Source organism: Rhinoraja longicauda, chromosome 3, assembly GCF_053455715.1.
Source record: "Rhinoraja longicauda isolate Sanriku21f chromosome 3, sRhiLon1.1, whole genome shotgun sequence".
Taxonomy (NCBI): Eukaryota; Metazoa; Chordata; class Chondrichthyes; order Rajiformes; family Arhynchobatidae; genus Rhinoraja; species Rhinoraja longicauda.
Window position 1 is genome coordinate 36,850,924 of NC_135955.1, and position 71,598 is coordinate 36,922,521.

Genomic DNA, 71,598 nt, shown 5'->3' on the forward strand with positions numbered 1-71,598 from the left:
TGATTTTAAACAAGCAGCCTTGTATTTGCACTTCTGACTTCTGCTTTAATTCTCCTTTTCTCACAACCGCTATGAACGATGTCTAATAATAGTTACAGCCAAGATTGTGTACCTCAACACAGACCACAGCTTGAACGTGTGGCTTTGAACCATAACTGGATTGTACAACAGTAGCCATTGAAGAAGTATGTCCAAAAAGTTTTATCCTGCCTCTCATTTCTAGCCCATTTTCCCATTACTTTGCTTTTACTCTCGCCCCTTCATTACAGAGTCTTTCAAACTTATGAATCTTTACTAACTTTACTAACTTCTCCTCTGATTTGTTGGTTTTTGTATTTCTGGCTGTAAGGATGACACTCTCCAATCGTAATCATTCCAGGAATATATTTTCCATTTGCTTTATCGACCCCCAGTCTCTGACGAGGATTGAAATAACTTTTCATGAATTAAGAATTATGAGTCGATGCATTTACCCAGAGTAGGTGAATCAAGAGCCAGAGGACATATTTTTAAGGTGAGAGGGACAAGATTTAATAGGAACCTGAGGAGTAACTTTTTCACACAGTGGAAGGTTAGTATATAGAACACGTTGCCAGAAGCAGTAGTTGAGGCAGGTACTATAACAAAGGTTTAAAGGCATTTAGACTGGTACATGGATCGAAAAGGTTTAGAGGGATATGGGCCTAACACAGGCAGGTGGGAGTCGTGTAGATGGAGCATCTTAGTCGGCATGGGCAAGATGGGCCGAAGGGTCTGGTTCCATGCTGTATGACTCTAAGTGCCCTGCCTATTTATCAACTCCCTATAATTATCATAATTTGATTATTAAAAAATCCTTAATTTGCCCAAGCAGACATTTTACTGTTGTCATACAGTTCTACATGAATTCAAAGCTTGACTAAACATTTGTTTACCATTTGAAGAACATTAAATACAGCAGTGATTGAAAATTATATTACTGAGATAAAAGAGCAACTCAACTCAAATATTGTACCACTTTGAATACTACATACTTCAAGATTTCACAGTTAAAATAATGGCAAATTAATAATGGCAAATCTATCAGCATTTACCATTACAACATTGTGAAACTGGCAGCATCTTCTTGAGTGCAGACTTGGGTTGTTCATCACAACAATCTGGAAATTCAGTGATTGCCTACTCTTCTCAGGTAGTCTGCAGCAATTGGTGATCCAGTGAAAACTCTAGTTATTTATAATTGTTTAAAACGCTGAGAATATTATGCTTCTTGCATAATGTTTAATATGTCATTAGGGGCATACTTAATCCTAATTATACTTTGACTGTCGTATGTTGAAAGGCTGGAGCAATTAGGCTTGTATACACTGGAATTTAGAGGGATGAGGGGGGATCTTATTGAAACATATAAGATAATTAGGGGATTGGACACATTAGAGGCAGGAAACATGTTCCCAATGTTGGGGGAGTCCAGAACAAGGGGCCACAGTTTAAGAATAGGGGGTAGGCCATTTAGAACGGAGATGAGGAAGAACTTTTTCAGTCAGAGAGTGGTGAAGGTGTGGAATTCTCTGCCTCAGAAGGCAGTGGAGGCCAGTTCGTTGGATGCTTTCAAGAGAAAGCTGGATAGAGCTCTTAAGGATAGCGGAGTGAGGGGGTATGGGGAGAAGGCAGGAACGGGGTACTGATTGAGAGTGATCAGCCATGATCGCATTGAATGGCGGTGCTGGCTCGAAGGGCTGAATGGCCTACTCCTGCACCTATTGTCTATTGTCTAAATATTTATCCAATCAATTCCATGCATAAGATTTGATGATTGAGGTTAGAAAGGTTACCAAGTGTAACTACACTTGATAAAGGTTTCAAAATACATTGGATTTGGATTGGATTTTAAAATATATGATATATTTAAGGGTAGTAGCTATCGTTTAAATCCAATCCTAGTTTTAACTTTGGAAATACTCTCTTGTGAGGAATTCTTACAGCTTCCAATTCTCTCTGGCAAAATGTTTTTCTATTTAATTGAGAATCTTCATAGTAGCATTAAATGGTTTTTGCAGAATTGTACTCTTCATTGAAACTTTATGATGGATAAGTCACCCCCCCCCCCAACCCTTCCGAATTTGGCGGAAAGTTTCCACTTTCTTATTTCATTTCCGCAAAAACAATCGGTAATTGCAATTTGTCAATTCGGCCGCTAGAGGTCGCTAGGGGTTCTGCGAGAAATCCCCCCTCCCTGGAAGTTTCCCCGAAAATGTGGCACCCAGGCTGGGCAAGGCAGCCAATCTCGACCTCATCAGGACTTCCATGGCCGATCGGTGGGTTGAATTTGCAACCTGCAGCCAGGGCTCTGGAACACCAGCCCAGCTGGAGCCAGCACATCTATCCCCATAGCCGACATCCGGCTGGATAAACCAGCAAAACTCTGGAACCAAGAGTGCCAGAAAATCAGTGGTGGGACTGTAATGAGTAAATATTAAATTTAAGTGCAAGATTATATAACTCAATTAATTAAGATGGGGTTAAATATAAAACAAAGCAGAAAATCCAATTACCACCTTTTTGGCCTGAATATCAATTAATGTGCGAATTTACTTCAACAAGTACTTCTGTATGCATAGTTGAATCGCATATATCAACTCTTTTTTCATAACTTAGTCATACATTTTATAACCATTGTTCTTTCATTCAATACCAAGAGAATTGGGATGTGTAAGGAAAAAGCAAAATAGAAAAAACAAAACATTTTTTTCTTTGTGTTGCAAAAAGTATCTCTGTTCAATAACCTTTCTATAAATAGCAGAATATACTCATGATAGGCCTGACATTGTACATGTAGTCCAAGAACTAGACTGTTGGAAATAATAGTCGGTTTTCACACATGAATGTAGTAGTATGCGCATTTGGCGTGCAAACTTTTTTTTGCTGAAATGTTGCATTACGCGCCATATTATGAATTTTGATGTAAAATTCTGAATTTTGGACATCGAAATTATGAATTTGTAAAATCAAATGTTGGGAGGTGCATTTGCGAGGTGGGTTGATCAGTTTGCTAGGCTTATGAACAAATGTTCAGCAGATCTTTCACTTTAAGAGATTTCCATCGTGATGAACAAAGCTAAACTTGTCTGGCAGCCTGCACTGATATGCTGTTACTAACAAAGTATTATTCCATAATTATACTTGATTATTAAAATAAGATTTATGTGAATCAAATAATAATCGGTAATTCCAGGTGGTTTTAATTGTTCCATTCCAGAACTTCGAACAAATTGTAGCACTTCGAACAAATTGGCAAAATAAAATATGCCAGACACTTATTGGAACTGCAAATGTTTATTAATATTTTGTCCAAATTTTATTATAGCTCTAAAATAGAAAAACATTGGACATGATTGCACTGTAATTATATTTTGGGAGAAGCAAACAGAGTGAATGAGAATGCTAAGTAATTTTCTTGTTGGTCATGTTGTGCATTTTTAGCCTATTCTGTGATGTGATACTTCCTATAATGAAATGGTAATTATGATTATGGGCAATATTGCCATTAGATCACTCGGTTTAGATATCGTGTAAATGTATTTTTTTAAACCAAAAGTTGAAATATTGCCAGTTGATTCTAAAACTGTACTTCCAAATGCATTATGTAATGATGGTGATAATTTTGCTACTGAGTTGCATCATGCAATGTTGTATTGTAATTTACCCTCTTAAGAACACTGAATTAATCCAAAACAAAGAAAAATCTTTACCCCAATATTAGGTTGTATCTCTTACAATGTGTTCAATAAAATAAGATTGTGTGGGTGATAATCTATATACTAAAACTCTTGTTTGTTTGTTTGTTTGTTCCTGAACTACAGCCAAAACGGTACACGATAGCGCAACAATTATAGGCCCACCTTACTCACCTTCATCCCTTTGGTGCTAATGGAAGAGGTTTCATTAAAATGTGAATGACTTTAAAAATATAATACCAATTTCAAAGTTTAAATCAATCTGGGAGGGAGGGAGGGAGGGAGGGAGGGAGGGAGGGAGGGAGGGAGGGAGGGAGGGAGGGAGGGAGGGAGGGAGGGAGGGAGGGAGGGAGGGAGGGAGGGAGGGAGGGAGGGAGGGAGGGAGGGAGGGAGGGAGGGAGGGAGGGAGGGAGGGAGGGAGGGAGGGAGGGAGGGGGAGGGAGGATAAGGGGGGTTGAGGGGGATGGAGTGGGGGGAGGGAGGGGGAGCAGGGAGGATAAGGGGGGTTGAGGGCGGTGGAGTGGGGGGGGGACGAGAGAGGGAGGAGGGGAGAGGGTGCTGCACCAATGCAGGAGAGGTTTGGGTCCAACGGGTCCACTTGGTCTAATAAAAATATATATTTGTGTTTACTTCAAAAGTCATGAATATATTTCATAGTTAAATTGCAAATGTATTTATTATTAGTAATACATTCTAATCAAACCAATTGAATTGGTGTAAAGTTCATTGTTTCTGGTATTGTCACTCACTAGTACAGAGATAATTTGTGGCTCCATCTAATGTCTTGCTGCTGTGTGACCAACCCACTTCCGTCCAACTCTCCTAACAATTTATTTAGTCATGGAGTCATACAGCATGGAAACAGGTCCTTCGGCCCAACTCCCCATGTGGACCAACATGCCCCATCTACACTAGTCCCACTTGCTGGCTTTTGGCCACTTCCCACTCTTTGTAGAGCGATTGCCCTGTAAAACTTCTACAGCCAACCTCGATGGGCACACACCTTGCCTTCCAGCCCTGCTCACGGCAGTCTATGACCAGCTCTTCGTACTTGGTCTTCTTTCTCTCGTGAGCCTCCTCCAGACGGTCCTCCCACTGCACTGTCAGTTCCAACAAGACGATGCTTTTGGTCGCCTCTGAGACCAGGAGGATACCTGGCCTCAGGGTGGTCATGGCGATGTGCTGTGGGAACTTCAGCTGTTTCACCAGGTCTACAGAAAGCTGCCAGTCCTGCGCAGTCACCAGGATTCCCGACGGACTCTTGGCTGCTGTGGTTCTTGGCAGCTGCACTCCAGCCTTCACAAAGGTGATCATCTGGGTGGTGGGGCGTGCTCGTCTGCAGCTGCTGATTCCCATGATACGTTACCTGATCCGACCGGCACAATCCTAATCCTACCTCAGCAATGGAACACTATGGACCTCTTACACTATCATGGACTTCATTTTCTAATAGTGTCACCAATGGCTTGTTTTTTTGTAATCTTTTTCCTTTTACTATTTGCAAACTTTTATGCGTGATCTATGTATAATTTGATTATATTTGCTTGTCTGAGTCTATGTGCCAATGATGCTGCTGCAAGCAAGATTTTCTTTGTACCTGTGCCTCATTGCACTTGTGCAAATAACAATAAATTGACTTAACTTCACTTCCTAGCTTTCTCCCTAAAATCCTATACAAGTACACTTCCAAATTGATAACACTACAGCATCTTCCCCAGTACTCAATGTGTTGATTCTGCAAAGAGTTCAAATATCAAATACAACTACAGAACAGCAGGAATCTCGTCTTCTACTGTCCTTCACCCTATAAATCTTAATGAGACCATCCCAACCGTGGTAGTCTTGCTGGACACATTTTGTTAGTGTGTGGTTGCTTGTTTGATTAAGTTTCAAAGTATGTCACCATTTCATCTGGACATGGAAGACAATTTCAAGGGAGGTGTGTGTAAAAGGCACCATTTAGATACCTCCTTGGCCAATCTTATCAATGAAAACCCCAACTACCATCTGTATCTAAGATAGACACAAAATGCTGGAATAACTGGTTCAGGCAGCATCTCTGGAGAGAAGGAATGGGTGACGATTCGGGTCGAGACCCTTCTTCAGAATGAGAGTCGGGGAAAAGAAAATGAGAGATGCCCTCTATATCTGTTTAACTGTTTATAAAATAAGATATTCTTTTTATTGAAGCATATGCATTACTTTGCCTTATTGCATATTACAGATTACATTCGTATTGTTTGTAATTAGCACAAGGGCAAGTGTTAATGTTCAATGAATTTTATTTTAAATCATGGTTGTTCTGTTGCTAAGATTGAACATGTCCTTAAAAAGAGCTTGGATTATAAAGCTCACCAAAGTTTTAAGGTATGCACAACCTTAAAATTAGATTATTGATTCAATACACATGCACACAAAATATGTAAGACATCTTTGTTTTGAAAATCTAGATTGTAGGGAGGGAGAACTGTTAAGTTAATGAGAAAGAACAAATCAAACACAAGTAAAAATACAATAAAAGCTTGATACATTCATAACATTTATGAAATATTGCAACAAAGACGTCTTAAGCTCCTGTTTGATGACACAGTTTAATTTGTCCTTTTGTCGATTACTTAATCTACAAATGTGAATTGCAAATAGTAAATAACACCTGGTCCTTTCTAACAGATTATTCCAATCATTTCTTATTGTGTTCTAATTGTCTTCTAGAAAGTGAATACATTGAATTTAGATAACATAGGGAAAAAAATTATATGCACACACACGCAGCATAAAGAAGTCTACATACATGCACAACTTTCAATACTCATCTTCAAATTCTCAATAAAAATATTCCCATTCTCTGTTAAATACATAATTTTGATTGAAGAATATCTGTAGGGAATGCAGTACGATCTAAGGGAAAAGGAATAGAGGAAATTAATATTAAAAACAGTAAATGCTGAAAACACTCAGCAGGTCAGGCAGCATCTGTGGAGAGAAAAGCCGTTAATGTTTTTCTCAGTTAATGTTTTTAAAAGAAGCTGAGATTTCTTAAATCTCTGCGCTCTATCCAGCTTAACAACATCTTTCCGATAGCAGGGTGACCAAAACTGAACACAATGCTCCAAAGGTAGCCTTCAAAGAGGGTGGCAGTGGTCAAGTTGCTGCCTTGCAACGCTGGAGACCCGGGTTCAATCTTGACTATGGGTGCTGTCTGTGCAGAGTTTGCACTTTCTATCTGTGACTGTGTGGGTTTTCCCCGCAGTGCTCCGGTTTCCTCCCACATTCCAAAGACATGCAAGTTTGTTTGTTAATTGGCTACTGTTAATTGCCCTTAGTGTATAGGACATAGGACGTACAACTCACGTACGATTCAGTGGTCGATAGTCGGCATGCACTCGGTGGGCCAAAGAGTCCCCTTTTTCAACGTTGTATCTCTAAACTAAACTAAAAACTAAACCAATATCTTGTACAACTGTAACATAACATTCCAAATTCTATGCTCATTACCTTGACTGATGAAGGCCAACGTGCACAAAGCCTTCTGGAACACCCTATCTACCCGTGACACCACTTTCAAGGAACTATGCACCTGCACTCCTAGATCCCTCTGCTCTACAACACTCCCAGAGCCCTACCATTCACGGTGAAGATCCTGGCCTGGTTTGACTTCCCAAAATGCAACACCTTGCACTTACCTATTTTATAGACAATAGGTGCAGGTGTAGGCCATTCAGCCCTTCAAGCCAGCACCACCATTCAACAGAAGCTTTCTAAACTTCTCAGTGCTCCAAATTTTTGTTCTTTTTACAGGTTTCCAGCATTTGCAGGTTGCTGTTTTTTGAATAGATTAATGGTCATCAATTAGTAACAGAGCAAAAACAAAAGCCATTTGATCTGTGCTTTACCTTTGTGATTTGTTTGTGTTTTGCTCTGCTCTGTCCCATGCAGAGATGGTTGGTATTGTTTTCTCCTGGTCAGAGAGAGCACTGAAGCAATGACCTCTGCGAAATAACAGTATAAATTAAGTTATGAAGTAAATCTTTCTGTTACATATAATTTAAATGATTGAAGATTTTCTTCAAGGATGCAACCATAATGTGCAGATTTTCAGACTTCAGGCTGCATCAAAAGATGAATCTCGATGACCTGAGTAGAGGAAAAGGTACCACATTTTATCCTGGATGGTGCTGAAGTTCTTAAATTTTGTTCAATCTGCATTCACCTAAACATGGGATCAATCACAACTAACTTGACTTTTGAAGTGGTGACCCCCGGATATTAATAGTGGAGAACTCATCAAAGATAATGCTGTTGAATATTAAAGGAAGGTGCTCATATTCCCCATAACTGGAGATGGTTATTTTCCTGGATTGTTAGATTGTTTTCTCTGGAGTGACAGAGTCTGAATGGACCTGACAAAAGTATATAATATTATGAGAGACATGGAAAGGATAGACTGCCAGAACCTTTATCCCAGGGTGGAAATGTCAAGGATAGCTTTCAGGTAAAAGGGGCAAAGTTTAAAGGAGATGTGTGGGGCAATTTATTTTCCAGAGAGTGGTGGGTGTCTGGAATGTGAAGTATTCAAGAGAGAGTTAGATATAGCTCTTAGAGCTAACGGAATCAAGGGATATGGGGAGAAAACAGGAACGGGGTACTGATTTTAGATGATCAGCTCGAAAGGCCGAATGGCCTACTCCTGCACCTATTTTCTATGTTTCTATGTCCATGTGCTGCTAGTGGTGGTGAGGCAGATGAAATAGTAGTATTCAATAGGCTTTTGGATAGGCACATGGATCTGCAAGGAATGGAGTGATATGGATCATGTGTAGACTGAGGCGATTAGTTTAACTTAGGCGTCAAGTTCCGCAGTGACATGTGGGCTGAAAGGCCTGTTCCTGCGTTGTATTCTTCCATGCGTATAGTATTACCAACGGGTTACTTTTGTGCCTCAAGCGTTTCTTGCCATTGATCAACCATTGACTGAATGTTGGCCAAATCCTGGTGCACATAGCCTTAAATTGCTTCACAATCTGAGGAGGTAAAAATGGAATTGAATCCTATGCACTGAAAACTGACACTTTACTTTAGAATGATGACCATCATTGGTGAAGTGGCTGAAAACAGTTGGGACCTGTAGGTTGCCTACATATCAATTCTGGTGGGAGTGGACTCAGGGAAGAGTAGGTGTACCTGGAAAAAGAGATGGTGGAAAAGGATGGTCAATTTGATGGTGCCCAAAACTATAGTGAATGATTGGGATTGCACTATATTTATAGAATATGGTGAGAATGGTATTGAGTAGAACAGAATGCTGCAGAACATAACTGCACGCCAAGGGTCCAGGTCGAGCGAAGGTGGGAAACCGTTTCAAAGGGGAGTAAACATGGACTACAGGAGACCCCGGTGGCTGTGCCTATTGCAAACAGGTACACCCTCTTGGGAGCTGTCGGAGCAGAAGACGCCTCCAGTCCGAGCGGCGGACAGGTCGGTGGCTCTAATCCAGGCAAGGAGACCGGGGGGACCGAAGTTTGGAAGAGCCATAGTAGTGGGTGACTCCATTGTCCGAGGTATGGACAGTAGATTCTGTGGCGGCAGGCGGGACTTGAGGATGGTCTGTTGCCTCCCTGGTGCCAGAAACATAGAAACATAGAAAATAAGTGCAGGAGTAGGCCATTCGGCCCTTCGAGCCTGCACCGCCATTCAATATGATCATGGCTGATCATCCAGATCAGTAGCCTGTACCTGCCTTCTCTCCATACCCCCTGATCCCTTTAGCAAAAAGGGCCACATCTAACTCCCTCTTAAATATAGCCAATGAACTGGCCTCAACTACCTTCTGTGGCAGAGAATTCCACAGACTCACCACTCTCTGTGTGAAGAAATGTTTTCTCATCTCGGTCCTAAAAGACTTCCCCCTTATCCTTAAGCTGTGACCCCTGGTTCTGGACTCCCCCAACATCGGGAACAATCTTCCCGCATCTAGCCTCTCCAACCCCTTAAGAATTTTATATGTTTCTATAAGATCCCCCCTCAGTCTTCGAAATTCCAGCGAGTACAAGCCCAGTCTATCCAGTCTTTCCTCATATGCAAGTCCCGCCATCCCAGGGATTAATCTGGTGAACCTTCTCTGTACTCCCTCTAAGGCAAGAACGTCTTTCCTCAGGTTAGGAGACCAAAACTGCACACAGTACTCCAGGTGCGGTCTCACCAAGGCCCTGTACAACTGCAGCAGAACCTCCCTGCTCCTAAACTCAAATCCTCTTGCTATGAATGCCAACATACCATTCGCTTTCTTCACTGCCTGCTGCACCTGCATGCTTGCTTTCAATGACTGGTGCACCATGACACCCAGGTCACGTTGCATCTCCCCTTCTCCCAATCGGTCACCATTCAGGTAATACTCTGCTTTCCTGTTCTTGCCGCCAAAGTGGATAACCTCACATTTATCCACATTAAATTGCATCTGCCATGCATTTGCCCACTCGCCTAATCTATCCAAGTCACTCTGCAGCCTCCTAGCATCCTCCTCGCAGCTAACACTGCCACCCAGCTTCGTGTCATCCGCAAACTTAGAGATATTGCATTCAATTCCCTCGTTCAAATCATTAATATACACTGTAAATAACTGGGGTCCCAGCACTGAGCCTTGCGGTACCCCACTAGTCACTGCCTGCCATTCCGAAAAGGACCCGTTTATTCCTACTCTTTGCTTCCTGTCCGCCAACCAATTTTCTATTCACCTCAAAACTGAACCCTCAATACCGTGTGCTTTAAGTTTGTACACCAATCTCCTATGTGGGACCTTGTCGAAGGCCTTCTGAAAGTCCAGATATAACATATCGACTGGTTCTCCCTTATCCACTCTACTAGTTACATCCTCGAAAAATTCTATAAGATTCGTCAGACATGATTTGCCTTTGGTAAATCCATGCTGACTTTGTCCGATGATTTCACCACTTTCCAAATGTGATGCTATCACATCTTTAATAACTGACTCTAGCATTTTCCCCACTACCGATGTTAGGCTAACTGGTCTATAATTCCCCGTTTTCTCTCTCCCTCCCTTTTTAAAAAGTGGGGTTACATTAGCTACCCTCCAGTCCTCAGGAACTACTCCAGAATCTAAAGAGTTTTGAAAAATTATCACTAATGCATCCACTATTTCTGAGGCTACTTCCTTAAGCACTCTGGAATGCAGCCTATCTGGCCCTGGGGATTTATCTGCCTTTAATCCATTTAATTTACCGAACACCACTTCCCGACTAACCTGGATTTCCCTCAGTTCCTCCATCTCATTAAACCCCCGGTCCCCCGCTATTTCCGGCAGACGGTTTCTGTCTTCCTTAGTGAAGACAGAACCAAAGTATTTGTTCAATTGGTCTGCCATCTTCTTGTTCCCTATGATCAATTCACCTGTTTCCGACTGCAAGGGACCTACATTTGCCTTAACTAATCTTTTTCTCTCGACATATCTATAAAAGCTTTTGCAGTCTTCAGGGTTTTTGCAGGGTTCAAGACATCACGGACCTGGCTTCAGAACATCCTAGCGAGGGAAGGCGATCAACCGGACGTAGTTGTGCACGTGGGCACGAACGACGTCGGGAGGAAGGAGGTACTGCAACGTGAGTTTAGAGAGTTGGGAAGAAGACTGAGAAGTAGGACGTCGAGGGTGGTTATCTCTGGATTACTTCCTGTACCTCGTGCTAGTGAGGGCAGGAACAGAGAGATCGGGGATATGAATCTATGGCTGTGGGATTGGTGCAGGGAGCAGGGATTTAGATTTCTAGACCACTAGGATCTCTTCTGGGGTAGGGGTGACCTGTACAAAAGGGACAGGTTACACCTTAACAGCAGGGGACCAACATTCTGGCAGGCAGGTTTGCTAGTGCTACACATGTGGGTTTAAACTAAGTAGTAGGGGGGAGGGGTTGACAAACTGGGAATATGAAGATGGAGTTAAAGGGGGAGCGAATACAGGAGAAATTGCAAAGGACTCTAGAATAAATGGGAAGGAAAGTTCTAGATGTGATAAGAGAGTAAGGTCAGGGTCAATGGTGACCGGTGTTGGATGGGAGGTAAATACCGAAGTTAAAGTGTTGTATTTAAATGCGCAAAGTATAAAAAATAAAGTGGATGAGCTTGAGGCTCAGTTAGACATTGGCAAGTATGACGTTGTGGGAATTACAGAAACATGGCAACAAGAGGACCAGGGCTGGGAACTGAATATTCAGGGGTATACGACCTATCGAAAAGACAGACAGATGGGCAGAGGGGTTGAGGTTGCTCTGTTGGTAAGGAATGATATTCACTCCCTTGCAAGGGGTGACATAGAATCAGGAGATGTAGAATCAGTATGGATAGAGATGAGGAATTGTAAAGGTAAAAAGACCCTAATGGGAGTCATCTACAGGCTCCCAAACAGTAGCCTCGACATAGGGTGCAAGTTGAATCAAGAGCTAAAATTGGCATGTCGCAAATGTAATGCTACGGTGGTTATGGGAGATTTCAACATGCAGGTAGACTGGGAAAATCAGGTTGGTAATGGACCCCAGGAAAGGGATTTTGTGGAGTGCCTCCGAGATGGATTCTTAGAACAGCTTGTACTGGAGCCTACCAGGGAGAAGGCAATTCGGGATTTAGTGTTGAGTAATGAACCTGATTTGATAAGGGAACTCAAGGTAAAAGAGCCATTAGGAGGCAGTGATCATAATATGATAAGTTTTAATCTACAAATTGAGAGGGAGAAGGGAAAATCGGAAATGTCAGTATTACAGTATAGCAAAGGGGATTACAGAAGCATGAGGCAGGAGCTGGCCAGATTTGACTGGAAGGAGACCCGAGCAGGGAAGACGGTGGAACAGCAATGGCAGGTATTCCTGGGAATAATGCAGAAGTTGCAGGATCAATTCATCCCAAAGAGGAGTAAAGATTCCAAGGGGAGTAAGAGGCACCCGTGGAAGTCAAGGACAGCATAAAAATAAAAGAGAATAGGTATAACATAGCAAAGAAGAGCGGGAAGCCAGAGGATTGGGACTCTTTTAAAGAGTAACAGAAGATAACTAAAAAGGCAATACGGGGAGAAAAGATGAGGTACGAAGGTAAGCTGGCCAATAATATAAAGGGTAGACTGATGGGACTGAAGGCTGATAAATCCCCAGGGCCTGATGGTCTGCATCCCAGGGTACTTAAGGAGGTGGCTCTAGAAATCATGGACGCATTGGTGATCATTTTCCAATGTTCTATAGATTCAGGATCAGTTCCTGTGGATTGGAGGATAGCTAATGTTATCCCACTTTTTAAGAAAGGAGGGAGAGAGAAAACAGGAAATTATAGACCAGTTAGTCTGACATCAGTGGTAGGGAAGATGCTGGAGTCAATTATAAAAGACGAAATTGCGGAGCATTTGGATAGCAATAACAGGATCGTTCCGAGTCAGCATGGATTTACGAAGGGGAAATCATGCTTGACTAATCTTCTGGAATTTTTTGAGGATGTAACTAGGAAAATGGACAGGGGAGAGCCGGTGGATGTAGTGTACCTTGACTTTCAGAAAGCCTTCGACAAGGTCCCACATAGGACCTTGTGCAAAATTAGAGCACATGGTATTGGGGGTAGGGTACTGACATGGATAGAAAATTGGTTGGCAGACAGAAAGCAAAGAGTGGGGATAAATGGATCCCTTTCAGAATGGCAGGCAGTGACTAGTGGGGTACCACAAGGCTCGGTGCTGGGACCGCAGCGATTTATAATATACATTAATGACTTGGATGAAGGGATTAAAAGTAACATTAGCAAATTTGCAGATGACACAAAACTGTGTGGCAGTGTGAACTGTGAGGAAGATGCTATGAGGTTGCAGGGTGACCTGGACAGGCTGTGGGAGTGGGCGGATGCATGGCAGATGCAGTTTAATGTGGATAAGTGTGAGGTTATCCACTTTGGTGGTATGAATAGGAAGGCAGATTATTATCTGAAAGGTGTCAAGTTAGGAAAAAGGGACGTACAACGAGATCTGGGTGTCCTAGTGCAACAGTCACTGAAAAGAAGCATGCAAGTTCAGCAGGCAATGAAGAAAGCCAATGGAATGTTGGCCTTCATAACAAGAGGAGTTGAGTATAGGAACAAAGAGGTCCTTCTACAGTTGTACAGGGCCCTAGTGAGACCGCACCTGGAGTACTGTGTGCAGTTTAGGTCTCCAAATTTGAGGAAGGATATTCTTGCTATTGAGGGCGTGCAGCGTAGGTTTACTAGTTTAATTCCCGGAATGGCGGGACTGTCGTATGTTGAAAGACTGGAATGACTAGGCTTGTATACACTGGAATTTAGAAGGATGAGAGGGGATCTTATTGAAACATATAAGATTATTAAGGGGTTGGACACGTTAGAGGCAGGAAACATGTTCCCAATGTTGGGGGAGTCCAGAACCAGGGCCCACAGTTTAAGAATAAGGGGTAGGCCATTTAGAACAGAGATGAGGAAAAACTTTTTCAGTCAGAGAGTTGTAAATCTGTGGAATTCTTTGCCTCAGAAGGCAGTGGAGGCCAGTTCTCTGAATGCTTTCAAGAGAGAGCTAGATAGAGCTCTTAAGGATAGCGGAGTCAGGGGGTATGGGGAGAAGGCAGGAATGGGGTACTGATTGAGAATGATCAGCCATGATCACATTGAATGGTGGTGCTGGCTCGAAGGGCCGAATGGCCTACTCTTGCACCTATTGTCTATTGTCTATTAACCCATAGAAACATAGAAAATAAGGGCAGGAGGAGGCCATTTGGCCCTTCGAGCCAGCACCGCCATTCATTGTGATCATGGCTGATCAACTACAATCAGTAACCCGTGCCTGCCTTCTCCCCATATCCCTTGATTCCAATAGCCCCTAGAGCTCTATCTAACTCTTTTTAAAATTCATCCAGTGAATTGGCCTCTACTGTCTTCTGTGGCAGAGAATTCCACACATTCACAACTCTCTGGGTGATTTTTTTTTTCTCATGGCAGTTTTAAATGGCCTACCCCTTATTCTTAAACTGTGGGCCAATGAACATTGGGAACATTTTTCCTGCATTTTGCTTGTTCAGTCCTTTTATAATTTTATATGTTTCTATAAGATCCCCTCTCATCCTTCTAAACTCCAGTGAATACAAGTCCAGTCTTTCCAATCTTTCCTCATATGATAGTCCTGCCATCCCGGGATTAATCTTGTGAACCTACGCTGCACTGCCTCAATATCAAATAGCAATAGCAAGGATGTCCTTCCTCAAGGATGTCCTTCCTCCAATTTTGTTTCATCAGCAAATGTAATCACCAACCCATCCACATTTATTTCTACGTAGCTCATTTACATATATCACAAACAGCAGAGGTCCCAGCACAGATCCCTGCAGAACTCTACAGGTCACAGATCTCCAGCCAGAGTATCTACCTTCCACCACAACCTTTTTGTCTTCTATGGATATGCCAGTTCTTATTCCATACAACCAAGTTATCATGAATCCTGTACATCTTAACTTCTGGATCAGTCTACCATGAGGTGCTTTTGAAAAACCTTGTATATATGTTGTATCCATACGTACAACTCTAATCAACTTGGGAAGCTCCGGTGTAATGCCATTAAAGTGGGCCTTTCCCCAATTCAGAATTCTAACTTGTGTCCCCTTTTTATTTCTCAGTTCCACCCACATAGCTTCACTGAATGAACAATCTGTAATGTCTTCTCAGACTACTGCTGTGACATTATCCTTTATCAAAAAAGCACCAACCCCCACCTGTATCTCTCCTGTAGCACCTGTACCCTGGAACATTAAGCTGCCATTCCAGTCCTTCCTAGCCAGGTTTCCATAATGGCTGCAATGTCCCAGTCGCACATACCTATCCACACTTTGAGATTGGAAAGTAGTAAGAATGAAATTGGAAAGGAACCGACTAACCTTTAATTCAATTTGGTTAACATTAAGTATACACCTCACTATTGCTCACCTACAGAAGTTAGCGTAGTAACCCTGAGGTTCCAGGATCCAGCGATTTAACTCTGAAGACCGTAAGCTCACGAACCACCGGTGCAGGCTGCATTCTTCGGGGATATCTCTGTGAGGAAGATGCCTCCTTCTCAATCCACCAGTGCACTGCTGACTATTCCTACTGCTACGCAATCTGGCTGTCTTACTTTTCTCTGATAGTACAAACCGATAGGTGATGAGAAGCGGTTCATCTTGAGAACTGGTGTTGAGACAGTAGAGACTCTGAGTGAGGGCATCATGCAGGACCAGACTGCCGCTGTCATCGGTGAACTGGAACTGGAATCCTATCACGTCCACCCTGCACAGTCTCAGGATGATGGAAACGTTGAAGGTGTCATAGCCAGAGGATGGCAGCTCGCTCAGGTTCAATATCTTTCTGTCTAGTGGATCACTGATAGACAGGTTGTTCCCTTCCAAGCTGATTGTGTGTATTGTTACATTGATTGTCAGTGCCTTGGGGTGCAGGGTTCTCCGCAGCAACACCAGCTCTGCTGCCAACATGGAGGGCTTGAGGCTGGAAATGTTAAACCATAACCATCCAGGGTTGTCATATTCAGGAACTGAAGTAAAGACAGGTAAAAAAACATTTCAAACATACTGGCATGAGACATTTCTAATTCCTTCACAAGTATTTTCTTTTGTTCCATTTTTTGTCATGCTTTACCACAGGTGCTTTGTACATCCAGTCAGTTGTTATTGTTGACAGAATGTTTGCAGTTGCATTGATTTTTTCTATTCTTCTCCCAAGAACATCTAGCAGATAAATCAATTGATTATTTTAAATAAATTTGAGGATGTACAGTAACTAAATTTGCAGGAATTAATTGTCTTTCCACGGTTTTGCCTGTGAATTACTTTTTAATCAAACATTTTGCAGTATGTTTACCAGAACTTCAGTTTTGATTCCTTCAGCTATTTCTCAATGATCATCATCCAATAATTAGATCCAAAATCCCTGAAAGTTGAAGTGTTGATGAATAAAGTGACAGGGAAGATATACGGAATTGTTGCCTTTATTAACTGGGGTATATAGCAGGGATGGTGTTGGTATAACGTTACAAAACCTTGTTTAGACCACACCTAAGACATTGTTTTGTGGGTCTATTTGCCGCCTATAGGAGGGATTGGATTGTGCTGGAGAGGGTGCAGAGGAGATTCACCAGGTTGTTGCCTGCCATGTATCATTTCAGTTAGGAGGAGAGATTGGATAGACTAAGTTTATTTTCCTTAGAGCAGAGGAGACCAAGGGGGGAGCTGACAAAGCCATACAAAATTATGAGAGATAGGGTGGATACTAAGAAACTTCCCATGGCAAAATTCTCCAAGGTAAGAGGGCCTTGGTTTAAAGTGAGAATGAAGTGGGAATCTAAGGAAGATCTGTCATTCAGAGGGATTTGAAATCTGGAAAAAATGCTGTCTGAGAAGGTGGTGGAGACCAATATTCTCACAACATTTAAGATGCATCCCGATGAACACTTGAATCACCAAGGCAAAGAAGGGTGCAAAACAAGTGTGAATAAATGGATGAGTATCAATGGGTACTAGATGGTCGGCATTGACACGATGGTGCTAAGGACCTTGTTCTGTGCTGTATGACTCTATGATTCTATTACAAACGAGGCAGTGTTATTGGCCTTTTGTAGCTTCATTTTGCTCCAGCGTGTTTATTTTCTGGGAATGAGCTGGCAGTGGAGAATGTTGCTCATTGCAAACTGTCTCTGTATACTGCAAACATTTCCCTTCAGTAACATTCATCTTCCATGCCCTAATTAACTTAATATTGGCTCTTGAGTGAGAGGATCATGAGCACAAGTGCCACCCAACACCAACTTACCCACTCTCCTCCCCATTCTCAGCCTGTTATGTTTGCAGATTAATTCAAGCTTTAATTTAAGCTTTCTCAGCTAAATAGCATGTCATCGAATTTGGTAGAAGATTTTGAGATTTTGTTACGCTGTTCAATAAAACACTGTTTTTAACGGACCATGAGATTATATACAACACAAACAAGGCTCTGTATTTATTTTTGTTTTTGTTTATTTATTTAGTGCTGATTATGGACTTTTCCAGATACTTTTAATGGAAAGCGCTTCCAATAAAGCAAATGTTATTTCTATTTCAAACAATCTGAATTCTTTAGTAAGTTGAATGAAACAAATTTTTGACCTTTTCCTTCTCTTACTTTTTAATTGGATGCAACTGCAACCACCCATATGCTAGTTCTACCCTGCGCACTAGGGACACACAATTTACCGAAACCAGAGGAAACCCACGCGGTCACAGGGAGAATGTACAATCTCTGTACAGACAGCACCCATAGTCATGATCAAACCCAGATCTCTGGTGCTGTAAGGCAGCAACTCTACCAATGTGCTACTAGGAACAAGGCGAAGTGAGAACTTAGTGCTAAAAATGTTTAATTGAAATAACATAGAACCGTGCCATAAAGATCTTATACAAAATAAACTTTTAACTGGATCTTACCTCGGATACTCCTGAAACTTTGAACTAGAATTCCCTCAGTTTCAGTGGAATCTTTAGCTTCCGATGAACTGAGTCGCTGATAGATTTGTCTCAAGTAGGGGTGAAGCTTGGTACGTTGCGGAAATGTAAGTGTATTTATATGTAACATCTCCAGAATGGCCTTGCTGAATGGCTGCTGTATTCCCTGTCTGTCTGCAAAGTAACATGTCGTGTCTAATGCCAAGAAGCCGATGAGCAGCAAAGATGGGAAAATAAATCCAAGCTTTCCCATTGGAACCTTTGTCTCCTAAGCTAAATTTTTCTTTGTAGCACAGCTTTAGCTGACTTGTTGTGTGTGTCTGAGCTGCGAAACAGAAGCAGGGAGCAATAACAAACTCCAGCCAGGAAACTGATGTTAATTAATTGCAAATTCTTGAAGAACTTGGCAGCTTTTGAAACTCATTAGTAGCACTAAGAAACAGCAGGAAATCAGCATTTAACCCTCCGGCGACCACAAGTAGGTTTGGACTGCAATAAAACATAGCAGTAAAGAGGGACAGAAAAAAAGCGTTACTTCCAACTGTTTGGTTACAATGGCAAACACTTTGCAATTCAGCTCTTACTTGTTGAACATCTATTATTTTCTTCATAGTTTTTGGGGTTTAATAATAATAATAATAATAATAATAATAATGATAATAATAATCCTTTATTCATCCCACAACAGGGAAATTTGCAGGGTTACAGCAGCAAAGTGGATAGCAAAAATAAATAAGCATTCATTAAAAAATAAAATAACAGTAATTATCTTTATTTACTGGTCTGCTGGGAGCAGTGCTGATTGTGCAGCAGGAAGGAAGGACCTTCGATATCTCTCCTTCACATACTTGGGGTGAAGAAGTCTGTCACTGAAGGAACTGCTCAGCGCAGTGACTGTCCTGCATGGGGTGGGAGGAGTCGTCCAGCTGTGATGATAGCTTTGCCATCATCCTCCTCTCTCCCACCGCCTGCATTGAGTCGAGGGTGCATCCCCGGACAGAGCTGGCCTTCTTGATCAGTTTATCAAGTCTCTTCCTGTCAGCAGTTGAGATGCTGCTGCTCCAGCAGACCACTCCATAGAAAATGGCTGATGTAATGTGCCATCACATTATTTCCTGTGTAATGTACTATTCTGGCTGAAAACAGGCAAGTAACGGTCACCATCCTAAGTAAAAGATAACTTGTTTTCAAATGTTTCCTAAAGCCCTTTCCTAAAGAGTTATGGGGAAAGAGTTCGGTGGGCTTAACAGAAAACCAAATCAAAATGTTAGTCATAGGCAGGATGGGTTAAATTGGCTCCAGTGCTGGCAGTCTGTGATCAGTTCCCAATTTTACCTCCATCTCATTTTACTTGGAAGTTGCAGGCTGCCGATGACAAGGCATCTGCCAATCAAAGAATCGCATTTACCTTGTCCTGATGCACGGTCTCGACCTAAACGTCAACTATCCCTTTGCCTCCACAGATATTACGTAAACACTGTTCTCCAGTGGTTTGTGTTTTGCTCCATTTTCCAGCAATTTCGGTCCCTTGTGTTTCCAGTTCACATCTCTGTGTGCTGTAGCTCAAATGTATTCTACCATCACATTCCTTATTTATCAAACTTGTACACACTGTATTTCGTTGATTTAAAATGTTATCATGCCTCTGCAGCTGAAGTTCAATAACCTTAACTTTTTCATGTGTAGTTTAAGGTGGAGGTAAAACTGGAGGCAATTTGAACTCTTACCATCAATAATAACCCGTTAAGAATGCAACTTGGTAGTTCAAAATTCATTTATTTTTATATTCAAAATCTCAAATCCAAACTATTGTTGAAAATGCAAAACATGTTTAATAAGTGTATGATCTATTGCTTTGATATTTTTTATTTTATATTATAAGACAGAATCGAAAGAAGACCTTCCACTTTCCAGGAAACACGGCAACCAATTTGCTCAAATCAAGGTGCCACAAAGCAATAAGATACCTACAGTATCTTACCAGATACTGTATTGTCCGAGGAATAAATATTGAATATGACACCAGGGAAAACACTGTAGGACTTTACTGAATAGTTCCTTGGTATTTTAATTTCTGCCTCATTAATTAAATGGATCATTGACTTATTGGACTCAATTGCATGAATGGTTAGCAGACACAGTGGGGCTGCTAGGTGCAGCACATTGGCGCAGCGGTAGAGTTGCTGCCTTAGAGCCGGGTTTGCTCCTGACTATGGGTGCTGTCTGTATGGAGTTTGTACGTACTCCCTACGACCGCGTGGATTTTATCAGGGTGCTCTGGTTTCCTCGCACAATCCAAAGATGTGCAGTTCAATTGGTTTCTGTAAATTGCCCCTCGTGTGTAGAATGCGAAACTGGGATAACATAGAACTAGTGTACGGGTGATCATTGGTGAGTGTGGACTTGGTGGGCCAAAGGGCCTGTTTCCACGCTGTATCTCTAAACAAAACAAAGGGATTGGACATGCTAGATGCAGGAAGTTGTTGGGGGAGCCCAGAACCAGGGGTCACAGTTTAAGAATAAGGGGTAGGCCATTTAGGACATGAGACGAGGAAAAACGTTTTCACCCAGAGAGTTGTGAATCTGTGGAATTCTCTGCCACAGAAGGCAGTGGAGACCAATTCACTGGATGTATTCAAGAGAGAGCTATGATATCGCTCTTAGGGGTAACGGAAACAAGGGTGAGAAAGCAGGAACGGGGTACTGATTCTGGATGATCAGCCATGATCATATTGAATGGCAGTGCTGACTCGAAGGGCCGAATGGCCTACTCCTGCACCTATTTTCTATGTTTCTAAAACGAAACAGGTTAGTAGAAGGTTAGCATCAGAACTTTGACTCATGTTATTTTACATGGCAATGTTATATTAAAGAGCGCCTTGAGATCAAACATGCCATGAAAACATTCACCAACTAACAAGCTCAGTGCCTCTATGCTCAATTCGCGTAACTGCATTTACCTATAAGAACTCTGGTTGTAAATTTCAAATGATAGATCGACAGTTAATTAAAAAAATTTATGATTGTTTTTGTGCTCGTAACAACTTGCAATTTTCCATGTTTAATACCTGGCTTTCATATTTTGGATGTGAGGACAACTATTTACAGAGGCATTTTACAACAATTGAAAGAACTCTGCTCCCTAGATCCAATGGAATTTTATTTACACATTGTGTGTTTGCTTTTTTTTAAAAAGGAACTCTCCTTCCACACTTCAGAACTACCTCAGTTTCCTGGAACAAAATACAGAAAACTGGAACTCCAGCTCAAGCAGCATCTGTGAAGCCACAAGGTTCAAGTCGATATTTTTCGTGCATCAGCAATGTGAGGGAAGAGGACAGATTGTCATTATGTAGCAGTACTAGGGATCAGGGATTGAAGTGGGATAAACATAGATAGTTGGTCGAGTTGCTGCCTTACAGCGCCAGAGACCCGGGTTCGATACTGAATACGGGTGTTGTCTGTATGGAGCTTGTACGTTCTCCCTGTGACCTGCGTGGGTTTCCTGCAGGCACTCCAGTTTCCTCCCACACCGCAAAGACATACAGGTTTGTAGGCTAATTGGCTTGAAACAATTGTAAATTGTCCCTAGTGTGTGTAAGATAGTGTTAGTGTGCTGTGATCGCTGGTCGGCGTGGACTTGCAGGACCGAAGGGCCTATTTCCACGTGGTTTCTCTAAACTAAACTGATGATAATAGGTGGCAACAGATGAGGGGGGGGGGTGATAGCAGTTGGAACCTTGTGTGAGGAGGGGATTGAAAATGGTAAACAAAGGGTGAAGAAAACTAGATGGACAAGGAGCATGTGTGGGAGAACACCAGGGGAATGGGTTACCTGAATTTGGAGAACTCAATGTTCGTTCCATTGACCTACAGGTTACTTGTCGAAATTTGAATTTTGATCTTACAATTTGTATTTGGCCTCTTTATTGAAGAAGAAGAAGAAGAAGGCCATGGACAAACAGATCAATGTGCGAAGGTGGAAGACTTAAAATGGCGCATATCTGGAAGCTCGAGATGGCTGTTGCGTGCCCAGTCCAGGTGCTTTGCAAAATGGTTGCCTTATCTACACCTGACCCAACAGGATCCAACCACCAATTACATCTCCCCATATTCCCCACTGTTTTCATTCAGAGAGGTCGCTCTCCTTCTGATTCCCTGGACTACATCCCTGCCAACCAACCCTTCCCAGTCCCCTGCTACTTTCCCCAGCAACTGTAGGAGATGCAACACTTGTCTTTTTACTTTCACCATTGCCACCGTCTAGGGACATCCTGGTGAGGCAGAGGTTCACCAGCATCTCTTCCAGACTGATTTACTGCATTCAATGCTCATGTTGTGGCCTTTTCTCCATTTGTGAAAGAAGGTGCAGACCAAGCGACCATTCTGTGGAGCAGTGAGTTCTGTCAACTGCCACCATCTCAAAAAGCTTGTAGATCAGTTAGCCGAAAATCAGTGGTAGGTAAGTTACCGGAAAGAATTCCATGTGAGAGGGTTAATGGTAATTTGGAAATTCAGGGACTAATTAGAGGATAAATCGTGTCTGATAAATTATATTGAATATTTTGAAGAGGTTGCAAAGTGTATCAGTGAGCACAGGGCAGCAGAAGTGATTTAAATGTAAGGCCTTTGACAAGGACATGCTGGCCAGGGCATGTTGACTGGACACAGAATTGGCTTCAAAGCAGAAGGTGGTGGTGAAAGGTTGTTTTTCAGGCAGGAGGCCTGTGATTGGAAGTATGCCTCAGGGATTGCTGCTGTCATCCATATCAATGATTCAGATGAAAATGTATTAGGTATGATTAGTAAGTTTTCAAATTACACTAAAAAAAAGGGGTAAAGTAAACAGCGAAGATGGATAGCAAGAAGTACAGTGACATCTTGATCAGCTGGGCAAGTGGGCCAAGGAATGGCTAATGGAGTTTAATTCAGTTAAGTGTGAGGTGTTGCACTTTAGGAAGTCAAACGAGGGCAGGACCTTCACAACGAACAGTAGGGTCCCGTGGAGTGTAGTAGAGCAGAGGGATCTAGGAGTACAAGTACAAATGGGTGCAGAGAAGATTTACAAGGATCAAGATCCTGCTGTAACCTTTGATAATCATTTTCACTATACCACCCACTTTGGTGTTATCTGCAAACTTACTAATCCTGCCTGGCAAGTTTTTATTCAAATCATTGCTCTCGATGACAAACAGCAATGGGCCCAGCGCTGAATCCTCAGGCACACCGCTAGTCACAGGCCACCAGTCGGAAAAATAACCTTTTACCATCACCTTCTTGCTTCCATCCATGAAGCCAATTTTCTAACTAGTTGGCTAGCTCTCCTTGGATTCCATGCATTCTAAACTTCCAGATCAGCTTACATTGTGGAACCTTGTCAAATGCCTTGCTGAAATCCATATTAGTTTTAGTTTTAGTGTAACAGCGTGGAAACAGGCCCTTCTGCCCACCTAATCATGCCGACCAACGATCACCCCGTACACGAACACTATCCTACACACCAGGGACAGCTTTATTTACCATTTTTACCAAATCCAATTCGCCTACAGATCTGTACATCTTTGAAGTGTGGGAGGAAAGCAGAGCACCCAGAGAAACCCCACGCGGTCACAGGAAGAATATACAAACTCCATACAGACAGCACCTGTAGTCAGGATCGAACCCGGGTCTCTAGTGCTGTATGGCAGCAACTCTACCGCTGCGCCACCATGCAGGACAAATATACACAACATCTACAGCTCTGTCTAACCAACCTTTTTGTCGCATCTTCAATCAGATCTTCAAACTCAATCAGATGCATGAGACCCGATCTTGTCATTTTCAGATGAAAATGACTGACCCGTACAATGAGCTGCTGGTGGGACTCAACGGGTCTGGCAGCTCCTCTGGAGGCTGAGATATTTCGGGTTTTGATATTTCAGATCGAGATCCTGCATCAGCCCTTGAGATTGCATAGGGCAGATTGCCAGTATAAAGAGGCCAAGGGTGAGTGAGATAAGGGGCTGACAAGCAAGAAATAGTCATAGAGTCATAAAGTGGTATGGTGTGGAAGCAGGCCCTTCGGACCAACTTGCTCACACCGGCCAACATGTCCCAGCTACACTAGTCCCACCTGCCTGCGCTTGGTCCATATCCCTTCAAACCTGTCCTATCCATATACCTGTCTAACTGTTTCTTAAATGATGGGATAGTCCCAGCCTTAACTACCTCCTCTGGCAGCTTGTTCCATAAACCCACCACCCTTTGTGTGAAAAAGTTACCCCTCGGATTCCTATTAAATCTTTTCCCCTTCACCTTGAACCTATGTCCTCTGGTCCTCGATTCCTGTACTCTGGGCAAGAGACTCTGTGCATCTACCCGATCTATTCCTCTCATGATTTTGTACACCTCTATAAGATCACCTCTCATCCTCCTGCACTCCAAGGAATAGAGACCCAGCCTACTCAACCTCTCCCTCTAGCTCACACCCTCTAGTCCTGGCAACATCCTCGTAAATCTTTTCTGAACCCTTTCAAGCTTGACAATATCTTTCCGAAAAACATGGTGCCCAAAACTGAACGCAATATTCTAAATGCAGTCTCACCAACGTCTTATACAACTGCAACATGACCTCCCAACTTCTATACTCCATACTCTGACTGATGAAGGCCAAAGTGCCAAAAGCCTTTTTGACCACCTTATCTACCTGCGACTCGACCTTCAAGGAACCATGCACCTGTACTCCTAGACCCCTCTGCTCTACAACACTTCCTAAAGGCCTACTATTTACTGTGTTGGTCCTGCCCTTGTTCGATGTCCCAAAATGCAACACCTCACACTTCTCTGCATTAAATTCCATCAACCATTCCTCAGCCCACCTGGCCAATCAATCCAGATCCAGCTGCAATCTTTCACAACCATCTTTACTATCTGAAAACCATCTTCACTATCTGTTGGATCCAGATGAGGAGGGATTAAAAGGCAGATGATCAGATGGGGAATGGGATGGTGGAAATGGAGACAGGCTGGTAGGTGATGTGGAGACAATAACATGAATTTGATAAGAAAGGAAGGTGATGAGTGGAATGAGATAAGGGAGAGATGGATGGTACGCAGAGGGGAACACTAGGGATAGGGGATCTAATGGGTTGAGTGTATGGGTGATAGCAAATAGATAGGTGACATTTTGTGTTTGAACCCTTCTTCAGACTCCAGCAAAGGTCTGAAGAAAGGTCCTGCCCCCAAAATTGCCTATCAATGTCCTCCAGAGATACAACCAGTCCCGCGGAGTTACTCCATTATTTTGTGTTCAGAACAAAGGTCCTCACCTTTCACTTTGCCAGCCTTCACATCCAGCTCATCATTCTCTGTCATTTCCTCCAGCTGCAAGAGGACCCCTCCACCAATCACACCTTTCTTTCTCCACACCTTTGGTATCGGTTTATTATTGTCATGTGTACCAATAGACAGTGAAAAATATTAGTTTGTGTGCTATCCTGGCAAACCATTCTATATTTGATCCTCTCTGGCAAATGGGATTAGTGTTCATGGGCAAGGAGGCTGGCATACATATGAAGGACCTACACTTTTGTGCTCTTCCATCAATGGTGCTTCAATCTTCCTGCTTCCGTAAAGGTTCTCATTTCTCCAATGTCTTGGTTCCCAGTCACATACTTCCTTAAGCTGTCTGCACTGATATCATGGTATGGTGCAGCTGATGTGCAACATGAAATGTCATAGCCAGATTCAGGTGGAAGGAAGATGGAAGAAGCATGCAATGGGTTGATAATGAATTTTAATTTCTGCTCGGCATACATATTAGCATCAGTACATACAGCAATGGGCAGATGGCACAAGTAGACTTACAAAGCAGCAACACACAGGTAAAGCTCCGCAGTTCCACAGCTACCAAAATATATGCAATTACCAGCTGGGTTTGTAGCCACATCACAGGTCTATAAATAAATCTCAGAAACCTTGATCTCACAATAAGAGAATCCACATGTCGGTGAATATGATAGTCTGCTTGAACTGCCAGAGCCCACAGGGTAAATCCAAAGATCTGGCCTGGATGCAGACCATGCCACCATGCTGAAAATGCAAAGGTTGCCAGCAGAGGCTGAACTTTGCTGCGTTGGAACACAATCCTCCTCAACCAGTCAGCTGTTGTTTTATTCCACGTTCGAGTAAACTCAGATATCTTAGTAGTTGTTTCAAGTGTCCAGATATCTGTATCAGAGAGTGTAACTTTTTCAGACTTTGTGTTTTCCAATCCCAAACCAATTAAATGGTTAAGAGATTCATTGAGAAGCCATTGTGAGTAATATGCTAATCTGAACATTAAAGCTGTAATCCAAATCAGTAAAATGTCTGCAGGAGCATTCCATTGAAGGGGCCCTTGGTCACGAATAGAATTTCTTACAAATATTCTCAACTTCGACAAGAGAAGAAATAAGATGCACTTTTTAACAAAAGGCCACAAGGGGCTGGTTAAGCATTTACGATCAGTTCTTTTAAGATTTTCCATGTGAGCTTTGAACATTTTAAAAGTGAACAAAGGCCCTCCAAATAGTGCAGGAAAATTCAGCATATAGCTAAGATATGACAGAAAACTATGAAGCAATTCATATTCCAGGTGGTTTTGTTGCATAATTCTTATTGGAGTTGTGATTTTACCTTCATGAATATCTAATGACGTTGATGTTATTCTTTGTGTTAACAGCATCAGACTTGACAGTGCTATTGAGTATCTGAAAATGAAACCAAGCAGAGATCTCTTAAAAGTGTAGTATTAAATTACATTTGTACACAGTAAATACAACTGTTGATGAATATTTCTTGAGAAAAATACAAAGTGCTGGAGGAATTCAACGGATAGGAGGGAAGGAACTGCTGGCATTTCTATAGGGGGAGGGAGGGGGTAATGGTAGGCAAATGGTAGGACAAAGGCCACAAAAAGCAACTGGCCCGAATGGAGACCTTGGCCGCGTCCTAAGGAACTGTGCGGACCAACTAGCGGGAGTGTTCACCAAAATCTTTAATCTCTCCTTACTCCATTGTGAGGTACTCACCTGCTTCAAGAAGACTCCTATCATCCTGGTGCCAAAGAAAAGCAAGATCTCATGTCTCAATGACTACCGTCCAGTGGCCCAACTGCTTGAGAGGCTGGTTAGGACACACATTAACTCCAGCCTACCATCCATCCACTGCAGTTTGCTACTGCCATAACAGGTCCACATCTGATGCCATTTCCCTAGCCCTACACTCACCTGGAACACCTGTTTAAGAAGCACACCTATGACAAACACCTATTCATGAACTATAGCCCTGCTTTCAATACCACTATACCAACCAAGTTAAACTCCAAACTCATGGAACATGGAGTCAGCACCACTCTCTGGAACTGGATCCTCGACTTCCTGACCCACAGACCGCAAAAAAATGCTGAGAGTTATGGACGCAGCCCAGACCATTACACAAACCAGCCTCCGTTCCATTGACCATCTATTCACGCTGCCTCAGCAAGGTCGTCAGCATAATCAAGGACCAGTTTCTTCCCTGTTGTTATCAGGCACTTGAACGGTCCTCTCACCAGCTAGAGTGCGGTCCTGACCTCCCATCTACCTCAAGGAGACTTTTGAAGTACAGTATCTTTAATCAGACTTTATTACAGCAGCTGAAGTTTAATCCGACCAAGTGCGAGGTGTTGTATTTTAGGGAGTTGAATATAATAGAATAATATACAATTAATGGCATGACCCTTAACCACAGAGGGATCTTGTGCCATGAAAGTTGCAACACAAGTAAATAGAGTGGTAAAGAAGGCAAATGGTATGCTTGCTTCCATAGAGTTTAGGTTTAGGTTTATTATTGCCACATGTACTCAGATACAGTGAAAAGCTTTCTTTTGCATGCTATCCAATGTTGGGACATTGAGTATGAGTCAGGAAGTCATGAAGCAGAGTTATCAGACTTTGGTTAGGCCGCATTTGGAATATTGCGCCCAGTTCTGGTCACTTCTTTACAGGAATAATCTGAAGCTTTGGAAAGGAGCAGAGGAGTTTACTAGAATGATGCCTGGATTAGGGGATATTAGCTACATGGAGAGGAGGGACAGACATCTTGGTAATTCCAAGGAATGAAAAACCAAATACTAGAGGATATATCTTTAAGTTAAGAGGGCAAAGGACAGTGAGTGCCAGAATGTGCTGCACAGGGTGGTGGTTAAGACAGATACAGTGGCATTGACAGTTGTTGTGGCATTTAAGAGACTTTTGGGTTGGCACATAGATATGCAGGGAATGGAGAAAAATAGATTATGTGCAGGCAGATATGAGTTTGTCTTGGCATCATGTTTGCACAGACATTGTTGGCCGAAGGGCCTGTTCTTGTGCTGCACGGTTCTATGTTCTATTCCGTCCCATCCATGCCCTTAGCACTGTGATAGTCCTAATCATTACATGCTGAATGTTCTGCATGTTATTCTGAAAATATGTTTTATTTCACTTCTTATGATAGAATGTCAGCCAAGCACTTATGTTTTCTCACTACGCCTTTTTCTAATGAATAATTAATAATGAACAATTGCAGTAGTTCCTTTAAGGCCAATTCCTGGTGGCTTATTTCAAAATGAATGTATTTTTTAAAATCAGGGTTACATCCTTCTTGAGTTTGACTAATTTATTTAATACCTATCCATTTTATTTAACTTTATTGTAATTTAATTTTGTCTGGTCTATTATTGGCTATCGGGGAATTGGGCAATTCAGAGCCAGTGAAGGTCTTGAGAGGCGGGTAGGTATTTGTATATTAATGACCTAAATTGGAGAATTTAGATTAGTTACCTAACATTGGACCTTTCTGTCCTGACATCCATCCAGAGACCCCATCCAGGTGAGACAGAGGTTCACATGCACCTCCTCTAACTTCAGCTACTACATTTGGTACTCCCAATGTGTCCTCCTTTACATCAGCGAGATCAAGCGTAGACCAGGTAACCGTTTCGCCAAGGACCACTGGATCTCTCGGTTGCTCTCCATTTTAACTCCCCTTCCAATTCTCATTCCCATGATGATCTTTCAGTCCGAGGTCTCCTCCATTGCCGGAGTGAGGCCCCACCAAACTGGAGAAACAAGACCTCATATTCCGCTTGGGTAGCAAACAACCCAATGGTATGAACAATGAATTGTCCAATTTTAGGCAACTAACTTACAAACTCAGGTAATCAGTGTCTAAGATTAATCTGTGGACACATTGAGTTGGAAGTAAATATAAAAGTAGTGAATATATAATGAAGGCAAAAAAAGAGGTCATAGACAATAGGGCAGTTGCAGGAGGAGAACATGGAACCAGGTGAGAGCAACACTACAGTAATTATGACTAAAATAATTACCTAGAGATGTCTGTACGTTTAAAAATTACACTTACTTAATGTCCGTTGCTTCTTGCAGATAATATTCTTTATAGTGCAGCCAAAGATGGCAGAGGGTCTGCCATGTCATCTGAGCGAGGAAGGTCCATCTGTGGACACTCCTGGGCTCCAGAAAGTGTATGAGTATCATTGAGAGAACAGCAGGTATGAGAACCAACATGGTATAGGGCCCCATAGAAACAACGGCCAAAAGAGACCCTCCAAACAGAAGGAAAATGTATCTGAAGAGAGATGAAATTTTTCCTTTGAATTAAGTCCATCCAAATTCCTATTTCATGCAAAATAGCATTCAGGCACCAATAGATCTTTTCAAAACAAACATAGAGTAAGTGCAAGTCCATTGCTCAACGTGATCGTGCCTTTTAGCAAGTAGACCAAATGTATTCTTCGGCATTGAGCATAAGAGTTGGAACTCATGTGCAGTTGGACAAAACATTAGTTAGAGGACATTTAACGTATTATGTACAGGTTGCCACACAGCAGGAAGAATGTGGTAGCAATAGAGAGTGCAGAAGAGATTCACCAGGACACGGTGTCCGAAGAAGGGTCTCGACCTGAAACATCACCCATTCCTTCTCTCCAGAGTTGCTACCTGTCCCGCTGAGTTACGCTAGCTTTTTGTGTCTATCTTCACCAGGATACTGCCTGGACTAGATGACGAAGTACGAGGCGAGATTGACTAGGCTGGGTTTATTCTCACTTGACCATAGGAGGCTGACAAGTCATCTTCAAAAGGTTTATATAGTAAAGAGGGCATAGATGAGGTAGTTTGTCAGAATCTATTCTTCCCAGAGCCGGGGAGTCAAGACCTCGAGGGAACACACTCACAGAAAGCTGGAGTATTGGATTGTGGCAATTGTAGCCTTTGGGTCCCCGTTCATCACCTTTGAGCTTCTGTCTCCACCTTCCTGCTCCCTTCCTCCCACCTCTCTCCATCCGCCACCCCTCTTTTCCTTTTATCATTTGTCTGCTTCCACCTATTAATCGCATAGCCCCACCATTTTACAGCATGGAAACAGGTCCTTCGGCCCACCAATTCCACTCTGACCAGCGATCTATGTACACCAGCACTATCCTACACACCGGGGACAATTTTACAATTTTACCAAAGTCAATTAACCGATAAACCTGTACGCCTTTGGAGTGTGGGGGGAAATCGGAGATCCCGGAGAAGACCCACGCAGGTCACGGGGAGAACGTACAAACTCCATAGAAACCGCACCCATACTCAGGTTCGAACCCGGGTCTCTGTCCCTGTAAGGCAGTAACTCTACCGCTGCGCTACCGTGCTGTCTAGGTATAAGAGAATAGTCTGAGGGATAAAATATACATGCATTTTGATGAACAAGGGCTGATTAGGGAAAGTCAGCACGGTTTTGAGGGATGTGGGGCTTTCAGAATCTGATTGAGTTTTTTGAAGATGTGACTAAAAAATGTTGATGAGCGCAGCGCTTTAGACATTGTACATATGGGTTTCAATAAGGCATTGGCAAAGGACTGCATGGTAAGCTGCTCTGGAAGGTTAAATCGCAAGAAGAGCTAACTGAATGGTTATAAAATTGGCTTCATGGAAGGAAGCAGAGGATGATGGTGGAAGGTTATTTTTCACTGGAAGCCTGTGACTAGTGGTGTGCCACGGGGTTCGGTGCTGGACCCATTCTTGTTTATCATCTACATCAATGATTTGGATGAGAGTGTACAAGGCAAGTTTGCAGATGACACTAAACTGGGCGGTATTGTAGATAGTGAAGATGTTGTCAAAATTTTGTAGTAGGAAACAGTAGTACCATTGGGCAGGTAGGCTGAGGAATATTTGATGGTATTTAATACAGAGAAATGGGAGGTGCTGCATTTTTGGAAGTCTAACAAGGGCAAGACCTACATAGTGAATGGTAGGGCTCTGAGGAGTGTTGTAGAGCAGAGGTATCTAGGAGTGCAAGTACATAGGTCTTTGAAAGTGGCGTCACAAGTAGATAGGGTTGTCAAAAAAGGTATTTAGCACATTGGCCTTCATCAGTCAGAGTATTGAGCATAGACGTTGGGAGATCATGATTCAGTAATATAGGACATTGGTGAGGACACATTTAGAATGTTGTGTTCAGTTTTGGCCACCATGTTATAGGAAAAATGTCAAGCTGAAAAAGGTGCAGAGAAGATTTACGAGGATGTTGCCAGGACTCAAGGGCCTGAGCTAAAGGGAAAGGTTGAACAGGCTAGAACTTTATTCCTTGGAGCGCAAGGTGATAAGGGGTGATATTATCGAGGTGTACAAAATAATGAGAGGAATAGATTAGGTAAATGCACAAAGTATTTTGCCTCGATCGAGAACCAGAGAACACAGGTTTAAGGTGAGGGGGGAAAGATTTCATAGGAATGTAAGGGGTCACTGATTTTACACGTAGGGTAGTGGGCTTATGGAACGAGTTGCCGGAGGAGGTAATTGATTCTGTTTCCCTGGACTGTATTTTTGTCAGACAGCTTTTTTCTGCTTGTCAACTTTTCAGTATTTCTCTAGTTCCCAATTGAAATTGTGTAATAACAATTCATTCAGCACAATACAAAGAACGTTCCCTGTCATCAATCACAATATTTCCAATTCATGGTATAGAACGATGCACAGAACTACCTGTACTAAAAATACCATTGAAAGACTTTACATCAAATTTAAATTGAATATTGTTTGTTCAAACAAGGGCGGTCCAGTGGTGCAGTGGTAGAGTTGCTGCCTTGCAGTGCAAAAGGCACAGATTCGATCCTGAACACGGGTGCTGTCTGTACGTAGTTTGTACATTCTACCTGTGATCACATAGGTTTTCTCCAGATGCTCCTGTTTCCTCCCACATTCCAAAGACTTGCATGTTTATAGGTTAAATGGCTTCTGTGAATTGTCCCTAATGTGTAGGATAGAATTACTAGATGGGCCAAAGGGCCTGTTTCCATGCTGCATTTCTAAACTAAACTATGCAGCATGGACTGTGCTCCCCTTGTGTAGATGAAATCACCCATGAATCATCTTCTGCCGATTGAGACAAATACAGCTAAAACCATCGTCCCTTTACATAGTTTAGACTTTAGACTTTAGAGACACAGCGCAGATACAGACCCTTCAGACCACCGTGTCCATGCCGACCAACGATCCTTGCACCCTAACACTATTCTACACACACTAGGGACAATTTACAATTATACCAAGCCAATTAACCTACAAAACTGTAAATCATTGGAGTGTGGGAGGAAAGCAGACAAAACCCACACAAGTCACGGGGTGAACGTACAAACTGCATATAGACAGCACCCGTTGTCAGGATTGAACCCGGGACTCTGGTGCTATAAGGCAGCAACTTTTTCATTCAATATAATTGCAATTTCTAAGGTTTTGAATTAATTAATCAACCAGACCTCACAGATTATGATCGCTAATAGCCTTCAGCCACATTATTTTTTGCCCCTTCATTCATGTTTTATTTGTCTTGCAACCAATTAGTTCACCAAAAACATATCTGTGTACACAAACATCCACGTTTCAGAGCACAGGTAAGAGAATTACATATTCAAGTAATAGGAATTGTTATTATCCATCACTACCTAACTTCCCCCTGCTTACCTTGCAGTTAAAGAAAGGTATCCCGTGATGGAGAGGTGGTAGAACATAAATGCAAGTGGAGCACATATAAACTGGTAGATGGAGACTGGGTAATAGTCTAACTCATATTGTAGAAACTCTGAATCCATCCTCAGAGAGGAATCACGCACCACCTTCACAACCAGTTAGGGCATCTTATTTTTAATACTGATGCTCAGCTCAAGTATAACTCTCAATACCCAAAAGGGTTGACAATTTGCCCCACGCAATGACTTCAAACTATCATGTCACAAGCTTGTTTATATTTAAACATTCTGCTTGGGTAAATATATAGAACGGTAAATGCATGTCTTTTGATAAAGGAAGGGAAATAACGGCTTATTATTGTTTCCCAGAAACTGAGCAACTCCAGCAAGTAATTCAATCAACATGCGAGATAACAGCCTGAACCATTTGATACATAATATTCCTACTATGAACAACACATATTTTTGACAGACTAATTGCCTTCCAGCATTCATTGTGTTTAGTTAAGAATTGCATCAACAGTAAAATATGTTAGTCTTCCTGTTATGCTTGGACCAAGATTGTGTTTCCAGTGATCATGGGTTCATGAGTCAATAATTTCACTTAGAATTACATTGCCTTTCAGAGTCACCATAGAGAAAGGATAAATATAAGGGGGACGTGGTGGCGCAGCGGTAAAGTTGCTGCCTTACAGCACTTACAGTGCAAGAGACCAGGTTCGATCCCGACTACGGGTGCTTGTCTGTACGGAGTTTGTACGTTCTCCCCATAACCTGCGTGGGTTTTCTCCGAGATCTTCGGTTTCCTCCCCATAAGAATTGAAATTGAGATGATGAGAAAGTAAATTGTCCCTTGTGTGCGTGTAGGGTAGTGTAAATGTGTGGGTATCGCAGGGCGGCGTGGACTCAGTGGGCCGAAGGGCCTGTTTCCGCGCTGTATCTCTAAACTTAAAGTTAAACTAAACTAAACATGAAATTGAAATTTGAGATGATGAGATGTGTTCTGTTCCAAGATCATGCTGTTTCCCTACTTAAATTATTGAATGGATAAAATTGATAAAAGACAACACTTTATTCGGCAGCCCATCAGTTTAAATGGTGGGATGTCCAGTCTATCAGTAGACTGCTGGATTGGACATTGATTGGACAATGAAACTATTGATTTGAAATAAGAGAATGGGACAATATCAGTTAGGCCTGGGTGATGAGTACCTAGAAATGATTAAAGTTTAAACAGTCCTGCTGGCAGATATTTCTTTCTAAGCATTGCTGGTAGAAAATGTCTTTACAGCCTCTTCTCATGGGGGGCAGGTAAGAAGTCTATGGCTATCTACCCTATCTATGCCTGTCATTAGTTTATAAACCTCTATAAGGTTACCTGTCAGCCTCCTTCACTCCAGGGAAAACCATCCCAGCTGATCCACTCTTCCCTTATAACTCAAGCATTCTTGTCACATTTCTGCACCGGTTCCAGCTTAATCACATCCTTTCTATTACATGGTGACCAGAACTGGGCACAATACTCTCAAAGTCTGAAGAAGGGTCTCGACCCGAAACGTCACCCATTCCTTCTCTCCCGAGATGCTGCCTGACCTGCTGAGTTACTCCAGCATTTTGTGAATAAATCAATTTGTACCAGCATCTGCAGTTATTTTCTTATACTTACAATACTCCCAATGCAGTTTCACCAATGTTTTGCACAGCTGTGACATGATGCCTAACTCGAGACTCAATCTTGTATGATGAAGGCAAGGTGCCAGGCGCCTGCTTCACCACACTTTCTATGTTGCACTTTAAAGGAACTATACACAATCCTTCCCAGGGCTCTGCCATTTACTGTGTATGCCCTGCTCTTGATTAATTATCCACTTTGCACTTATCTGAGTTAAATTTCACCTGTTATTCCTCTGTCCCCTTTCCAAATTGATTTAGACCTTGCTGTAACCTTAGTTTTCTTCACTGTCCACTACATCACCAATTTTGGCATCACCTTTAAAAGTAGTAGGGAATTTTAATTTCTCTAATATTGACTGGGATTGAAGGTCTGTAATCAATGGGTTTGGTGCTGCATACTTTACTTTGTTATACATATTAATGATTTGATTGACAATGTAGGTGACATTATTGGTAAGTGTGCAGATGACACCAAGATTGATGTTACTTTGTATAGTAAAACCAAGGTTTACATGGATCCACGTTCTCCAAAGTTGCTGCCTGATCAGCAATTAGTGTCTTTTATATAAGCCTGTATCTGCAATTCCTTATATCTCCATATAGGAATATAGGAGAGATGGTTTAGGCTGGGACTCTTTACCCTGAAGCAAAGGAGGCTGAGGGGTGGTCTTATAGAGGTTTATAAAATGATGAGTGGCTTGGGTAGGGTAGAAAGTCACATACTTTCATCCATGGTAAAAAAAGTCTAAAACTGGAGATTTAAGGTGAAGTGGGAAGGTTTCCAGTGGATCTGAGGGCCGAGTTTCTAACGCATAGAGTAATTGGTGTGTGGAACCAACTGCCAGAGGAAACTGTAGAGAAATTGTACAGTTATAACTTTTGAAATATATTTGGACAAATGGATGGATAAGAAAGGTTTGGATGGGTATAGGCCAAACGCAGGCAAATGGGATTATATGCTGAGTTATTCCAGCTTTTTGTGTCGATTTTGGGATTATCTTAGGTAGGCACCTTAATTGGCATGGCCAAATTGTGTTTAGGGCCGGTTTCTGGGCTGTATAACTTTCTCAGAATGCAAGAGATTTCTTGTATTTCAGTTACCTTATTATCCATTTAATTTCCTCCTGCATGCTTCTGTTCTGTCATCATCGCATATGAAGGTAGACAAATATCCCAGTCCTGATCAGATATAACTGAGGACCCTGTGAGAAGCTAGAGAAAATGGTGTAGGTGTCCTGGCTGAGATATATGAGTCATAATTAAATACGGGTGAGGTTCCAGAAGATTGGAGGGTGGCAAATGCTGTGCCTCTATTTAAGAAGGGCTGCAAGGAAAAGCCTGGGAACTATAGACCAGTGAGTCTAACATCTGTGGTCAGAAAGATTACTAGAGAATATTCTGAGGGATAAGATATATATGCATTTACATAGACTAGGGCTGATTCGGGGATGGTCAACATGGTTTTTGTACGTGGGAGGTTGTGTCCTACGAATCTGTGAGTTTTTTGAAGATGTAACCAAAAAGGGTAATGAGAGCAGAGCTGTAGATGTTGTCTGTATGGATTTCAGCCAGGCATTTGACATTTGTTCTGCATGTTAGGCTGCTCTAGAAGGTTAGATCACACGGGATCCAAGGAGAGCTAGCCGACTGGATAGAAAATGTGCTTTATGGAAGGAAGCAGAGGGTGATGGGAGAAGGTTGTTTTTCAGACTGGATGCCTGTGACTAGTGGTGTGCCTCAAGGATCGGTGCTGGGCCCATTGGGGTTTGTGGTTTATATCAATAATTTGGATGAGAATGTATAAATCAGGATTAGTAAGTTTGCAGATGACACGAACGTGGGTGGTAGAGTAAAGATGGTTATCAATGATTACAGTGGACTGTACCTTTACCTCGTCCCCCTCCGCTCAGCCTCCTCGCTGAAGACTCTTGAGCTAAAGCCCCTCGCTTGCCCTAAACACAGCCTCTCTCCCAACACAGCTGCTTCCAATCGGCCACTCTGCTGTACCTTGCCTTCTTTTTTTATTGGCTGCACAATTAGCCAATTTCTCTCATAATTTCGATCACTCGAGCAATCCACAGCTGCCTTTTGAAATCACCTGCTGCTGCTCTGACATTGAAATATCCTATATCATTTAAAAAATATATGTAACTGATATGGTATAGTGTTTTCTAAAATACTTAACACTTTACATGCATACGATAACTCATCTAAACACTGGGTGACACAGTGGTGCAGCGTAAGAGCTGCTGCCTTACAGGGACAGAGACCAGGATTTGGTCCTGACTATGGGTGCTGTCATAAGGTCATAAAGGATAGGAGTAGAATTAGGCCATTCGGCCCATCGAGTCTACTCCAAAATGTATAGGGAGGAACTGCAGATGCTGATTTAAACTGAAGACAAACACATAAAGCTGGAGTAACTCTGTGGGTCAGGCAGCATCTCCGGAGAAAAGGAATAGGTGATGTTTTGGGTCGAGACACTTCTTCTGACTCATTCACCAATTCATGCTAGAAGTTTTTGGATAAGCACATGGAGGTGTAGGGATAGAGAGATATGGATCGTGTGCAGGCAGATGAGATCATGTGGGCCAAAGCTCCTGTTCCTGTGCTGCACTATTCATATGTTCTATGCTCCATGTAGACATTGGTTTTTAACGTGGACTGTGACATTCTGATGGGGCGCAGGATGTTAAAAAATGGGTTGCTATCTCCACCCTTTAAATAAATGCCCGTCCGCAGATTGGTGAAGTTGTTATTATTATTATTATTATTATTATTAATGAATCATGTGAATTAACTATTTTGTGATTCATCTGAAAAAAATATTTGTAAACCACTGCTATAAAGGAAAACAAATACTACATGTTTTTTTAAATTGGGAACCCTTTGTTGGCTGAGAGTTATTCAATTAGAAGAAAATTAACTTTGCTGATAAGGCAATATAGGTTCAGGAAAGCAATTGCCAATCCTCCAGGTTTATGGAAACAAAAATTCTTGGAATGTAGATATGGTCAGCATTTAATACCCATCCCTTGTTGCCTAATAATCTGGGAAGACAAGTTTGGCCACTCCAGAGCTCAGTTAAATGTCATCCACATGAAAGTGAAACATAGAAAATAAAACATAGTGTTCTATTTTCAGTGTACGGCACAGGAACAGACCCTTCAACCCACATTGAACGTGATGCCAAATAAAACTAATCTCCTCTGCCTGCATGTGATCCATATTCCACCATACCCTGCATATCCATGTGCCTATCTAAAAGCTTCTTAAATTACACCTTTGTATCCGCTTCCACGACCAAAAGCAGAGCACTCCAGGCACCTACCAACCTCTTTCTGTGTAAAAATATTGCCTCACACATCTCGTTTAAGCCCCGCCCCTCCGCCTCAAAGCTCCGCCCCTCCGCCTCAAAGCTCCGCCCCTCCACCTCAAAGCTCCGCCCCTCCACCTCAAAGCTCCGCCCCTCCACCTCAAAGCTCCGCCCCTCCACCTCAAAGTCCCGCCCCTCCACCTCAAAGCTCCGCCCCTCCGCCTCAAAGCTCCGCCCCTTCGCCTCAAAGCTCCGCCCCTCCGCCTCAAAGCTCTGCCCTCGTCTTTGATATTTCTACCCTAGAAAAAAGGTTAGGTAAAAAACTGTCTACCCTATCGATGCTGCACGTAATTTTATATACTTCTCTCTGGTCTGCCCTCAACCTCTCCAAAACAGTCTTTCCAAAGCATCCACATCCTTCCTGAAAAAGCATAGGAGGATAATTATACCCATTGTGTCTGCTCTGCCATTCAATCATGGCTGATCTTTAATGTAACAAACTGCTTCAAGTGTCTTTAAAGTAGAACTTTAAAACAAAATTTGACACCAAGCCTAGGACTGATGATCAAACGGGAGGTAGTTTTTCAGAAATATCTAAGAACTGAAACAAATGCAAAGAGGTCTATGGAATCCTCTTCCTCTTGCTGCTACTGTTGAGTGGAGGATACAAGAGCCTGAAAACCATGAGTATAGGTTTACGTTTATTATTGTCACATGTACAGAGGAACAATGAAATGCATGCTATCCAAACAAATCAGATAAATACAATCAAGTCAAAGTCAACTACAATGGGTAGTGCAAAGGGGGAGATACAGAGTGCAGAATGTAGTTCTCAGTACTGTAGCGCATCAGTTCCAGAGACAGTTCTGAAAAACGACCTCATTTTTGATCATCAGTCCACAATGAAGTTCAGGTGAATTAGACATAACTCTAGTTAAGGAAGGACTGTTCTGAAGCCTGATAACAGAGGGGAAGTAGCATGTTTCTAAATCTGGTGGTGCTCACTTTCACACTTCTGTTCTTTCTACTGGACGGGAGCAGGGATAAAATTGAATGACTAGGTGGGACAAGTCTTTGATTGTGTTGGCTGCTTTTCCGATGTAGCGTGAGATGTAAATGGAGTCAATGGCGAGGAGTCTTGTCTGTGAGATAGACTGGGCTACATTTACATCTCTCTGCAATTTCTTGCATTCTTGGGAATGGCTGTTCACAAACCAAGCTGTGATGCAACCCGACAGTGCGCTTACAATGGTGCACCTGTAGAAGTTTGTAAGAGTCGTTGGAGACATGTCGAATTTCCTCATTTTCCAAAAGAAGTAGAGGTGTTTGTGTGTTTTCGTGGCTGTCTCATCAATGTAGTTGGTCCTGACAGATCGTTGGTAATATTATCACCAAGGAGCTTAAAGCTCTCAACCATTTGCACTCCTGCACCATTGATGCGGATGGGGCATGTACTCCACCATGCTTCCTGAAGTTGATAACTAGTTATTTCATGTTGCTGACATTGAGCAACATGAAATGTTGTCCTGACACCATGATACTGTTCTCAATCTTCTTCTTGTACTCTGTCTCATCATGGTTCGTGAGCCGGCCCACCACAGTGGTGTCACTTGCAAAATGAGTTAGAGCCAAATTTGGCAGCGCAGTCACGACTATACAGGCAGTATAGTAACAGGTATAACAGAGCTTTATTTGTCGTTCGGTACCGAAGTACCGAACGAAACTACATAGCAGTTATAGAAAAAAAAAAAGAACACAAGACACATAACACAAACGTCCATCACAGTGACTCCAAACACCCCCTCACTGTGATGGAGGCAACAAAACTTCCACTCTCTTCCCCACGCCCACGGACAGACAGCTCGTCCCCGACCGACCCGCACAGTCCCCGCACCGGGCGCTGAAACGTCCCGCGGCCGAACCGGGCGATGAAAGGCCCGCGACCAAGCCTTGCGCAGCTAAGTCCCGTGGTCGAGCCGCACCGGGCGATGTCAAGTCCGCAGTCGAGCCGCACCGGGCGATGTCAAGTCCGCAGCCGAGCTGCACCGGGCGATGTCAAGTCCGCAGCCGAGCCGCACCAGCGATGAAAAGCCCCGCAGCCGAGCTGCACCGGGCGATGTTAAGCCCCGCAGCCGAGCTGCACCGGGCGATGTTAAGTCCCGCAGCCGAGCTGCACCGGGCACTGTTAAGTCCAGCGGCCAAGCCGCACCGGGATGTAAAGTCCAGCGGCCAAGCCGCACCGGGATGTAAAGTCCAGCGGCCAAGCCGCACCGGGATGTAAAGTCCAGCGGCCAAGCCGCAGCGGGCGATGTTAGGCCCCGCAGCCGAGCCGCACCCCGCGCCGTGAGGAAGAGAAAAGTCCCCCCCACACCCACCCACCCACCCACCCACACCACCACCCCCTCCCACACATACACAACCAAAAAAATATATATAAAAACCATCCCAACACCGACACACAACAAAAAAAGGGAAAAAAAAGATGGACAGACTGCTAGTCAGCCGCTGCCGTTAGGCGCCGCCACGTAGAGGACCGAGAATGCATCCTTGCGCGGCACCGGTGTTGAGAATTATTGTGGAGGAGCTATTGTCACCTCTCCTCATTGATTCCTTGGTCCAGGAGTTTGGAGATGTGTTTGGATGGGATTATGGTGTTGAAGGTGGAACTATAGTCGAAAAAGAGAAGCCTATCGTAGGAGTCCTTGTTGTCTAGGTGTTCCAGGGATGAGTTTATGGCCAGGGAGATGGTTTCTGCTGTGGATCTGTTGCGACGGTAATCAAATCACTGTGGATCATGGGTGGCTGAGAGGCTGAAGCTAATGTGTGCCATCACCAGTCTCTCAAGCACTTGATGATGGTGGATGTCAGAGCCATTGGACTTTCATCATTAAGGTATGCAACCTTACTTTTCTTTGGCACCCGAAGGATAGTGCCTACTTGAAGTAGGTGGGGACCACAGAATGGAGTAATGAGAGGGTAACGATGAATCTGAATACCTCTGCCAGCTGATCCGCATATGTACTGAGGACACACCAGGGTCTCCATCTGGGCCAGTTGCTTTCTGCGGATTCACACTCAGGAAGACTGACCTTATGTCTGCCACAGAAACTGTTGGTGCAAGAAAACCCGAGACTAGCAGGGCAGGTGATGTTCCTTCACTGATCTTCTGTTCAAAGCTGATGTTGAATGCATTGAGCTTACTAGGGAGGGACCCATTGTTGCCAACGATATTGCCTGCTTCACTTTGTAGTCCATTATAGCGTGTAAGCCTTATCTTGGCATCCATAATGAGTCTGCAAAGGTCATAGATAGATTTATTGTATTCTTGAGATTGTTTGACTTGAATGCTACAGACTTGAACTTCACCGATGAGTGGATCTCACAGTTCATCTGGAGTTTCCAGTTGGGGAACATGCATGTTGTTTTGTTTAGTACACTGTCCTCTGTGCACTTGCTTATGAACTCTATGACAGTAGTGGCATATGCATCTCGGTTACCTGCAGAGTCCTAGAATATGGACCCGTCCACTGACTCGAACCAGCGCTGCATAACGTCCTGTGCTGGATGCTCCCTCTTCACTTTCAGCTTGTAAGATAGGAGCCAGGTGATCAGATTTACAAAAGTAATCTCCTATCAACCATCCGGCTCTTGAACCACACTGCACAACCCTAACCGTTGCCTCAACAAGGATCTATTCTGGGGAAGACACAGTGCTGGAGCAACTCAATGGTTCATGCAGCATCTCTGCAAAACATGAACAGGTGATGCATCAGGTCGGGACCCTTCTTCAGACTGATTGAAGGGTGGGGGGGGGGAAGAGAACGAAAGCTGGAAGAGAGGAGGGCAGGGTAAAGCCTGGCAGGTAATAGGTTGATGCAGGTGAGGATGGTATTTTAATAGGCAGATGGTTGGATCAAGGCCAGAGATGAAAAGACAGAAGGTTTGAGACAAAAGTATTGAAAAGTTGCAAATTGTGAAGCAAGTGGAAAGAATGTAGTTGGAAGGGGAGGGGAGGAAATAGGTGCGGGTCCAGTTGGGGATCAGGGGAAGGAGGAGAAGTAGGGTGTTATATGTGGAAAGGGAGAGGGGACAGTTATACAGTTACCGAAAAGTGGTGAATTAAATGTTCATACTGTGGGTTGTAGGCTACTCAAGTGAAATATGAGGTTTTGTTTCTCCAGGTTGTGTGTGGCCTCACTCTGGCAATGTAGGAGGCCTAGGGCAGAAAGGTCAGTGTGGGAATGGGAAGAGGATTTAAAATGGTTAACAACTGGGAGATCCAGCAGGCCTTGGTGGACCAAGCGTAATTGTTCAGCGAAATGGTTACCAAGTATACGCTTTGACTTGTCGATGTGCAGGAGGCCAGATCGGGTACTGTCTCACTGGATGTGTCTGTCATACCTAGAAGGACCGCTGGGGTCCCTGGATGGAGCTGAGAGAAGTAAAGGGACAGGTGTCACATGTCCTGCGGTTGCAGGGGAAAGTACCTGGGGAGGGGGTGGTTTGGGTGGGGATGACTGATGAGTGAACCAAGGAGCTGCAGAACGAGGAGCTCTCTGTAAAAGGTGGATGGGAGTGAGGATGGGAGGGTGATTGGTGGTGGGAACAGGTTGGAGGTGACGGAAATATGGGAGGATGATGTGTTGGATGTGGGGACTAATGGAGTGAAAGGGGAGGACCAGGGGAACTCTATCCTTGTTCTGTCTGGGGTGGGGGTGAACGTAGGACTGCAGGACAGAGGAAATACTGGTGAGGGATCTGTCTATGACAACAGGAGGGATTATCTATTCTGGAGTTTGTATTTGTATAGGCTGCACAAGTCAGGTTGCATTATTGTGCTCTGATTTTCTAGTCTTACTGATAATTTATAGTATTATTGATCATTGTATGTTGATTTGTTGTGTTGTGTTAATGTGCCAGTAAATCTACAACACAAGAATTTCATTGTTCTGTTCCTGATCCATTTGGTAGTCGGAAGGTGGATCCCACTCGAAACGTCAACTCTCAACTATGCAGAGGTGCTGCCTGACCCAATCCAAAAGCTTGTGGGGTTTTTTTTGTAAACTAGCATCTGCATTTCCTTGTATCTGACAATTAAACTCTCTCCTGACCCCCACCCATCGTCCCCAAGATTTTCCTGTTCTCCGATGCAAAATATCTGCTACTTTCCAGACACAAGGTTCATATCGGGTTCTGAAAATATGCACGGCAGAATCTGAGCCAATTAGGCCGTGCATTCAATATTGGTTAGTTAGTTAGTTAGTTTATTTGTCATTCCACTCCTTACAGATCATGCAACGAATGGGACGAAACAGAGTGCCTCCGGGGGCCATAGTGCAATACAAATGCAAAGCAAATAGATAGGGGATGACAGTGCAGTACAATACGATACAGTACAATACAATTAGACAGAGCAATATAATACAATACGTAGACAGGGGATTAAAGCATGTAAACGGTAAAAGGTAAAACATTTAACCTAGAGTTTAAAGCATGTAAACGGTGAATTTAAAACCATCAATTAGAGCAGGTAAATTATTGATTGCACATTACATGTTCGTGCTTTGCATGCCACAGAGCAGGAAGAAATGTGCCCGGGGTGCGTGCCATTCAACCACCGAAACCCAAACAAGGAACAGGTGTACCGGAAAAGTTGCGATGTACATACCGACTTCACCTATTGGAACGCATTTGGGTTTCATTCTCGTCCCTTTCCCTCCCTCGCCTCAAGCAAAATAGCACACATTGCAACTGCAGAGTTGATTACAGACCACTTGAATGTGGGGCGGGGTTGGAGCTGGGGATCAAGTGTTGAAAGATACAAGCAGTTCACTCTGCTGGTGGTCATGTGCAAAGGGAGCCAAACCTGTCTTTCCAGTTTTTTTGTTGTAAACCGAGAAGCCTGGTGTCCCAGTGCCTGCGCCACTTGCGTGTTGGCAAAACCCTGTGCTCTGCCTCCGAGCCGAGACTGGGAGCCCAGTGTCCACAATGAGGACCCCGATGGTGATGATTCTGGGGCTGATTCTCGGCCCCGTCGGCTACGTGCTGATCCTGACCTGCACAGTGGCCCCAGCCTGGAGGGACGTGACCGAGATCCCCACCGGCTCCCAGGACGAGGTGCATCACCAGGGGCTGTGGGAAATCTGCAGGGACCTGCAGTCGGTGCGAGAACTGTCCTGCGGTCAGCAGGACGATGCCTACTTCAATGACCAAGTGATCAGCATAGCGAGGGGACTGAGCATCGCCTCTCTGGTGGTGTCCGCCGCTGGCATCCTGGCGGCGTCCTGGGGAGTCCGCTGTTGGACTGAGACCCCGAGCCCAGCCATGGCCGGGGCTGGAGGGGTCATCCTGGCGATCGGAGGAGTCCTCATGCTGATCCCCGTCTCCTGGTACACGCACCGACTCAACCAAATCCCCAACACCGTGGCCGGCGCCAGGCTCACAGTCGGGTACGCCACGGTCCTTGGCTTCGTTGGCGGTTGCCTCGTAGTATTCGGGGGCATCAGCCTGATGTTCAGCTTCGGCACGTTGAAGAGACGAAAGAGTTCAGCCTTTGAGAATCATTACCCGAAGAGAGCGGCACAGCCAGCCAACAGATACCCCACTGGGATCTCCAACCCAATCGCTGTGGTAGATGTCCCCCCCTCAGGCCGCACCACCACAACTCCCTGGGATGACGACCTGTGAGCATTTGCTGATAAACGGTACGGATGACACCATCTGGGGGTCAAGAAGGTACAACAACATTAGGGCCATCTCATCTCTCATTTCTCGATATTTATATAATTTGGGTATACTTTCTTAGAGTCAAACAATTGTACAGCAAAGAGACGGCCTCTTCAGCCCAATTCGTGAAACCTATCAACGCCAATTCCAATTGTCAGCTCCTTTCTAATCCAAGTCCTGGCCTAGACGCCTTTTAAATATTGGTCTGAAGAACGGTCTCGACCCGAAACGTCACCCATTCCTTCTCTCCCGAGATGCTGCCTGACCTGCTGAGCTACTCCAGCATTTTGTGAATAAATACCTTCGATTTGTACCAGCATCTGCAGTTATTTTCCTATTTTAAATATTGGCAATTGTGTCTGCCTCAACTCTGGCAGCTCATTTCATATAACCACTAATATTTTTGCCCCGCAGATCTCCTTTAAACTTCTCCCCTCTCATCTTAAACCTGTGCCCTCGAGACTGTAATTATTTACCTACCCCGAGTGATATTATACACTTATTTCAGGTCACCCATCAGCCTCCAACTTTATTAGTGGAAATAAATCCAACCCATCCAGTCTCTCCTTGTAACCTCGAGCCTATTTCCGACAACATCCTCGTAAATCGCACCTGGTAGATTTCACTATTCTATGGGCGGCACAATGGCGAAGCGGTAAAATTGCTCCCTTACAGCGCCTGAGACCCGAGTTCGATCCTGTCAACTGGTGCTGTTTGTAGAGTTTGTACGTCCTCCCTCCGGTTTCCTCCCATATTCCAAAGGCGTGCAGGTTTGTAGTTAAGAACTGCAGATGCTGGTTTAAATCGAAGGTCGACACAAAATACTGGAGTAACTCAGCGGGTCAGGCAGCATCTCTGGAGAAGGGTCTCGACCCGAAACGTCACCCATTCCTTCTCTCCAGAGATGCTGCCTGACCCGCTGAGTTACTCCAGCACTTTGTGTCTCCCTCAGGTTCGTAGTTAATTGGCTTCTGTAAATTGTCCCTTGATGGAACTAATGTATTATTGCTCGGCGCAGACTCGGTGGGACATAGGGCTTGTTTCCACACCGTATCTCGACACTAAACTATTAAACGAGTTCCTACAGATTGTGAATATCATCATAAGCAGTTTCTTTATCTTCATCTTGACAACCTTAAATACCGCTAATAGACAATAGGTGCAGGAGGAGGCCATTCGGCCCTTCGAGCCAGCACCACCATTCAATGTGATCATGGCTGATCATTCTCAATCAGTGCCCCATTCCTGCCTTCTCCCCATACCCCCTGGACTCCGCTATCCTTAAGAGTTCTATCTAGCTCTCTCTTGAATGCATTCAGAGAATTGGCCTCCACTGCCTTCTGAGGCAGTGAATTCCACAGATTTACAACACTCTAACTGAAAAAGTTTTTCCTCATCTCCGTTCTAAATGGCCTACCCCTTTTTCTTAAACTGTGGCCCCTGGTTCTGGACTCCCCCAACATTGGGAACATGTTTCCTGCCTCTAACGTGCCCAACCATTTAATAATCTTATATGTTTCGATAAGATTCCCTGTCAAATCTTTCTAATATGGTTACATACTTTGGAGGTTAAGGTATGGCAAAAGTGAAGATGATGGTTTAGACATTAAAAAAACCCAATCAGTGTATCAGTACAAAAAAGAGTGTTTTATTGTCATATGTCCCAGATAGAACAATGAAATGCTTACTTGCAGCATCACAACAGAATATGTTTTGTAATATATATTTATTTACATCTGCGAAACCAAGCGCAGGCTCGGCGATCGCTTCGCTCAACACCTGCGCTCAGTCCGCATTGACCAAGCTGATCTCTCGGTGGCCGAGCACTTCAACTCCCCCTCCCATTCCCAGAAATTAGTGGAATGGATGACAGCATTTCTCATGTCGTGCGAATATTTGAGGAATTTAGAGTTCTGATGACCCAGGGAAAGAAACTGTTCTTGAGTTTGTTTGCCTGGCTTTTGATGCGCCTATACCACCCACCAGAGGGCAGGAAGTTGAACAGGAAATGTCCAGGATGGGAGGGGTCTTTGATTATTTTCCTGGCTCTGCAGAGGCACCGAGAGCTGGAGATGTCTTCCAAGGAAGGCAGAGGGCAGCCAATGATTTTCTGGGCAGTTTTCTCTGCAGAGTTCCCCTGTCTGCTGCTGAGCAGCCGGCATACCACACTGTGATGCAATATGCCAGCACACTCCCGATGGTGGAGCGGTAGAAGCCCCCCAGCAGCTTCTCCTCTAGACTGTTCTTCCTTAGCACTCTCAGGAAGTGCAATTGCTGCTGGGTCTTTTTTACCACCGCTGAAGTGTTGGCAGACCAGGAGAGATCCTCTGCGATGTGCTTTCCCAGGAATTTGAAGGTGGAAACCCTCTCGACACTGTCCCCATTAATGTAGAGCGGGGCAAGGTCCACTCTGTGCCTCCTGTAGTCGATGACCATTTCCTTTGTTTTGCTGGTATTGAGTGCCAGGTTGTTCACAGAACACCCCTCTGACAACTTCAGGACCTCATCTCTGTCCGCTGCCTCATCTCCTCCTGATATGAGTAAGACCACAGTTTAATAATGGAGTTTGTGGAGTGGATTGGAGTGCAGTCATAAGTGTACAGAGCATAGAGGAGTGGACTCAGCACACAGCCCTGTGGAGAGCCAGTGCTGAGTGTGAGGGTGGAGGAGCAGTGGGGCCCATTTTGACTGTCCGTGGGTGGTTAGTGAGAAATTCCTTTATCCAGGCACAGGTGAGGGGGGGGGGGGGGGGGGGGGGGAGTCTAAGTCCGACAGCTTATCGACTAGTATGTCAGGGATGATTGTATTAAAAGCTGAGCTATAATCAATAAAAAATAATCCTTACATAGCTCCCCGGGTATTCCAGGTGGCTCAGTGCAGTGTGGAGGGCTGTGGCGATGGCATCCTCCATAGATCTGTTTGCTCTGAGCAAACTGATGAGGATCAAAGTTTGGAGGGAGGCTGGCTTTGATGTGCTGTGAAATGTCTTTCAAAACATGTCATGACTTACACACTACAGTGCCTAAAAATAATTGTTTGTGTTTTCACATCAAGGATTTTCAACACAACATCACTGAAAAGCCAATTACCTGCTGCCTGAGAAAACTATCATCTCGCAAAATCTTTCCCAAGGCACACATGCTTCTGATTTCAACTGACGTTACTATTTGATCATTATTGCTGGATCAAAATTTTGGAACACTCAGCCTAACAGAATTATGAAATTACTTTTATTCCATAGCTGTTAGTGGTTTGGAAAGGAGCCCATGGGGAATGTCAGCTTTCACGGTGACCCTGAGGACAAACTAATCTAAAACATCTATTACTTGTTGAAGTTAATGGGAGCAACAATGGGCCATATTACTCGTTTAGAAGTGGAGAAAAGAAGAAAGCATGAGACAAGATTTTTAGAGAGAAAACTCAGCTTAATAATACATTTTAGGAAACTGGTAAGAGTTTATCAAAGATCAAAAAATGAAGGATTACAGATTATAGTACTTTTGAACACAAATGAAGAGATTAAAACTTGCTTGGTGTAATTATGAATTGAACCATAATTAGCCTCAAAGCAATCTATTGTGCATGCCAGGAATGGAATTTGAAATACGTCTGGGAAAATAAATCATAACTGCAATGTAAATGAGAATCTAGGTTGATTATGCAAGCAAGATTCAATATGTCCAACTGATTTTTTGATTAATGTGCGAACAAAGAGTACAAAATGTTGTTAAAGATAATTGTGATATGACAAAGAATGTATAAAGTTTAATAATATTTTCAGTGACTAGCTTTTATATTAACGTTTGCAGTGTCAACCAGCCACGATGAAATAATTGGGCACATAATGGTGACTTAGCTCATAGCATTCCCTAAATGTATTGATATTGGGCCTACAATTTTATATGCAGGCATCTGAATCAACCTTGGTTTCCTAATTGGAGCAGGTGATCGTATCATTCCTGTAATTAGAGCAGAATAACCGGCTCCCAGTACTGTGTCCCGAGCACCAAACCTATGGTTTATATCACAGCATCTCAGCAAATCAAACATGCTTTACTACAAACTACAGGAAACAAATCGTAGCTGGATCTCCAAAGTGTGAATAGAATATGCTTTGCAGAACAGACATGAATAACATCTCGTTGCTTTGTGCATCAGACCACCAGAAATGTGGTGGTATTAAAGTGAATTTTAAAAGAAGAATGTTCCGCAAAAGTGTCTTAATCAGAGATTGCATTAGTGACTGTGATGCTTTCAATGTCTTTTCCTTAAGTCTTCTCCATTGATACAAAAGGGAAAAGATAAGGCTTCCACTTGGCTCCGCAAAAACCTGGTCTGTGGACATCCGATTTATGTATACAATGTTTGTGCCACACAAATGATGCCAAGCTGAACTGATCTCAATTGCTTGCACATGATCCACATCCCTCCATACCCTGTACTTCCATGTGCCTACCTAAAAGACTCTTGTACGCCACTAGCATATCTGCCTCCACCACCACCCCTGGCAATGTATTCCAGGCCCCCACCACCCTCAGTGTAAAAAATCTTCCCCAGGACATCTCCATTAAACGTTCCCCTTCTCACCTTATAGCCACGTGCTCTAGTGTTGGGCATTTCCACCCTGGGGAAAGGTACGACCCTATCTAAGCCTCACATAACTTTATATACTTCTAGCAAGTCTCCCTTCAGACTCTGACATTCCAGAAAAAAACAATTGAAGTCTATCCAAACTCTCCCTGTAGCTGAAATCTTCTAATCAAGGCAGCATTTAGAGAAATTCCTCAGCACCCTCTCCAAAGCTTCCACATCTTTCCTGTAATGGGGCAACCTGAACCCAATACTCCAAATGTGGCCTAACCAGAGTCCTAGAGTGCTTCATCATGACTTCCTGACTCATATTTAATACCGCTAGCCATGAAGGCAAGCACACCATATGCCTTCTTTACCACCCTATCTACTTGCGATTGCATCTTCAGTAAGCCATGAACTCCAGGATTCCACCGCATATCACTGCTGTGAAGGGTCCTGCCATTAATTATATACTCAAGCTCCCAAAGTGAAACCTCACACTTGTTCGGGTTAAACTCTATCTGCCTCTTTTCCGCCCATTTCTGCAGCTGATCTCTATCACACTGTATCTATCAGCTGTATCTGTCCTCATAGCCTGCAACTCCTCCAATTTTGGTGTCAGCAAACTTACTCACCAAACCCATTCTACTTTTGCATCTAGGTCATTTATTTATATATATCACAAAGAGCAGAGGTCCCAGCGGAATTCCTCTGGTCACAGACCTCCAGCCAGAATATCTACCTTCCACCACAACCCTCCATATGGTTCCAAATCCATACAACCAAGTCATAGAGTGATACAGTGTGGAAACAGGCCCTTCGGCCCAACTTGCCCACACTGGCCAACAATGTCCCAGCTACACTAGTCCCACTTGCCTCTGCTTGGTCCATATCCCTCCAAACCTGTCCTATCCAAGTACCCGTCTAACTGTTTCTTAAACGATGGGATAGTCCAGCCTCAACTACCCACTCTGGCAGTTTGTTCCATACACCCACCACCCTTTGAGTGAAAAAGTTACCCCTGGATTCCTATTAAATCTTTTCCCCTTCACCTTAAACCTATGTCCTCTGGTCCTCGACTCCTACTCTGGGCAAAAGACTGTGCATCTACCCAATCTATTCCTCTCATGATTTTGTACATCTCTATAAGATTACCCTTATCCTCCTGCGCTCCATGGCATAGAGACCTAGCCTACTCACCCTCTCCCTGTAGCTCACACCCAGTCCTGGCAACATCCTCGTAAATCTTTTTGGAACCCTTTCAAGCTTAACAATATCTTTCCTGTAACATGGTGCCCAGAACTGAACACCATATTCTAAATGCAGTCTCACCAACATCTTATACAACTGCAACGTGACCTCCCAACTTCTATACTCAATACTCTGACTGATTCAGGCCAAAGTGCCAAAAGCCTTTTTGACCACCTTATCCACCTGTGACTCTACCTTCAAGGAACCATGCACCTATACTCTGCTCTACAACACTACCCAGAAGCCTACCATTTACTGTGTAGGTCCTGCCCTTGTTCGACATCCCAAAATGCAACACCTCAAACTCCTCTGTATTAAATTCCATCAACCATTCCTCTGCCCACCTGGCCAATCGATCCAGATCCTGCTGCAATCATTCACAACCATCTTCACTATCTGCAAAACCACTCTTTTGTATCAGCAAACTTGCTAATCTTGCCCTGTATGTTCTCATCCAAATCATTGATGTAGATCACAAACAGAAATGGGCCCAGCACCAAACCCTGAGGCACACTAGTCACAGGCATCCAGTCTGAGAAGCAACCTTCTACCATCACCCTCTGCTTCCTTCCATGGAGCCAATTGGCTATCCATTCAGCTATCTCTCCTTGAAGCCCATGTGATCTAACCTTCCAGAGCAGCCTACGATGCGAACCTCGTCGAACACCTTCCTGAAGTCCATGTACACATCATCTATAGCTCTGCCCTCAACCTTTTTTGGTCACATCTTCAACAAAAAAAAATCTGATGTGAGACATGACCTCACATGTACAAAACCATGCTGACTATCCTTAATCAGCCCTTACCCATTCAAATGCCTGCATATCCTAACCCTCAGAATATTCTACAGTAACTTACCAACTAGAACATAGAAACATAGAAACATAGAAAATAGGTGCAGGAGTAGGCCATTCGGCCCTTCGAGCCTGCACCGCCATTCAATATGATCATGGCTGATCATCCAGCTCAGTAGCCTGTACCTGCCTTCTCTCCATACCCCCTGATCCCTTTAGCAAAAAGGGCCACATCTAACTCCCTCTTAAATATAGCCAATGAACTGGCCTCAACTACCTTCTGTGGCAGAGAATTCCACAGACTCGCCACTCTCTGTGTGAAGAAATGTTTTCTCATCTCGGTCCTAAAAGACTTCCCCCTTATCCTTAAGCTGTGACCCCTGGTTCTGGACTCCCCCAACATCGGGAGCAATCTTCCCGCATCTAGCCTCTCCAACCCCTTAAGAATTTTATATGTTTCTATAAGATCCCCCCTCAGTCTTCTAAATTCCAGCGAGTACAAGCCCAGTCTATCCAGTCTTTCCTCATATGAAAGTCCCGCCATCCCAGGGATCAATCTGGTGAACCTTCTCTGTACTCCCTCTAAGGCAAGAACGTCTTTCCTCAGGTTAGGAGACCAAAACTGCACACAATACTCCAGGTGCGGTCTCACCAAGGCCCTGTACAACTGCAGCAGAACCTCCCTGCTCCTAAACTCAAATCCTCTTGCTATGAATGCCAACATACCATTCGCTTTCTTCACTGCCTGCTGCACCTGCATGCTTGCTTTCAATGACTGGTGCACCATGACACCCAGGTCACATTGCATCTCCCCTTCTCCCAATCTGTCACCATTCAGGTAATACTCTGCTTTCCTGTTCTTGCCGCCAAAGTGGATAACCTCACATTTATCCACATTATATTGCATCTGCCATGCATTTGCCCACTCGCCTAATCTATCCAAGTCACTCTGCAGCCTCCTAGCATCCTCCTCGCAGCTAACACTGCCACCCAGCTTCGTGTCATCCGCAAACTTAGAGATGTTGCATTCAATTCCCTCGTCCAAATCATTAATATACACCGTAAATAACTGGGGTCCCAGCACTGAGCCTTGCGGTACCCCACTAGTCACTGCCTGCCATTCCGAAAAGGACCCGTTTATTCCTACTCTTTGCTTCCTGTCCGCCAACCAATTTTCGATCCACCTCAAAACTGAACCCTCAATACCGTGTGCTTTAAGTTTGTACACCAATCTCCTATGTGGGACCTTGTCGAAGGCCTTCTGAAAGTCCAGATATAACACATCGACTGGTTCTCCCTTATCCACTCTACTAGTTACATCCTCGAAAAATTCTATAAGATTCGTCAGACATGATTTGCCTTTGGTAAATCCATGCTGACTTTGTCTGATGATTTCACCACTTTCCAAATGTGATGCTATCACATCTTTAATAACCGACTAGCATTTTCCCCACTACTGATGTTAGGCTAACTGGTCTATAATTCCCCGTTTTCTCTCTCCCTCCCTTTTTAAAAAGTAGGGTTACATTAACTACCCTCCAGTCCTCAGGAACTACTCCAGAATCTAAAGAGTTTTGAAAAATTATCACTAATGCATCCACTATTTCTGAGGCTACTTCCTTAAGCACTCTGGGATGCAGCCTATCTGGCCCTGGGGATTTATCTGCCTTTAATCCATTTAATTTACCCAACACCACTTCCCGACTAACCTGGATTTCCCTCAGTTCCTCCATCTCATTAGACCACCGGTCCCCCGCTATTTCCGGCAGACGGTTTATGTCTTCCTTAGTGAAGACAGAACCAAAGTATTTGTTCAATTGGTCTGCCATCTCCTTGTTCCCCATGATCAATTCACCCGTTTCCAACTGCAAGGGACCTACATTTGCCTTAACTAATCTTTTTCTCTTGACATATCTATAAAAGCTTTTGCAGTCTGTTTTTATGTTCCTTGCCAGTTTTCCCTCAATCTATTTTCCCTTTCCTAATTAAGCCCTTTGTCCTCCTCTGCTGGACTCTGAATTTCTCGCAGTCCTCTGGTATGCTACTTTTTCTGGCTAATCTGTATGCTTCATCTTTTGTTTTAATACTATCCTTGATTTCCCTTGTTAGCCACGGATGCACTACCTTTCCTGGTTTGTTCTTTTGCCAAACTGGGATGAACACTTGTTGTAGTTCATCCATGCGACCTTTAAATGCCTTCCATTGCATGTCCACCGTCAACCCTTTCAGCATCAATCGCCAGTCTATCTTGGACAATTCACGCCTCATACCCTCAAAGTTACCTTTCTTTAAATTCAGAACACTTGTTTCTGTATCGACTTTGTCACTCTCCATCCTAATGAAGAGACATTATGATCACTCTTGCCCAAGGGGCCTCGCACAACAAGACTGCTAACTAACCCTTCCTCATTACTCAATACCCAGTCTAGAATGGCCTGTTCTCTCGTTGGTTCCTCGACATGTTGGTTTAGAAAACCATCTCTCAAACATTCCAAGAAATCCTCTTCCTCAGCACCCCTGCCAGTTTGGTTCACCCAATCTATATGTAGATTGAAGTCACCCATTATAACTGCTGCACCTTTAGTGCATGCATTTCTAATTTCCTGCTTGATGCCATCCCCAACCTCACTACTGCTGTTAGGTGGCCTGTACACCTCCCACTAGCGTTTTCTGCCCCTTAGTGTTTCGTAGCTCTACGCATATCGATTCCACTTCCTCAAAGCTAATGTCCTTCCTTTCCACTGCTTTAATCTCCTCTCTAACCAGTAACGCTACCCCACCTCCTTTTCCTTTCTGTCTATCCCGCCTGAATATAGAATATCCCTGGATGTTGAGCTCCCAGCCTTGCTCACCCTGGAGCCATGTCTCCGTAATCCCAACTATATCATAATCATTAATAACTATCTCCACATTTAATTCATCCACCTTATTACGTATACTCCTTGCATTGAGACACAAAGCCTTCAGGCTTGTTTTTACAACTCTCTTACCTCTTATACAATTATGTCGAAAAGTGGCCCTTTTTGATTTTTGCCCTGGATTTGTCTGCCTACCACTTTTACTTTTCACCTTGCTACCTGTTGCTTCTACCCTCATTTTACACCCCTCTGTCTCTCTGCTCCTGCTCCCATCCCCCTGCCACATTAGTTTAAATTCTCCCCGACAGCACTAGCAAACATTCCCCCTAGGACATTGGTTCCATTCCAGCTCAGGTGCAGACCGTCCTGTTTGTACTGGTCCCACCTCTCCCAGAACTGGTTCCAATGTCCTAAAAATTTGAATCCCTCCCCCTTGCACCATTTTTCAAGCCACGTATTCATCTGAAATATCCTCCTATTCCTACTCTGACTAGCACGTGGCACTACAGACATTAAGCTCACCACCCTACAGTTCCCAGCATTTTCCCTGCAGCCCTTCTTGAAAAGAGGTACATTTGCCACCCTCCAGTCTTCCAGCATCTCTCCTGTATTTAAGAACGACTCGTAAATTTCAACCAGGGCTCCCGCAATTTCCTCTCTAGTTTTCCACAATGTCCTCGGATATATCAGATCAGGCCTTGGAGATTTGTCTACCTTCCAGACATCCTGAATCCATACATCTTAATCATCTGGATCAGCTTACCATGAGGAACCTTATCAAAGGCCTTACTGAAATCCATGAATACGACATCCACCGCCTTCATCAATCTCCTTGAGGTCATATCATCAGTATATTGTTGTAATTTTTAGTATCTGTACGATTATCTTGAATAAACTGTTAGGTACCATTATTGTGACTGATATGTGGTACAGAATGTGTGGTAAAAGATGTGACAGCACCCCTTCCTCGGATGCCGCTCTGATCCCCATCACTGGCCGATAGGTCAGGAGAGGCCAATCCCCAGCATCAATGGTAACAGCTTTGCCAATTAACTGACATCGGATTGACCACCTGAACCTCGGCAGACTACTCCCTATAAAACCCAGGCATTCCAGCTGGGGGGGAAGAAAATGAGGAAGGGGTAGACCCCTCTGTGGTCTCCTCCCACCAGGCTGAGGGAGACTGCCACTGGGACAAACCTGAGACCACCAGTGCCACTGTGTGGTCAAGACAGCTGCTGGGTGAAGCCCTAGACAGCCAGCGCCTCTACTAAGGCTGAGTGGGCAGCTCAAGCCTGAGACCACCAGTTCCTCGTCCTGTCTATGTACAAGGAGGGACTGCACCCACATACAGAGGCAAAGATTGAGCCATCAGGATAATCCAGAGACCATCAGTGCCACCTCTTCAAGCCCAGAGCTGAGCCACCAGGAGTAGCCTGAGACTGCCAGCGTCGCCTCTTAAGGCAACGGTCAACTACAGGGAGAAGCTCGAGATTGCCAAGCCTTCCAGACTAGGACTGAGCTGGTGGGACAAGCCTGATTGCCTGCGCCATCTCCAATGCGTTCTGATGACAAGGGGCAGCACACCCATGTGGTCCTGGACTTTGTCACTGTAAATAAAACAAATCACATGAGATTACCCTACTGCAAGTATTGGTGTGGTCAATGCTGAAGCTGGCATCATCCCTGATGCCACAAAGGGTAGACATTAAACTTGAGAACTCCATCCTGCTCATGTTCCATAGCGGTAGCTTTTGTGAGTCTCTTTTCTGTTCATCACCAAAATCCTTGCAATAGCCATAAAACACTTGAAGTGTAGTGTTATATAGCATGGAAACAGGCCTGTTGGCCCAACTTGTCCATACTGGCTGAGATGCTATAACTAAGCTAGGCCTATTTTCCTTGCCTGGTCCATATCACTCTAAACCATTCTTATCCATTACGTGTCCAAATGTCTTTCAAAATGTTGTCATTGTAACTGCCTCATTCAGCTCTGTTGCATATACCTACCGCCCTCTGTGAGAAATTGTTGTCCCTTGGTTTCCTATTAATTATTTTCCCTCTCATCTTAAACCTACGCCTATATTTCCCCTATCAAGGGGAAAAGACTCTGCATTCACCCTATCTATTCCCCTCATGATTTTTTGTACACCCTGGCCTGCCCAACTGGTCCTTATAGCTCGGGTCCTCAAGTGTAGGCAACATCCTTGTAAATCTTTGCTGTACTTTCCAACAACGGTATATTTCCTATAACAGGGTGACCAAAACTGAACACAATACACATTGTACAACATAACTTCTTAACTACCATGCTCAATACTGACTGATGGAGGTCAGCATGGCTAAAAGCCTTTTTCACCACTCCACCTTTGATGCCACTTTCACGTATCCATTTTGAGATTGTACTTGTATTTTGAGACCTCTTTGCTCTGCAACACTCTGCAAGGGCCTATGATGGCCTGGTGGCAAAGTGGTGCAGCCATTGCTGCCTTACAGCGCCCGAGGTCCGGGTTCAATCCCGATCGCGGGTCCTGTCTGTACAGAGTTTACGCATGCTCCTTGTGATCACGTGGGTTTCCTCCAGGTGCTCCAGTTTCCTTCCACATTCCTGTGCTTCACAGTTCAATGTTCTAGTTTGCCTGGTGACAAAAGAACCCAAGACCAGTTCCTGCTTTCATCCTGGGAAATATTTCACTCAAATTTCCTGTGGGATCTTACAATGCACTGATTGCTACACTTAAAATTCATGTCACTAGGGCAGCCAGGATTTGTACAAGTCACACCTGCCCATCGTCAATATAGTCAAGTGCGCCAAATGAAGTTAGCCAGAGTCAACCATTGCATTTGCTTCTAAATCTAATCCTTGCAAATTGCATAAATGGCTATCAATAAAAATCATTTGCTTGTCAAGTTTTGAACAGGATAAAAATATGTGCAAGAGTAAATGGATCAAATGCTATCCAGCAGTTGAACGCAGCTGGAACTGGTGTCAAATTTGCAGTACAAGTTCAAATTATACAAAAGTACTTGCAATGAGCTATAAAATATGAAGGACAGATTGCTAATAATGAAATCAACCAACACATTGCAACTGTTTATTTCTTTAAAATACAAATTTCAATCCATCTGGCTAAAAGATTTTCTGGTGCTTCAACTAGATTTAGGTGGTTCCTGTAAAAAAAACAATTTGACTAAAGTCAGACATTTTAATTAGGTTTAATTTACTAGTTAAAATTGATCAAGATTTTATCAAGTTGCTTCAAGGTTTGTTTTCATAATGCTGCCAAAGATAAAACTAGGAACTCTGATGAGGCAGCACCTGTGGAGGGAAGACAGGTGTTTCAGGCTGGGATCCTTCAGGCTGAAATATGCAACTGGAAAGGTGATGGAATCAAATAAAATCACGGCATTCAAGAGATATTTAGACACAAGTGGGCAGATCATAGAGTATGCAGTTCTGTGGCAGCCAAGACAATGTAGTTGATCAAAGAGGATGCCATGGAGGAATGGGCCCCAATTGTGCCATAAACTAATTTGTTTCAGCTTCACAATCCCTTCATTAATCCAGAGAACACCAAAGCAACTTTAACATTGGTGATATTTACTTCAGGAATGAGAAGTGTTAATTAACATTGAAATACCTGCTTTGCAATAGACAATAAATAGACAATAGGTGCAGGAGTAGGCCAATCGGTCCTTCGAGCCAGCACCACCATTCAATGTGATCATGGCTGATCATTCTCAATCAGTACTCCATTCCTGCCTTCTTCCCATACCCCCCGACTCCACTATCCTTAAGAGCTCTATCTAGCTCTCTCTTGAATGCATTCAGAGAATTGGCCTCCACTGCCTTCTGAGGCAGTGAATTCCACAGATTTACAACTCTGACTGAAAACTTCTAGAAAGTTGAGGGAGGCAGGTTTAAGTTCACATATTTACATTACCTCTAGTACTTCAACATAGGCTTCATCCATCATGATCTGATCCCCACGTCCTGCTGCAGTAAATTGCAAGTTGGCATGAGCTCTCCTGTATCAGAAAAAGTGACATTTCTTGGTTGCCCTTGGAGAATTCCATTCCTGTCTCTCCCCCCCCCCCTACACCACTGAGATTCTATTAGCCAACGATCACAAATAATTGCTTTGATCCACAAATAAAATTTCTGCTTATTGTTCTTTATTTTGGCTGTGCTATTATAACCAGGAAGTGACATTCGTTAGAACTTGAATGGAAACCTTAGCACGTGTTCCAGGCTAGGCCTTGAAGTAATATTTGCACTTGCAAAGCTGCAACAATTAGAAGCCCAGTTATATACTCAACTGGACCACAGAGGATCAGGCCAAGTTTATTGTGGATAGAGCACTCACCCACATCTTGTGTCCTGCAGTTCCATTCTCACTACACTCTCCCTGCCCAGATGGAGAAAAGGTAGTTTCCCTGGTCTGCATATTTCACTCCACTAGCCACTGCATGTAATACATTCTCCGATATTTTGTCATCATGGCGATCCCACCACCAGTCCGATCTTTGCTCCCATCGCAAGCACTCCCTCTGCAACTCCTTGGTTGGCTCATTTCTTTCCACCCAACCCATCATCTCCCTGACACTTTCCCTGCAATGACAGGGGATGCAAACATGTCCCTCCAACCCACTTCCATCCTGCCACTAAAGAAATTCCCCTCATCTCCATTCTAAAGATACATCCTTTTAAGGCCATGCCCTCTGGTCCTAGACTCTCCCATTACTAGAAACATCCTTTGCATATCCACGATCTAGGCCCTTCGCTATTCAGTAAGTTTCCATAAGATTGCCACTCAAGGTTCTACTTTAATGTTTTTGCCCAAGCAATCTATATCCTGCCGTTTCTTCTGGCAGCCTTCCGTGCTGTCTCCAACTCCAATTTGGGTGTCAAAATTACTCATCAGCCCTTTGTGACCAGATCTGCTCCAAATTCTCTACCATTAATTGAAAAACAGTTGTCAATATTTCATGGCATTTAAATACCAACCTTTTCCCAGCTCTTCTTTTCAAAATTAATGCTGTAATAGCAAACAGCAGTACCACAGCAAGTATCCCCAGAACGATAGGAATGCTTATTTCTGGTACCACCAGATCCTCACAGAAGCTTCCAGTGTAGCCTTTCTGGCACTTGCACATCATTAAGTCATCAACTACATAGCATTCCCCATGCATGTTGCACAATTCTGGTGCACACGAACTGGATCTTCCTGCTTCAGTTGCATTGAAATCTCCATCAGTCTGGTTTACAACAGGACTTTGTGTCATTGCCTCATGCAGAGAGACTCCATAAGTAGATGTTACTGCACCAGTATCTGTGTGAGGAAACCAGCTTTCTTGGAAGGTTGTGGGACTGACTGGAAGCCTTCTTGAAGTGGTTATTTGAGAGAAATAAGTGCTCAGTGTTGAAACATTGGGAAATATGCTGCTTGTGTCTACAGGTCCCTTCCCCATCACATCACCTGCAAAAAATAATTTGAATACTAAAATAGACCCAGAATGATTAAACAAACTACCCAAGAATTCAATTTAGGAAAGGAATCATATTTGGCCTGTCTGAAATTTCCATCTTCCACTCGTGTAACATTCTGAAGGAATCATCCTTTGAGCATTTCAGCTTTAAATTACAGTATTCAGTGCACGAGTGAATTATCTGCACGAGAAAGTTTGACTTCCATTTTACAGAACAACTTTGTTAGAACGAACTGGAAACCACATGCTGGACATCCCCATTTCAAACTGTCCTGCACCACCTACATCAAGGCAAAGCACTTGGCTTCATATGGACTGGTTTTGGTGACATTGAAGAGCCCGATTCAAAGGAACAGTAAGCAAGGATGAAGGCAGAGTGATTATAATAGACTTGTTAGTGAGGGGGACAGACGTGGGATTGTAACAGCAAATTCAATTCCAAGATTGTGTATTGGCTTCTGATACCAGGGTCCATAATGTCACAAGGCAGCTGCAGAACATTCTCAGTGTGTCCAGCAGAATTTCCAGCAGGACCAGACATTTCAATAGCAAGTCTTTGAAATGTGCATTGTGTGTTTAAGTGCATTTATGTCTATGAAATTTTCCAGGGTAAAAATGTCAACGACTAGAGATGAAAGCTTCAAGGTGAGAGGGGCAATGCTCAGGGGTGAGGGTCAATTTTTTTTTAAACAAAGGCTGTCAAATGTGTAGGAGGAACTGCGGATGCTGGATTACATGAAAATAGCCAAAATGCTGGAGTAACTCAGCGGGACAGGCAGCATCTCTGGACAGAAGGAATGGGTGAAGTTTCAAGTCTAGACCAATGCCTGGATAGCACGACCAGTGATGGGGGCAGATGTAATGGGGCACTTGAGGTTTTTGATAGGCACAGATATGCAGGGAATGGAAGGATGTAGATCGTCGGGCAGAGACAAATGTAACTTGGCATCATATTTGGCAGTGTTGGCTGAAGGGTCTGTTCCTGTGCTGTATTTTCTATCTGCCATGAACGTTTCGATAGAACACAAGGTAAAGGTTATTACTATTTGCAGCAAGATCTATAACCTGCAAAGAGACCACCAGGCGGACATTAGGCAACAAGATAGGGGTTGCATTTCCTAAAAATATACAGGAGGCTGATTAACTTGCAATTGTTAAAAAGTGGCTACAGCAGCAGAAGTGTTTGTGTCGAAGGAACAGGACAAATTACATTGCTCTTCACAAGAATTGGCTTCCTAGCCAGTAATCTAGCCCAATTAGAGTACAATATTGCAAAATGGACCAGCGACCAGATTTTTTGAAAAACTTACATTTGATTTCATCTGATCCATCACGACAGTGTTTTTCACCATCGCACACTTGTTCATTCAAGATGCAACTGGATTTGTCAAGGCATGGCAAAGTCTGCTGTGGGCATTGTATAGCTTCACAAGCACCACTGACAAGGTGATATCCTGTGGAACATCTACATGTTCTACCTCCAGGGTGTGCTAGGCACAAATGGCTGCAGCCCCCATTTACCTCCGAACAGAAATTGCTTCCTGCATCAAATTTAGAAAATAACAACGTCTTTGAAGTCGGGTGCAAAACTGCACGTGGAAAGCCACATACAAGCCAGAGATATACACAATTAAAAATTTAGATCTTGGCCCAAAATAAAAATCTAATGCCTTCATGCAGTGGATTTCTAATTTTAGAAATAAAGCAACAAATTTGATTACAAAGTTAAAATTTCAGGTGGTGATTTGTTCCCAAGGTTACTAGAGAGTATTCCGAGGGATAAGATATACATGCATTTAGATAGACAAGGGCAATTAGGGATAGTCATCCTGATTTTGAAAGTGAGAGGGTGTGTCTCATGAATCTGTTTGAGTTTTGTTTTGAAGATGTGACCAAAATGGTTGATGAGGGCAGAGCTGTAGATGATATAGATTTGACAAGGTTTTGCATAGTAAGCTGCTCTGGAAGGTTAGATTACATGGGACCCGAGGGGATATAGCTGAATGGAGGGTGATGGTGGGTTGTTTTTCAGACTGGAGGCCTGTAACCAATTGTGTGCCTTACAGTTCAGTAGTGGGCCCATTCCTGTTTGCCATCTATTATCAACAATTTGGATGAGATTGTACAAGGCATGATTAGCAAGCTTGTAGATGATGCTGTGTGTGGGGTATTGAACGTAGTTGTCACAGATTGCATCAGGATCTTGACTGGTTGGGCAGTTGGGCCAAGGAATGGTTGGTGGAATTTACTTTATTTTTGTAAATGTCTCACTTTAGACATACAGCTTGAAAATAGGCATTTCTGCCCAGAGTCCATGCTGACCAACAATCTCCCATAGCACACTAGCATTATGCTACATAATAGGGACAATTTACAGAAGCCACTTAATCGACATAGGTCTTTAGTGCGAGAGGAAACTAGAGCACCCTGGGAAAATCCATGTGGTCACAGAAAACATGCATACTCCATACAGACAGCACCAGTAGTCAGGATTGAACTCGGGTCTCAGGTGCGACAAGACAGCAACACTACCTCTGTGCCACCACAAACTTTTTCAACATGAATAATTAATCGAGTCATCTATTACTATTGGAGTGCCCCATTCCCAATTTGGAGAAATATGAAGCATTGCATTTTGGGAAGTCTAGCAAGGACAGTATCCACATAGTGAATGGCAGGGCTCCAGGGAGTATTGTAGAGTAGAAGGATCAAGGAATGCAGGTGCATAGTTCCTTGAAAGTGGCTTCACAGGTATTTTGGATGGTCAAAAAGACATTTGGCACATTGGTCTTCAGAGTATTGAGTATGTAACCTGGGAGGTCATGTTACAGTTGCACAAGATATTGGCGAGGCCACATTTAGAGCATAGTGTTCGATTCTGGGCACCATGTTTAGGAAAGAGGTTGTCAAGCTGAAGGAGCAGAGAAGATTTACACAGATGTTGCTAGGACATGACAGCCCGAGCTATGGGGATAGGTTCAGTAGGCTAGGACTTTATTCCTTTGAGCACTGGAGGATGAGAGATGATCTTAGAGGTGTACAAAATCATGAGGGGAATAGATCAGGTAAATGCATAGTTGCTTGCCTGGGGTAGGGAAAATCGAAAGTCGGAGGACACAGGTTTAAGGTGAGGGGGAGAGATTTAATATGAACCAGAGGGATAACTTTTTAAAAGGATGTGGGTGTATGGAACAAGCTACTGGAAGAGGTGGTTACTATTGTAGTGTTCAAGAAACATTTACAGGTATATGAATAGGATAGGTTTAGAGGGATATAGGGCCAAACTCAAGTTGGACAAGTGTAGATTTGGCATGTTGGGCCAAAGGGCCCGTTTCCACATTGTATGATCAAGTACAAAATGGAAAATATATGCCAGTTAAAAAATATAGCCTGCAGCTGGTTGGTCAAAACTTACCTTGTTGTCTGTGGTATATTTTAAGGCCAACAATCATCTGCTTTATTTCAAACCATTGCCGTTCATGCTCCATTGCACTGTACCATAGTTGTGTGTAACCTGCCAGACACAACTTAGAATTACAATTCAAGCCATAAGCTGGACATCATGGTTAGGTATCACAAACTTACCATTATCTACAGTTGTCCAGAACAGGGTGCTCTCCCCATATGCAAACACAGAATGCTCATCAAGGTTTGTTTTAACTTCTTTAAATTCAGAACCATCCAGGAGAACACTGTTAATAACCCTACGATCTATCAGGAACAAGAACAAAGTTACTGGGTATTTGGTTAGGATTACGTCTTTACATTGAAGTCTAACAATAGAGTTCAAGTTACAAAACTGCTGCGGTAGATAATCCCGCAGTAGCCTTGTCAAAAACAAATACAGCAAATTTCCAATTTCCAGGAGCTAGATTTACCGGACACAAAGACAGTAGCCAATATGGAGTAAACATTTAAGTGCATTAATGCTAACATGCATAAAATCAAATAATCTCTTGCACAAAATGCTGCCCTTGCCATTCCTCCAGTTTCCAATAATTGATAAGGCAGGACTAAGTGTAATTGGTATTTGCACTTTGAATGTTATTAAATGCATTGCACAGAAAAGGAGAATGGGAAACTGTTTACCTGCAAGCATTTGCAAGTCAAAGCACCTTACCATGTAAACTAATGGCAAAATGGTTGTAGAATACTTCAGTATTCAAACTAAAGGGATCATATGAGCATTAGACAATTGAGGCTCGGCAACAACTCTAGGCTTAAAATACAAATGGTCACTGACAAAATATACTTGGAAGTTTTAATTTATTAGTAGAAGTATAGGCAAAACATATCAAATATCCAGAATTGCTGCATAAGCTTTTTGACCTGCAGGCATCAGGATAAATGGCTCTCCTAGTATTAAAATCTCAATGAGCAGTAAACACCCAGAAATCAATAACTGCTTGGAATATTTAGAGCCCGAGAGACAGTGGTGGTAGCATACAGTCAAAGCTATGCAGTATGGACACTGGCTCTTTGGCTAACTCATTGATGCTCGCAAAGTTGCCAAATGAGCTAGTGCTCCTGGCCCATTATCCTCTAAACTATTCCTACCATGAAAGTATCAAAATTTAATGCAATTACACCCACTTCCTCTAGTAGCTCATGCTATACACCACCCTATGTTTGCACATTTAGCCTCTTTTAAATCTCTCCTCACCTGAAACTTATGTCCACTAGTTTTACTCAATTCTGGAGAAATTGACCAATTCTTTACCTTACCCATAACCCTCATGATTTATATAGCTCTACAAGGTCATCCTTCCACCTTGACCCAAAATGTCACCCATTCCTTTTCTCCAGACATGCTGTGACCCGCTGAGTTACTCCAGCTTTATCCAGCTCCACCTCCGATACTCGAGGAGCAAAACCCAGCGTCTCAAGACTCAACTCAAACCCGGAACTCAGTAACATACATATAAGCCGAGGAAGGGTTGCAACCTGAAAATTGTGTCCATTCCCTGCAGATAATGCTGACCTGCTTCAGCACTTAGTTTTGTGCAATTCTTTTCTGCACCCTTTCAAGTTGAAGGACATCAATTGTTCAGCACAACAGTCAAATAGTCTTAAGCCAAATAGACTTGCACCACCCCAAATCAAGATACCTGCATTTTTAAAGGCTTCCTTTACCACCACTTACCCAAATCAATCCAATAAAGCCGATCGCCAGATTCTGTAATGATCAGATCAGTGGGAAGGAGACACTTTTTCCAAACAACTCTACGTTTCTGTCCATCCATAAGAGAACATTCAATCCTTGGACCATCTCCTTTGTCTTTGGACCCCCATTCAGAGAAACACATGATGCCTGAAGGTGGATGTAATGCAAGGGAAGTTGAATGACTGAGATTTGATATTAACACAAGTCGATGAAGACCAATTATAGATGCCACTTCTATTACACAAGGTCTGCTTGTGATAAAATAGAGATTTTGGCCCAACCAGTCCACTGTTAAAGAGGTGATCTCACTGTCAACCTGGAGAATCTTCTGCCATGAAGCAATGTTAGGCCCCAGTACTAATTGTCCAATAAGGCCTTCAGAATTTGCAAAGTAAACCATGTTGTCTTTCCAGATGTAATCAGCAGAAGTCACTTGTATGTTCATCAGCTGGTGATTTAAGTGTTCTGGTAAACCCTTTAATTTATCTTGATGTTTCAGATACACCTAGAAATTTGCAATGTGGTGCAGAAGTTAATGTCAAAATTACAGTCAGAACATTTTTAAAATAGCAAGTGAGGTGAAGTATCAATTTTACTAACACAAATTGGGTAAATATTATGTTAGTCCTAACAAACAAAAATCTCAATACTGCAATAGGCTAACTTGGTTAAAAATTACTACTAGCAGTAATAGAGCAAATGCCAAAATCATAACAAGTTGTATCAAACCAATTTCTTCTGTCAGATGGCGAATTGGGACCAGAGGCATTCTGATCAGCTCTGACGAGGTAGCATGATCATACAGCACAAAGGTGGGCCCTTCAGCTCAACATTCCCATATGAATGATGACATTGTGCAGAGGGAGTGTTTGGAAACGGAGCAAATTGAATGTTCTTGATGTTTGGTCAAGATAAGATCAAGACCAAGTGACTGCAAAGCCAGGTTCTTGCAGATTGAGCCCACCTTCCATTGGAAATTGAAATGCACTCCATTTTAGCTCTGGAGTCCAATTCCTTTTAGATGCCTTTTCTCCCATTAAACACTTGATTAGGTTACAATACACCTTTCAAATTTACATCAATTGATCAAGTATCGGCTGTGTTACTATTTTGCGGTATGTTCAGTGTGTGAACACCAAATAAAATCCATCTTCCTACATGAAAGTGACCTGGCACAGTGGTAGAGCTGCTGCCTTGCAACACCGGAGAACTAAGTTGATCCTGGCTATGGGTGCCGTCCGTACGAACGTACGTTCTACCTGTGACCACTTGGAATTTCTCCGGGTGCTCCAGTTAACGTCCACATTCCGAAGACGTGCAGGTTTGTAGATTAATTGGCTTTGCAAATTTTCCCTGGTGTGTAGGAGAGAACTAGTGCACAGGTGATTGCTGGTCTGTGTGGGCCAAATGGCCTATTTACATGTATTCTCTAAACTAAAACCAAATATTCTCATTATTCATTACTGTGTCAATTTAATCCACCCTGGTAAAAACTACCTCAACCTTAGTGCAATAGATTAATCTTCATTGGAAATTTAAAGCAGTAATCCTACCTCCAGTCCTAATGCAATATATCCACGAGCTTTCCTCAATCTGACAATTATATTAAGATAATGTCTAAAAATGCAGCTTCCCTTTCACAAGTGTGTACACTGCCTGGTTTTCTATGCCCGCTCTTTTTTTCTTCTGCTTCACTTCCTTGTGGTAGGCAAGAGGAATTTCTACTTTCCCATTCACAACTGTGAGTGATGAAAGTTTGGATAGCAAGTTTCCATCTACAAGCCACTTTTCAAAGCACTGGGGTGGGGTCATCTATTTATGGGCTCAATCGTCAATCATTAGAGGGCAGCAAGTGCCGAGAACACACTGCCAGGGTGATGGTTGAAGCAGATACATTAGTGCCATTTAAAGGACTTGGTTAGACATATAGATATGAAGGAAATGAAGGGATATGCCTTGTTGCAGGCACACAAGTAATGATCTTAGCATTGTGTTCAGCACAAACACAGCACAAACATTGTGGGCTGATAGGCCTGTTCTTGTGTTGTACTGTGCCTTGGTCCCCTTAGTTATTAAGTCATCCTAATCCTTGAGTAATGTTGCAAAAGCTTAAGCAAGCCACTTAATTCCATTTTTGTAGCCAGGGCTGGACCACATGTTCTGTTAGGTTTTTGTACCAAAGGGGTGTTTGCCATGGATAGCCAGTACCCAATAGCTTCCCTTACTGCTGTTCAGGAGCAGTGCCCAAGTTTGACACATTGTCTAGACAAGCAAAGTCACTGCTCATCGACTGCTGGTTGTTCAATTAAGGCAATTTGCTAGCAGATGTCCTTCCAAATGGAGCAGCTACTATTGCTCTTGCACCAATTGCACAGAAACAAGCTTTCACAAATTTGTGTAAGCCAGATGCCGAGGCGATTTTGTCTGCCTGCATGGAATTCAAGTCTATGAAGCTTTTTGCAAGAGTCTTTAAATAAGGACAAGCTTTCAAGGAAGCTCTAGCTTTATTGTTCTTTCCTCTGAAGTTATTCTGAATTGTGTGCTATTTTGAAACAATTATCCTTTAAGTGACTACCACAAAATGAATACCACTACAATTGAAAGTTGGTAGGTTAAAGTGTAGAAGTGGATACCAAGGAACATTATGCAGATTAATTATTTTGCTTGTTCAGCCAACAGGAACATCTCACCTGTCCAAGGACTGTGGGAGAAATCAACAAGAGGGAAGGTTCGTCTGATTTTACACAGGTTAAACCATCATCTGCCAGCAACATTTCTGGCCCACAGTGACAACTGCCCTTCAACCCAGGGCCCAACAAACAGAAATGTGAACAGCCCATTTGTTCACAAGGATTTACAGTCGTTGGTTGCAGCACTTCATGCATCACCTGCAGATTAAAAAAAAGTGTTACTTAAGCATTCAAATTACCACTGTCAAACATACTACAGATGCTGGAAACTCAGGTGCAGAGGGATTAAACTTAGGTGTTCAGTAAATTCATTTCCTCTCCACAATTGTCTAACCTGGTTTTGCTGCATTTGGAGTAAGAGTTGGCAATATAGGATGGTCCCAACTGAATATTAAACAATTGCTGTCAAAGCTACAGCTCATGAATACCATTAATGAAAGAAAATTTGTCATCTTTGTAGTCTGCACAATTCTGACCTGCTTGTGGCAGACATCAAGGCAGTTCAGGTGCATTTATCAGTGAAGTGAATTTCTCAGACAAAACATCCTTATTGAAAGCAAGAGATATAAAAGGAACTTAAATGCTTGAGACAAGCTTTATTAATAAAAGATATTACCTTCAAGCTATATGGCTGAGCATGTTTCAAGAGTACAGTCCTGTTCTTTCCAAGTCTCTTATCAGCTTTTTGAATACTTCTCAACTCTACGTCAGACCAGTACACATCATCCTCAAATATGGCTAGACCAAATGGCCTCCGAGTATATGCCAACTGGAAAACCTGATTAAAAATGGACATTGAAAATCATTTAGGGAGAGATGAATGATCAGTGAAAATGGGATGAAGCATTTATTTCAATGCAGAGAATATTATGGGCAAGGGGATGAACTTAGTTCTAAGGCTCCGATGTTGTGGCCATTCCAGACACTTGGATACAAGGGGACAGGATTAACAGCTCAATATTTTCAGGTTGCAATGTTCAAGACATGAGGCAACAGGTGGAGTTTTCTACCAAGGAGAATGTCACAGATGTACTCAGAGGACCTCAGTGTTCACTGAGGCAATATGAGTAGAGCTCAAAAAGGTGTAATCAGTCCAATGGGATTGCACAATTGGCCTCCTAATAACCAGTAGTACAGACAACAGATGTGTAGATAGATTACAGAAAGATGCAAAAGAAACTGCTGTTACAGTAGGTGACTAACTTCCCCAATATTAACTTGGATTTTCTTTCATTAGATGTATCCAAGAGGGCTAAAGGGCAAGTGATAGCCCAACTCGAGTGCCATATTGGACTACGTATTGGGAAACAAGGGGACTGGTGTTTCAGTGGAACAACATTTTGGGAACAATGTAACCCCATCTCTGGTGGTGAGGTTTCTGGTCAGGACTAATTGTGCTAGGGAAAGAAAGCTGGGAGATGGGGCAGAACAAAGACTGCCAACAAATAGGTGGATACAGTCAGGATGGTTTTGATAGGCAGATAGTTGAACAAAGGATAGATGAGAATTCAATAAGTGAGAGACAAGGATAGGGCGGTACGGTAGCGCAGCGGTAGAGTTGCTGCTTTACAGCGAATGCAGCGCCGGAGACTCAGGTTCAATCCTGACTACGGGTGCTGCACTGTAAGGAGTTTGTACGTTCTCCCCGTGACCTGCGTGGGTTTTCTCCGAGATCTTCGGTTTCCTCCCACACTCCAAAGACGTACAGGTATGTAGGTTAATTGACTGGGTAAATGTAAAAATTGTCCCTAGTGGGTGTAGGATAGTGTTAATGTACGGGGATCACTGGGCGGCACGGACTTGGAGGGCCGAAAAGGCCTGTTTCCGGCTGTATATATATGATATGATATGATAAGAGGTATGAACGGTGTGGCCAGAGGGGGGAATGTGTGTGGAAGGGAAGAAATGGGTGTGAATCCAGGTGGTGTAGGGACGAATGGCAAATGCTGGCTTAAAGCAAAGACAGAAAAAGCTGGAGTAACTCAGTGGATCAGGCAGCATCTCTGGAGAAAAGGAATTGATGTTTCAGGTAGAGACCTTTCTTCAGACTCTGTATAGACCCTTCAGAGTCTGAAGAAAGGTCTCTACCTGAAACATCAATTCCTTTTCTCCAGAGATGTTGTCTGACCCTCTGAATTAGTCTAGCTTTGTGTTGTCTTCAGTAAATCCAGGTGCGGTATATAGAAGAGGGGTGGGGGAGAGGTGGAGGGGTTTGTAGATTATCAGAAATTGCAGAATTCAAAGTCCATGCCATTAGGTTGTAAGCTACCCAAGTGGAATACAAGGTGCTGTTCCACCAGCCTGTGAGGTCAGGATGTGAACAGAAAGGGTTGAAATGTTTAGCAACCAGGAGATCCAGCAGGCCTTGCCAGACTGCGCACAAGCATTTGATGAAACTGTTGCCTAGTCTATGCTTAGTCTTGCTGTTGCAAAGGAAGCCTCAGAAACACCAAATATAGTAGATAGGTTGGAGGTACCTGTGAACCTGTCTCACCTGGAAGGAATCTTTGAGGCTCCTGGGTGAATGCAAGGAAAGTGGTATATGGCCAGATATCATGTATCCCATCAACCTCCCACAGTACAGCCCCAGAGCCTCTCCACCCCTGTCCCCAGAGCCTGGATGACACCCAAGCCCTTCACCTGTCAGGTTTTCACCGTTCTACCCTCCAACCACCACATTTCTGAAGCAGAAAACAGAGGCCGTACTTTTGTCCCCTATGCCCACACCTCAATGAGTTCTCCTCTAATCAGAACTACAAGCTTTAAGATAGTTAAAAGTCTGGATCTAACGGCTGCGGCTCTCTGGCAGTCTGTTGTCTTTTTTTCTTTTTTTTTGTTTGTGTCGGTGTTGGGATGGTTTTTGTTTCTGTTTTTGGCTGTGTATGTGTGGTGGGGGTGTGTGGTGGGGGTGTGGGGTGGGGTGGGGGGGGTGGGGCGGGGGGAAACCTTTATTTTATTAGGTCTCTTCCCCGGGGCGCGGCTCGGCTGCGGGCCTTAACATTGCCGGCGCAGCTCGGCTGCGGGACGTTTCAGTGCCCGGTGCGGCTCGGCTGCGGGCCTTAACATTGCCGGCGCAGCTCGGCTGCGGGACGTTTCAGTGCCCGGTGCGGCTCGGCTGCGGGCCTTAACATTGCCGGCGCAGCTCGGCCGCGGGACGTTTCAGTACCCGGTGCGGCTCGGCCGCTGGACTTAACATCGCCCGGTGCGGCCGCGGGACGTTTCAGTGCCCGGTGCGGCTCGGCCGCGGGACGTTTCAGTGCCCGGTGCGGCTCGGCCGCTGGACTTAACATCGCCCGGTGTGGCCGCGGGACGTTTCAGTGCCCGGTGTGGCCGCGGGACGTTTCAGTGCCCGGTGCGGCTCGGCCGCGGGACGTTTCAATGCCCGGTGCGGCTTGGCCGCTGGACTTAACATCGCCCGGTGTGGCCGCGGGACGTTTCAGTGCCCGGTGCGGCTTGGCCGCTGGACTTAACATCGTCAGCGCTGTTCGGCCGCGGGACGTTTCAGTGCCCGGTGCGGCTCGGCCGTTGGACTTAACATCGCCCGGTGTGGCCGCGGGACGTTTCGGTGCCCGGGGCGGCTCGGCCGGGGGGCCTTCCATCCCCTTGCGGGGGCTGTGCGTGTCGTTTGCCTCGGTAGGGGTCGAGCTGCCTGTCCGTGGGTGCGGGGGGAAGAGAGGGGAAGTTTTGTTGCCTCCATCACAGTGAGGGGGTGTTTGGAGTCACTGTGATGGATGTTTGTGTTGGGGTCGGGTGTCCTGTGTTCTTTTCTTTTTGCTGTATTTTGTGTGACTGCTGAAATTTCGCTCGGTGTTGTGCCGAGTGAC

At 43.6% G+C, this 71,598-nt stretch overlaps 4 protein-coding genes across 11 annotated transcripts in view; 2 read left to right on the forward strand and 2 right to left on the reverse strand.

Moving 5' to 3' along the window:
• Window positions 1-3,783, forward strand: part of ttc39b (tetratricopeptide repeat domain 39B) — a 132,991-nt gene extending 129,208 nt beyond the window's left edge. For 4 of the 5 annotated variants that reach the window (XM_078395946.1, XM_078395942.1, XM_078395943.1 and 1 more), the window contains one exon: window positions 1-3,783. This exon is cut by the window's left edge and continues 4,948 nt beyond it. The gene's annotated coding sequence lies outside the window, so the exon portion shown is untranslated. The other variant, XM_078395944.1, reaches the window with a different exon arrangement.
• A 2,104-nt stretch (window positions 3,784-5,887) lies between these two features.
• On the reverse strand, window positions 5,888-18,553 carry LOC144592362 (bone morphogenetic protein 2). Of its 3 annotated transcripts, none has more exons than XM_078396914.1 (4): window positions 18,203-18,553; window positions 15,885-16,278; window positions 7,610-7,705; window positions 5,888-6,614 (listed from the first exon to the last, which is right to left on the reverse strand). In XM_078396914.1, exons 1-4 carry the CDS (start codon window positions 18,471-18,473, stop codon window positions 6,500-6,502), a joined length of 876 nt encoding a protein of 291 aa, XP_078253040.1. In that variant the 5' UTR covers window positions 18,474-18,553; the 3' UTR covers window positions 5,888-6,499. The 3 variants fall into 3 exon arrangements, with proteins under 3 accessions (XP_078253040.1, XP_078253039.1, XP_078253038.1); XM_078396912.1 differs by having other exon boundaries at window positions 5,889-6,614; window positions 15,678-16,278; XM_078396913.1 differs by lacking the exon at window positions 7,610-7,705 and having other exon boundaries at window positions 15,678-16,278.
• A 7,441-nt stretch (window positions 18,554-25,994) lies between these two features.
• On the reverse strand, window positions 25,995-41,515 carry mboat4 (membrane bound O-acyltransferase domain containing 4). Its single transcript, XM_078396770.1, has 5 exons — window positions 41,136-41,515; window positions 39,477-39,594; window positions 33,235-33,386; window positions 29,627-29,851; window positions 25,995-26,949 (listed from the first exon to the last, which is right to left on the reverse strand). The coding sequence occupies exons 1-5, from the start codon at window positions 41,513-41,515 to the stop codon at window positions 25,995-25,997; spliced, it is 1,830 nt and encodes a 609-aa protein (XP_078252896.1).
• A 2,564-nt stretch (window positions 41,516-44,079) lies between these two features.
• LOC144592363 (claudin-23-like) lies at window positions 44,080-48,987 on the forward strand. Of its 2 annotated transcripts, none has more exons than XM_078396916.1 (2): window positions 44,080-44,964; window positions 48,010-48,987. In XM_078396916.1, the coding sequence occupies exon 1, from the start codon at window positions 44,218-44,220 to the stop codon at window positions 44,914-44,916; it is 699 nt and encodes a 232-aa protein (XP_078253042.1). In that variant the 5' UTR covers window positions 44,080-44,217; the 3' UTR covers window positions 44,917-44,964; window positions 48,010-48,987. The 2 variants fall into 2 exon arrangements, with proteins under 2 accessions (XP_078253042.1, XP_078253041.1); XM_078396915.1 differs by having other exon boundaries at window positions 44,080-44,933.
• The last annotated feature ends 22,611 nt before the right edge of the window (window positions 48,988-71,598 follow it).

What these genes read in the sequence shown, in the direction of transcription:
- LOC144592363 (XM_078396916.1), top strand. Translation starts at nt 44,218, where the DNA reads ATGAGGACCCCGATGGTGATGATTCTGGGGCTGATTCTCGGCCCCGTC.
- LOC144592362 (XM_078396912.1), bottom strand. Translation starts at nt 18,473, where the DNA reads ATGGGAAAGCTTGGATTTATTTTCCCATCTTTGCTGCTCATCGGCTTC. An exon ending in AAGTTTCAGGAGTATCCGAG is followed by an intron (nt 16,279 to 18,202) that starts GTAAGATCCAGT and finishes TCTTTACTTCAG; the next exon opens with TTCCTGAATATGACAACCCT. An exon ending in AACACAAACAAATCACAAAG is followed by an intron (nt 6,615 to 7,609) that starts GTAAAGCACAGA and finishes CTTTTCCCTTAG; the next exon opens with ATCGTACTGCATTCCCTACA.
- mboat4 (XM_078396770.1), bottom strand. Translation starts at nt 41,515, where the DNA reads ATGGATGCCAAGATAAGGCTTACACGCTATAATGGACTACAAAGTGAA. An exon ending in TACCTTTCTTTAACTGCAAG is followed by an intron (nt 29,852 to 33,234) that starts GTAAGCAGGGGG and finishes ATCTCTCTTCAG; the next exon opens with ATACATTTTCCTTCTGTTTG. An exon ending in CAAGAAGCAACGGACATTAA is followed by an intron (nt 26,950 to 29,626) that starts GTAAGTGTAATT and finishes TTTCATTTTCAG; the next exon opens with ATACTCAATAGCACTGTCAA.